Genomic DNA, 72,089 nt, shown 5'->3' with positions numbered 1-72,089 from the left:
TTGGGCCCAAAAATCTCCAAAGTTTTAGGTACCCTCTGTAACAGAGAAAACCCTCGAACTTTGAACCCTTGCAAAATGGACTCTGTATATCAAATTTCAGTGAAACAAAAGGCGATCCTAACTTTGTCAAGACTTATGTAGCTAATGGTGAGCTCTAAATTAACCCAAGGTGAATAATTTGTTTTGTAAATGCAAATAATCTCCAAAAAAGCAAACAAGAATCTTCAGATCTAGAACTCTGATACCATGTTAGAATTCGTGAAATGCAAATCCCACAAGCCCAGTTATCTTCTGCAAGAATACATGTCACACAATAAGAAAAAAATGAACAACAAAGATAATTGAAGACAATTAACAATAATTGAATGTATTGCTTTGAAATTGCTTAATTACAATGAAGGATATGACATCCTTATAAAGAAATCTAACTCTAAAGATAGAAATCCTAAATGGTGGAGTCTACAAGATAGACTGAGAGTTAAAATAGATTACATGAATCAATCATGCATGCACAAAAAGAATAATAGACTAATTAATGCATGAAACTCTCGAAATTCTAAACATAGCTTGCTTTTCCTAGTTTGCATTATGCATGGAGATAAATATTAATTAATTATTCGTAGTTAATTAATTAACTAGATAATTTATTATTTAGCGAATTAATGCAATTAAGTGAATAATTAAAATATGAATTATTTATTCCAACAATATGATCATCCTAAAACCATGTTGTCTGATAAGGCTTAGGGTGCTTCAATCTCTCTAATTTCATCTTACTCACCATCTCCTCTAAAACAAGGTTATCTGAACTACCACTATCAATTATAACTTTAAAACACTTACACACTACTTTATGTCTTGTCTTGAACAAATTCCTCCTCTGTAAGGGCTCCTAATCATCTTTTATGTGGCACAATGCTCTCCTCATTAGCAGTAATTCTCCATCTTCTAGTTTATTAGCTAATCCGGTAGGTTCTTCCACCAATGTTTCTCTTCCATTGTTCTCTATCTTCTTGCATTCAAAGGCTTGTTGTCCTTCTCCTCCGTACTTAAAGAAAGTTCCTCTAAACACTCTCTTATCATATATTCTATCTTCCTTTCCATATCCCTCATTCCAGTACAACCATCAGGTTCTTTTCTCTAGTAAAAATTTCTCTCTTCCCTTGAGTATTAATTACCATCTCTTCTAGCTTCCTTGTCTTTGTTTTGATCCACACAAGATCCTCTTCCTCTGATATAGGTCCGTCATCCTTGAAATCTTCCTCCTCTACCTCTTTTCTTATGCTCATGTCTTTTGTTCAACTTCTCCTTTGCCTTCAGGGCATATTTATAACCTTCCTCAACACTCTACAACTTGATTAGACCGAGTTCATCCTGTATAGACATTCACAACTCATTCAAGTATCTAGCAAATTGGTCAATCTCATCATCGGTATGTCCAAATTTGATATTTAACTTGTAGAATGTTTCAGTATATTCCTTCACACTAGACTTCTTCTGCTTCAAGTTCTACAACTTTTGGAATAGATTCAGTTGATAATCGACAGGCGAGAATTTTGATTTCAACTTGTTAACCATCTACTTCCAAGATTTAATCTTCTCTTTACCTCTTATCTATCTATCTATCTCTAAATTTTCCCACCAAAGAGATGCATGTCCTTTCAACTTGGTACAAGCATATTTCATCTTCTTGTCTTTGGTGGTGTTCTTAAAATTAAAATACTTTTCCATCTCTATAATCCAATCGAGCAATTCATCTGTATCTAACTTGCCATCATAATCTAGTGAGTTAAAATGTGGTCTGGTATTCACTTTTGTCAAGGCTCTCATGAACCTCACTTCTTCTAGATCGTTCATCAGTGGATTTTCTCCTTCTTCTCCTACCACCTCTTCTTCTTCATCATTTCTCACATCTTCAACATGTTGACCTCTTCTTTGGTTCATTTCAACAACTTGAAATTGGGTTGCAATTCCTCTCAATATTTCCATCACAACAGGGTTTACATTTCCACGCACTCCACCACCTCTAGCATTTCTTTGGGCCATCTTTATGCAAGTCCTCTGTAGTTGCAAGATGCATCCACAATTCGCCACCCTACAACAAAATTCTTACAGGACTCCACAATCTCCAGAATGAAAAACTCGCTCTGATACCACTTGGTGTAGTGAAGGATAGGAGGGTCCTCAAAGAGAAAAGTCTAGATTGTGCAACAAATGAAACACAACATAAACAACTCAATGTGATGAAGGCAATGCAAAATCAGAATTTTATTATATCAAGGAATTCAATTACAAATTTACCAGTAGCATGTGGGCTTACAAGATTTGGCATGCAGGCATGATTAAAAACATGCTCAAATATAGTATCTGAGCTCAAGCGAGAATGTGAGCCAATTTGGACCTCCTCACCTTTAGATTGATCTTCTATGTCTATCTCTCTCCTCTCTAACTTATTGATTACATTAATTTATATGATATTCATAGCTCAAGGATGATCCATGTCAGCCCAAGATGAAAAAAATTGCCAATGAAGAAGATGTAACGTGTAAAAAAACAAGGTTGGCCTCTGCAAAAAGAATTCCTCCAAAAACAACATAGAATGGTGTTCTTGTTGGCATTACAATAAGTTGGGAGATTTTTGGCATTACAATAAGTTTGATGGTTGATGATATTGAGAAGGTTGTTGGAGATGAATGATATAATTGATAAAGGATGATTACTATCTTAATATTATTATTTTGTCATTGATGTCAAGCAATTGATTTTCTGATTCAGTATGATGTTGTCATATCTTAAAAAGTATGTTTTGATGAGTATAAAGATGTCAGTAAATGACACAAAAAGAATATGAAAATGAAGGGGAGTAATAAGTTATTCAATGGGCAACTATTACCGAGTTTGACAGTGATGAGATTATGATGTTTTGATTGTTTTGATATCCTATATATATGTATTCAAAGACTGAATGAGAAGGGGAAAAGATTTCATGTAATAGAATGAGTAAAGGTTTGATACTATTCTATTTTACCGAGAAAGGAGCATTGTCGGTAAACTCCAAGGTTACCGATGTCGGTTAATGAATGAAAAAGTCACCAAGAAGAGAATGATTACTGAGTAAAGTTTAGTATTAACCGAGTATCAACCAAGCAGTAACAGAATGCATTATATAAAGTGTATACATTATTTAATGAAGGATGCCAATGAGCTGGAAGTTTATTGAAGATAGGAATGTCATGCAAGAAGTTTGTTAAGGATCAACGGCAATTAACATTCAAGAGTAAGATCTACAGCACATATTGAACGGTCCTAACCGAGCACAAGTACCAAGAAAGGTATACAAGTTTCAAGGCAAGATAAAACATTTTTTAGATTGAAGGATACAATGAACCTAGTCAATTTTGAAGATCTGATGGCTAAGATTAATCATGGGTAATGTGATTAAGGAGATTAAGCAGTTGGGAATTGCTTATAAATAAAGAGTAGTTGAAGAACAATCAATGCGGGAAAACTGAAGCACAATGATGCTACAGAGGTGATTATCAAGTACATAAGATTGAAGATATGATTGAAGAACAGATTGAGAAGCCTAGCAAGGAGAAAGATAAGTCTTATGAAAAAATTATCTTGAGCATATTGAGCACATAGAATCTGCTTTAACATTTTAGATGTGAAGTTGTAGATATATTTTATTACTGTTATTTATGTTTGTAAGTGACATGAAATCTCTTAACTGAGTGGACTTAACAGTCTTATTTGTAAATCCTCTTGGAAGGTAACATTCAGAATGAGTGTTTGAAATCCTTTGACAAGGTCACTTCTAACAAAGTGAAGATTCTAACAAATCTGAGGGAAATTCCTTGACCGGGTCACATCTAGCAATGTGTATGTAATCTTTAAAAGGATTTTCTTTTAACCAAGCATACTCTAGAAGAGTATATTTTCTTGTGGATCCGAAATCCCACAGTGGTTTTTCCCTATTAGGGTTTCCACATTAAATATGGTGTCAAATGTGATTTAATTTTTCATGTTTATCTATTTATGAGTTTGAATGATTTACAGTCATAAGTTGCATATCAAGTAAAAGCTACCGAGGTTGAATCTAATTAGAGTAATGATTATTGAGGTTATCTGATTCATGCCCCCCTCTCATCTAACTAACAATTGGTATCAGAGCTTGGACTCTGGAAGAAAAAGTTTAAAGGTACTTGAGGCAAGATATGAAGTTGTATAAAAGGGATACACCAAAGTTGAAAAAGTCAAGTTTCACCACATGGCGGAAAAGGATGAAGCTGCACTTATCATGAATTGGAGAATATGCAACATATTATCTGGAGAATGATTACAGTGCAGCTAGAACCTACCCTATGACAATGGAAGAAATAAAGGCAAAGCAAGAACACATTCAAGCAATGATAGAGATAACATCAGCTTTGACCGACTCAGAGTTTAATGATCTAGAAGGTTGCAATGATGCCAAAGCAATGTGGAATAAGCTCACATATGTGTATGGTGGAGATGAACATGTTCAAAGAGAAAAAGCATATAGTCTAAGAGGACAAATTGAATCCATGAGAATGAATGAAGGTGAGAACATTATCCAATACAGTACAAGGTTAAAGGAAACTGTCAATCAAATCAAAGGATCAAGAGGAACTATTGAAGAAAAGGATGTAACAAGTAAGTTGCTGAGAACACTTCTACCTGCTTATGCCATTAGAGTCTCTGCAATAAATGAATTGAGGTCTATACCAAACATGCTAGTCTCCTTGGCTGCTACTATCGGTAAGCTACATGCTTTTGAGTTAAGTAATTTTGATAACAGTGGGTCTTCAGTAAACAAAGTTGAATCTGCATTCAATTCTTTTCATCTAAGCGAATTTGAAGACTACAATGATAGAATGTCTAAGTATGCTAAAGGAAATCATAGTGGAGCAAGTGAGAGATTTTGCAAAAATATGAAAGAAGTACACAAACTATATGAGGAAATCAGAAAGCAAGAAGAGTTTGAAGCATTATTGGCCAGAAGGTTACCGAGAGGCAAAGGTAAGTATAAAGGGAAGTTACCTTTAAAATGTTTTAACTGTGATAAAATTGGACATATGGCTTCTAACTGTCCTGACAAAGATGATGAAAAGAAAGATTACCGAGATGACAGACAGAAAGACAACCAATACAAAAGACATCGAGACTTCAGAAGGAGAGATAGAAAGACACGCCTAGTAGCTGATGAGGAATCCAATGATGATAAATCTGATGAGACTAAGACATAGGAAGTTGTATATGTGGCTATCAAAGATGGATCAGATGAAGAAAGGTATGAAGAAAAAGCCTTAATATCACACATAAATAAAAATGATTCTTGGATCATAGATAGTGGATGCTCACATCGCATGACAGGTGATAAACACAAGTTTGTTAAACTAGAAGATTATGATGGAGGTTATGTAAGATTTGGTAATGATACACCATGTCCTATGAAAGGTAAAGGTTCTATTACACTTCTTGACAATGCTAAATGTGATGATGTATATTGGGTTGAAGGTCTGAAGTACAATTTGTTGAGTGTAGCACAGCTAAATAATACAGGATACTGAATAGAATTTCAGAAAGGAATTGTCAAAGTTCATGACAAACATGGAAAGTTGGCTGCTACCGGGACTCAAACAAGAGGTAATACATTTCACCTTGACTCAACTAGGAACAATTGTCCATATGCAAAAATAGAAGATACCTGGTTATGGCATAAAAGGTTTTGTCATGTAAATTTTGATAATCTGATCAAGATAAGTAAGAAGCATCGTGTAAGAGGTCTACCGAGCTTGGAAAAACCTGAGAATGCAATATGTCAAGGATGCTAGATGGGTAAGATGACAAAATCAAGCTTTACAAGTAAGCCTTACACTTCTAAAGGAATTTTAGATCTTGTACACACTGATCTTTGTGGTCCTATGAAATTTCAAAGTTACTATGGTGATAAATACTTCATATTATTTGTGGATGATTACTCAAGGATGATGTCAGTTATGTTTCTAAAAGAGAAATCAGAAGCTTTTCAAATGTTCAAATGGTATAAGGCAAGAGTTGAAAAAGAAATAGGAAGACAGTTGAAATGTCTTAATCTGATAGAGGAGGAGAATTCATTTCTCATGAATTTAACTTATTTTGCAATGATCATGGTATAAAGAGACAAGTGTCAGCACCAAGGACACCACAACAAAATGGAATAGCTGAAAGAAGGAACAAATCAATTGTAGATTGTGCCAGAACTTTGATGATAGAAAAGAGAGTACCTCAAATATTTTGGAGAGAAGCAATAAGCACTGCAATTTACAACTTGAACTGAGTACAACTAATGAAAAGAACTATGAAGACACCTTATGAAATCTAGTATGACAATAAACCAAATGTAAGTTATTTTAAAATATTTGGAAGTAGATGTTATGTTCACAAAGATGATAGAAATGGAAAATTTGATTAGAAAAGTGAGGAAGGAACATTTCTTGGTTATACCTCTAGGAGTAAAGCATTTAAATGTCTGATCAAATCATCTAACAAAATTGTGGAAAGTACAAATGTGAAAATTGATGAATTTGCAGAAAGGAATGATGAAGGAAACTCCAAAGAACCAGAAGATTATGAAGAGTTTGTATATGTACAACTGACAAGTTTTACTGAGAAAACCAATGAAGAAAATACTCAGTTACCGAGTGATGAAGAAGATCATCTAGAGCCTACCGAGCCTATATTAGCAAAATATGTCAGAAGAAATCATGCATCAAGTCAGCTTATAGGAGATAAGGATGCTCCAATGATGACAAGGAACAAACTGAGGCACAACACATGTCTGATATCCAAAATTGAACCAAGGATAGTAAAATAAGCATTAAACAATGATGATTGGGTGAATGCTATGACAGAAGAGATTGATCAAATCAAGAAAAATGAAACATGGACACTGGTTCCAAGACCAAAAGAGAAAAATGTAATTGGTACAAAGTGGATTTTTAGGAATAAGCTAAATGAAAAAGGTGATGCCATTTGGAATAAAGCAAGGCTAGTTTGCAAAGGTTATGCTCAAGAAGAAGGAATAGACTATGGAGAGACTTTTTCACCTGTAGTAAGACTTGAAGGTGTAAGAACATTGTTTACAGCTCAAGGATAATAGGAGAAGAACAACAGTTTGAATCAATTGGAATAAATCAAGTTAGTATTACCATCAATGCCAAAGGGGGAGATTGTTGGCATTACAATAAGTTTGATGGTTGATGATATTGAGAAGGTTGTTGGAGATGAATGATATAATTGATAAAGGATGATTACTGTCTTAATATTATTATTTTTTCATTGATGTCAAGAAATTGATTTTCTGATTCAGTATGATGTTGTCATATCTTAAAAAGTATGTTTTGATGAGTATAAAGATGTCAGTAAGTGACACAGAAAGAATGTGAAAATGAAGGGGAGTAATAAGTTATTCAATGATGCAACTATTACCAAGTTTGACAGTGATGAGATTATGATGTTTTGATTGTTTTGATATCCTATATATATGTATTCAAAGACTAAACAAGAAGGGGAAAAGATTTCATGTAATAGAATGAGTAAAGGTTTGATACTATTCTATTTTACCGAGCAAGGAGACTAGTCAGTAAACTCCAAGGTTACTGATGTTAGTTAATTAATGAAAAAGTCATCAAGAAGAGAATGACTACCGAGTAAAGTTTAGTATTAATCGAGTATCAAACGAGCAGTAACAGAATGCATTAAATAAAGTGTATACATTATTTAATGAAGGATGCCAATGAGCTGGAGGTTTATTGAAGATAGGAATGTCATGCAAGAAGTTTGTTAAGGATCAACGGTAATTAAAATTCAAGAGTAAGATCTACAGCACAGATTGAATGGTCCTAACCAAGCACAAGTACCAAGAAAGGTATACAAGTTTCAAGGCAAGATAAAATGTTTTTCAAATCGAAGGATATAATGAACCTAGTAAAGTTTGAAGATCTGATGGCTAAGATTAATCATGGGAAATGTGATTAAGGAGATTAAGCAGTTGGGAATTGCTTATAAATAAAGAGTAGTTGAAGAAAAATCAATGTGGGCAAACTGAAGCACAGTGATGCTACAAAGGTAATTACCGAGTACAAAAGATTGAAGATTTGATTGAAGAATAGATTGAGAAGTCTAGCAGAGAGAAAGATAAGTCTTATGACAAGATTATCTTGAGCATATTAAGCACATAGAATCTACTTTAACATTTTATATGTGAAGTTGCAGATATATTTTGTTACTGTTATTTATGTTTGTAAGTGACAGGAAATCTCTTAACCGAGTGGACTTAACAGCCTTATTTGTAAATCCTCTTGGAAGGTAACATTCAGAATGAGTGTTTGAAATCCTTTGACAAGGTCACTTCTAACAAAGTGAAGATTCTAACAGATCTAACGAAAATCCCTTGACTGGGTCACATCTAGCAATGTGTATGTAATCTTTAACAGGATTTGATTTTAACCGAGCATACTCTAGAAGAGTATATTTTCTTGTGGGTCCGAAATCCCACAGTGGTTTTTCCCTATTAGGGTTTCCACATTAAATCTGTTGTCAAATGTGATTTAATGTTTCATGTATATCTGTTTATGAGTTTGAATTATTTACTGTCATAATTTGCATATCATGTAAAAGCTACCGAGGTTGAATCTGATTAGATTAATGATTATTGAGGTTATCTAATTCACCCCCCCTCTCATCTAACTAATAGTGCTGACCCAAAGGAAGGTTGACCACTAGCCAAGGAACATTGTAAGTAATGAAGTGAAGCTCCACAAGCTACAAAAATGATCTGCAAGATTCTTCATTAGCAAAATAGGTCCAAGCGGCTCCGGTGTTTCGGTCAAAAAACTATCTCAGATTCTGGAAGCGATAACTTGCCGAAAAAGATCCAAATGTCTTGCAGACTTAGGATAAGGTAGGTGAACATATCCATAAACAAAATCTAGCTCCACAAGATCTGGTGTGCAAATGTAGTAAAACGCAGAAAGAAATGTTGAAACGACAAAACAAAAAGAAAATGTTTTTGGTTGATGCAAGATTGCCAAGAACCAAGGATGCTCCTGCATCATTCTTTTATGCATTTGGGGGTTTGTGCTACCATTGGAGGATGTGATGAGTTATATTTGGGTCCGACTAAGCCTTGTGATGATCTACAATGATTAAATTTATTTGGAAAATGTGTTTTGGGCCGACTAGTTAAGTACTTCTCATTTCATCTACACATCACCCTATTGCTAACTTGGGACGATGTGTACCATCATTTTTTATGTTTGGGGCTGCATTGAAAGATATAATAAGATGTTATAGGTCATATTTATCTCCTAGATAGGACTTCTTTCACTAGAAAGATGTTTTATGGCCAAGTTAGTGGGTTCATTCCTTGTCCCCTATTTTGGCCAACCTAATTAAAGTTTTGAGATGTTTTGGATGGTATAGATAGAATATAAAATTAGTTTAATTATGGTAGACTAAAGTGGATTGTAAAATATGTGAGTTCAAGGAAGTAGAAGTGTATGGTGGAAGCTTTCAAGCTAAATTTTTTAATGGTTGCATGGTGCAACATACCAGAAGCACCAACATTCTAAGGAAAATAATGGAAGTTGTGATGCTCACTTAAAGATTGTAATTAATGTTTTCATTGGGATTTGCACCCAACACAAATGTGAAATTTTGCAATCCCATGCAACATGAGACTACTCTCAGACTATGGGTATCCTGTTGTGAGAGTAGACCTCTGGATTATAGGTCGACTTCCTTTTTGATGATCCTAAACGTAACACTTGGTAGAGAAAAGGGTAAGAGAGATTCTTTATAACTGAAACTAATAGCTAATAGGTGATGCACCAATGGATAAAATAGACTTGAATTTCTGACAAACTCACAAAAAATAGCAAATTAAAGAAGCCACAATATTTCACAACTCAACTGCAAATGCTTGCATATATGATTCTTATGAAAGATTTTAACACTCTGATATTCATAAAAAGGAAAACAAATATGTTTTCACAATTTTAGTACAACAAAATAACAAAATACATTCACAGACCTACACCTTAACATGTTGTTTCTAAATCAAGCATTGAAGGAATGGAATAAAATAAAGGATCTCAAGATGAAATCATAATATTATTAACAAATTACTCACATACAATGATAAAATAGAAAATAATTTGAGAAGGAAACTAACTAATTTTATTGAGAATTAGGAGCTATATGCATTCCAATTCTGAAAAATACTCATAAGTAAATGAGTTACAAAGAATGAACAATCTGCTGCCACTGCAGGTATATTCTTAGAACTAGAGAAAAATGAATGAAGAAGAGTGGCTTATACAAAATACCTCCAAAATTCAAATTTTGAATTTTGGCTTTCAAAAAAGATGTGTTGTCACCTCTCCTATAAATCAGGCATGTGATTGAAGAAAGCTCCTCAAAACTCAAAGCTTCAAGAGTTGTCAATTTGAAAACAAACTCTTGGGGTCGAATGCAACTAAAAATCCCTCCAAAATAGGGATGTAACTAGCTGAAATAAGTAGTTAAGTGCCTCAAATCGCTCCTTGACTGAAAGTCCACCCACTTGGACCCTCTAACTGAAGTCAAACTCATAATTAGGTGGTTAAATCACCTAATTTTACTCCCATTCTTACAAAGAACTCAAAGATAACTAAACCTTCTCCTTTATTACTTGTCCTCAAATTTTTGCATTTTAAAAGATCATTTACTTAAAGTGATTTATGATTATCACTTTAAAGTAAATATTTACAATTACTTGCAAAAAATAAAATAATTTTGATCTAAACCTAGAAGGCCTAGTTGATTATTTCAATATAAGTGTTTAACAAATACTTAAAAGAAATACAGGAATAAAAAAGAACTATGGCTTTTATATGAACAAGGCTTTTTGAAAAACTGAAAGCAAAATGATTTTCTCTTATCGGGTTTCATTAGGGTTATAAACCCTAACATAAAAAGGCAAAAAGATGAAAAAAATTTATCTTTTCATTTGCATCTTTTCTTTTCAACTTGGAGGAAACCGCCAAAGAAACCCTAGGCCACCTTGGACACAATTTGCTCTGTCTCTTTGGAGATCTGCTGAAGAAGAATCATAAGGAATGTTGAAGATTTTACAAAGAAGAGTTAGGTAAGTTACCCCTGTGATTTAGCAAATGAAAGAAATTCTCAAAGGGTTTCATTTTTATCTCTACAAGGGTTTAATCACTTTTGTCTTTTGAAGATGACCAACAGAATGTGTTGTTTGAGCTTTCTTGTTTTTCACTTGTTGGATATGTTGTCACAAAACATTGTGTCTTTAGACTTGTTGTGGATGTCGATGCATCTCTGCTCTAAAGTCGTATATGTGCATGGTTGTGTTTTTGATAGTGTTGTAGGTTGCTTGTTACTATGGATTTTGAAACTTCATAATAGTGACTAGTACGTGAAAACCCATCTTCTTCTCTATTCTGGAGCAAACGTCTTTTCTATGCAATGACTATATATGCTTCTAAAACTAGGGTTTCAAATTGACCATTTTGATGGTTTCCTCACTGATTTAGTTGTGGCTCTAAAGGCTTGCTCATAAAAACCCTTATGGTGAGTCTTTTTCTTTTCTTGAAACCCCCATTAATATCTTCTCAATAGTCCTAATGACTATGATTTGATCCTTGGCATTGCTAGGGTTGTGAAATGTTAGATTCTTCAATAGGGAAAAGATAAATACAGTGATTCTTTCATACTTTGAAAACCTATTTGTCTAGCATGGAGACCACTGTATATATGTCTTATGGAGCCTTGACTATATTGTCCTTTAATCATGATAGGGGTATGGAATTCTTGCTTAAATGACCTAGATGAAATAGTGCTACATCTTGGAACCTTTAGACCTGTATGTGCTATGTGTTCTTTTGACAAAGGCTTTGAGTGATACCTTTACTTGAGCTAGATGTGACTATATCTGACCTGAATGTTATCATAACTGTGATTCATTATTCTATTCTAAAGCTACATAATGGCTCTTTGGAGTAAGGTACTGGTATTCTCATGCTAGGATTGGGACAAAATTCCTCTTTCTTTCATTTTTGAATCTATGCTTTGATTACCATTATAAATTACTCCTTGATGGTTGCACTTACACTTACAGGTCTGAAGCTATCCTTCTAGAAGGTCTGCTCCTTTGCATTCATTGTAGACTCTAATGGCATTGCAGTTTCATGATGATCATCCTCAGGCTGCACTTTGGGCACACAAGGGCTTCACTAAATAGGCAATATCATATCACATGTGTTCATATTGGGGGGTTTGATATCCCAAAAATGAGGGTGCCATATATTTCCCATCAGTGAAAATAGGGGGCTTTTTAATTTGGGTTATGAAAAAATGCAATATTCTGGGCAAATAGGGGGAATTTTGATTTAGGTTGTGTATTGGGAGGGGGTGGGAAAAAATGAGTTTAAGGCAATATTTTTTTGAGAATAGTGGAATTATTTAGTATGCCATGAACATGGGTGATATAGCCCATGTTCACTAAGTGAAGCCCCCATGTTTGGGTGATGACTTTCATGCTTTCCTTTTGCCATCATTGTCATGCTGGCCTGCTATCTCTATATTGACAGTCTTAGACTCTTGAATTTGCCCTAATATCCTCTTGTGACTATATATTCTGAGTTTTGATAGGGGATATCACTATCTTCCACAATCATTGATTGTCTTTATCATGTTGGTCTGATATGAATGGACTAGTATAATTCTTATTGCTGACAACACTTTCTCAATCCACATTTCCTTCCCATTGGTGATAAATATCCTCATTCTTTTTAATACTCAGCCAATGTTGCTTTTAATATTATCTTTTCTGATGTGACTATCAATATCTTTTCTCAAATGACTATGATAGTCTTGTTTGTGATTGTGACTGATAAAATATCATGTGGTTGTCTGAAATGACTTTGTGACTATCTATTATTACACTGATTTGACCTGGGAGTGTTCTATGAATTGGGATATTAACAAACCTTTCCCTGCACTCACTATCCTTTTGTATTTGACTTTTGGACAAAGAACTTTGTCTTCATGAATCTTTGATCACTGTCTCTCACTGTTTTGAGCATGACTTGCACTCTTTTGGCATTAATTTGCTCACTTTGCTTCTTGCCACAATGATCTGAATGGGAGTCCCTTTAAAGCCTAACTCACTATCTTTTAAGTCTGATCTATCTATTATTGCACACTAATCTTTAAATCATTGCATTGCTTAAAAATGATTGCAATAACATCAGGGGATCCATCTTTGGCACTCATATTGTTGTGTATTATTAGCCTTACTAGCATTACCTTGTATCATTGTTTATAATCTTTGACTGCTATTGTGATTTTAAAATGTATTGAGGCTACTTTACTTTCAATGTTACAATGACTGCATTTTCTGAAAGCCGTCTGTAACAACCTTTCTTTTCTCTGATGACTGCTAGATTGGATTATCCTCAAAACTTCTCATTGCCTTGTGCTTTTGTTGTATATTGATCATGAATGTTGTGAAGTCATTGTTTGTTTCTATCATAGTCTTGTTATGAATTATGTAGAGAGTTGCACCCTAGCTTTTCCATTGTTCCACACACAATAGATTGCTCTTAATAAGATATATACAACTAATTTGGGTATGCTTCTTCATGATATTCTTTGTGTCCTTATTCTTTGAGCTTATTGATGTTGCTCACTGATTGTCTTTTCATATGTCAGCATGTTGTTCTCAACCCTTGTGGGAGCCACATTTTACCCCACATGTTGTAATTTGATGAAACAAAATAGTAACCAAAATTTGATCTATACTACACAGTAAACAAACATGTTAGATAAAACAATGCATTTGATGATTTTCTTTCATAATATCCTATTTTTTGGGCACTATGGTACCCAAAATGAATATCTATTTTAATGCACATGGGGAATGGATTATATGCTTGAAGTTGCATGTTCATATAATGAATGATGACCTTCATTGCTTTAACACATTGTTTCTCTCGTAAGTAGGTACTCAGGGGCAACAGGGAAGCAACAACTGAATGCAAGTTGGGCTCAAGACTAAGGATGACACAAGGCCACTTAGACTGGACTTTTCATTCAGGCAATGACGAGTCACCCTTATGTGCATAATTTTTATTTTGCGTCTACAAATATATATATATATATATATATATATATATATATATATATATATATATATATATATATATATATATATATATATATATATATATATATATATATATATATATATATATATATATATATATATATATATATATATATATATATATATATATATATATATATATATTTTCTTCATCTACACCATAAGAGTTAGTCTCACAACTTGTGTGAGACATTGTACATCATATTAATAAAGATTACTTTTTTAGAAATTGTGTATTCTTTCCTATATCATTTGCATCTACATAATGAGATATGATAGTAATCTTCTATTCTTTTTTTTTGCACATGAATGTGACATAGTAGAAATAAAATGTACCTTTCTACTCATTAAAACATAAAAGCTCAACCTAATTGATCTTATAGAAAAATTAGGTAACAATTAAATGTTGGAAACCAATAACACGTAGAGTGGGGGGGGGGGGGGGGTGAATCAATGTTATACCCGAATATAAGATTTTAGCCTTACAAAACATTCATATACCAACCGATATACCGGTATAAACAAAATTAAAAGAAGTAATGCAACAAATAAGCCAAACACATAAATGAAAACCATAACACACAGATATATACGTGGAAAACCTCAATGAGGAAAAACCACGGTGGGATTCGTGACCCACAATATCAATTCACTAGCCATATGAAGAGATATTACAATATATGATGGGCCTGCACTTGCACTGGCAAGAAGGCTTATAGCCTAAAGCACACTACTCATCACAATAGGAGCCTCACTGACTACATAACAATCTAGATAATAATCTAGAGAAGTGTGAACTGCTTAGTATATCATCTCCAATGCCAGAATATAGTTTTGGTTTAAGCTCTATTTGTTCCAATCAAAACCCTAAACCTCAGCACCGAAATAACCCTTACAATGAATTCTTCACATACATAGTCTCTTTGATATATTTCGCATTACATTACATCCATATATCCATTCCACATGTCTATCCCTATTCTCTTATTCTACCAAAATGATCTAATCAATCTCCTTTATATACCCTATACAAATTTATGCCTTATGTCAGCTTACAAGGATATATACAATATCATATTACATGTCGGTCATATAACATAAATTAATAAGCATTAAAACAAGTTGCCGATGTTGGATCCAAGATGTGTCAGCCTCCAATACCATTGACCTTTCCTATACAATGTCGGCCTATATTGCCGGTGACCAAATAAATCTTCTATCCTACCGATGCCGGTGTAGAGTCTGTGAAGTGCCTTTTGGTACACCATATGAAGTCAGAACCCAAAATCATGTTGTCATCAATGACAACATAATGAAACCAACCAATAGAGTGTCAATTTCCAAAAATCTCCCCCTTTGGCATTGATGGCAACACTCATGTGAAAAATGGTCATGGTTTCAACTGTCGGTTTAATCCTGCCTTGCTCCCTCTGAGGTGAATATGCAAAATGCTCCGATACTCAAAAATTCCAAAAAATTTGTAACTCCCCCTAATGTATGCAACCCTTCATTCTTTTTCACTTGTATACTAATCCCCCTTTGACATTAATGCCCAAATATTGTAAAAAGAATGTCAAAGAATAATAACTATACACTTAATATCTCCAAAAATGTCTTACCAGAGCTTGACCAATTACAAGATTTATGGGTAAGCTTTCTCTAATAGCTCCACATAAGTATCCCAACCAGTTTTGAATGTTTCAAAGATATATACAAGTCCACTGAATAAATATGCAAGTGATTCTTTCTCATTAACTTCTGCCGGTGTGGGCTTACCAAGCATATACATGCATTCCCTCTTATGTACACCAAGTGAATCCAATCTTGGACTCACGAAACCTCTAAGACTTCTGGCTCTCCAAATGATCTTATCTCTTTCCTTTTTAAGAGAAGAAATTTGGTTCTCCCAAGTCATCATTTGTCCATCAATAGATGTGGTCAGTGAAGTTAGTCCATCAAAAGAGTTAGCAATACTAGCAATTTTGTCATGTACCTCTTTTATCTTTTCATCTACTTTTGTTGTAAGAATCTCTATATTGCAACATACTTTGTATATATTAGTACCTTGTTTCAAATAATTTCATATTAAAATTAACTTATCCCTCAATCTTTTTCATCTCTCTATCAATGATCTGATCAAAAGCAGCTCTCTTAGCCAAAGTGAATTTTTCAAGTGCTAGTCAGTTAGAGATCTGCTATAATGATTGAAAATCTTTAGAGATATTCTCTATTATTATCTTAAGCTTGTCGGAAGGGCTTTCTTCATTCTTAATCTTACATTCTGGGACCAATATGTGCAAAATAGCTATGGATTGATCTATAATCCCTTTCACTGTGGTTCCCTCCTTCATTAGTTTCTGAGCAACCATCATCATCAGCTCTGTGGGACTCATCTCTGTGATGTTTTCATTTTCCACAAGCATAGAATTTTACATTCATTCTGCAATCTTCTGTCTTATGACCAATTTTATTGCATTTAGAACATTTATTGGGAGCAGAATTAGGGTTCTGATTTGCTCTGTTTCTACATTGCCTAGCCACGTGACTAAATATATTGCAAACAAAACATCTACCATTTTTATTTATAAGCATTGAATTGCCTTACCGGTTCCTTATGGTATTGATCTTCATTAGTAGTACCAGAACTCTATCCTTGCTCAAATCCAAGTCCTCTGGAATCTCCAATTTGCCTCTATCTCTTTAGTAACTCATCAAGTTGTGCTGAGTTGATCTTGAATTTTTCTTTGTACTCACTTGCAATAGTTAAATCATCTCTTAGTACTGTTATTTGTCTCTCAAGCTCTTTCTCATTACTTTGGGATTGTACCAAATTTGACCTTAATATCTCATTTTCATGAGTCAACCTACCACATTCTTCAAATTTCTTCTTCAGGGATACAACAAGATTTTATTCCTTTTTCTTTCTGTCCTCAATATCCTTGGACAACCTCATAGTCATAGTTTGCATTTCATTCTTCATAACCATGTTCTCCTAACTCAATTTCTAACATTGTTCCTTAAGTGCATCTTCATCATCCCAATTTTGCAAAAGTTCCTTCCTCCTAGATTGAAAAGATGAAAGTATCTTTTGTAGGACAAGAATAAATTCTTTAGCAGAATTCAACTCATCTTGTAGCTTTAAGCTCTTCAATATTTCAACATCATAATCTTCAAGTGCCATCTCAAGTTGCTTCTCCAAAGCCATATTCAATGATTCTGGTTTAAGGATCTTCCTCAAGCTGTTAAACTTCCTCTGAGGCACAAGGCTCTGATACCAATTGTTGGAAACCAATAACACTAAGAGGGGGGGTGAATCGGTGTTATACCGGAATAGAAGATTTTATCCTTAATAAAACATTCATATACCAACCAGTATATCGATATAAACAAAATTGAAAGAAGAAATGCAACCAATAAGACAAACAAATAAATGAGAACCATAACACACAAATTGATACGTAGAAAACCTCAATGAGGAAAAACCACAGTGGGATTTGTGACCCACAATATCAAGTCACTATCCATATGAAGAGATATTACAATATATGATGGGCTTGCACTTGTAGGAAGGCTTATAGCCTAGAGCACACTTCTCATCACAATAGGAGCCTCATTGACTACATAACAATCCAAACAACAATCCAAAGAAGTGTGAACTGCTTAGTATAGCATCTCCAATGCCAGAATACAGTTCCAGTTTAAGCTTTGTATGTTCCGGTCAAAACCCTAAACCTCAGTACTGGAATAACCCTTACAATGAATTCCCCACATACATAGTCTCTCTAATATATTTTTCATTACATTACATCCATATATCCATTCCACATGTCTATCCCTATTCTCTTATTCTATCAAAATTATCTAATCAATCTCCCCTATATACCTTATACAAATTTATGCCTTATGTTGACTTACAAGGATATATACAATATCATATTATGTGTCAGCCATATATCATAAATGAATAAGTATTGAAACAAGTTTCCAATGCCAAATCCAAGATGTGTCAGCCTCCAATACCAATGACCTTTACTATACCATGTCAGCTTGCATTGTCGGTGACCAAAGAAATATTCTATCATGTTGGTGCCGGTGTAGAGTCTGTGAAGTTCCTGTTGGTACACCATAAGAAGTTGGAACCCAAAATCATGTTGCCATCAATGACAACATAATGAAACCAACCAATAGAATGTCAATTGCCAACATTAAAAAATTCATGTATCTTTCTCTAAGATAGTGAATCTCTTTAGCAAGTCCTTTATATCTTTCTCGAAGGTAGTGAATGTTTTTAGAAAGTCTTATCTAGGAGAAGTGTGTTTCCTCAGGCAATGAGCCTTGAAACAAATTTATAATTTTGTTCATATATTGCAAGATATGTCTCACTATGGTTTTTACCTTCTTGGATTTTCCACATAAATTTGTGTTCTATTGTGCATTGGTGTTCACTATTATATCTTTCATTATTGCTATTTAGATTAAGGTTTTTGAGTTTGAATTGTTCTAAAAATTTAAATTTCATTCAAGACTGTTTCAACCCCCTCTCGATCTTGGTGTGTGTTTAGTAATTGGTATCAGATGCAAGCTCCTTTGAAGTCAACTTAACCACTTGGGGAAGGTGGAACAAGATGGATTATACAAGGTACCTAAGTTTGATGGAACAATCTACATATTTTGGAAAGTAAGAATGGAAAACCATCTATCCTCTTTAGGGTTGGAGTTTAGAACTTAGATAGATATGGTTGTACTCCTCTTGCTACTCCTTAAAAAGATCTGACAACAATTAAGTTTTATAAAAAAATGTCAAATCAAGGAATGCAATCTTGAGTGAGTTGACACATTCATAACCTATGAAGGTGATGCACTATACACTGCTAAGGAACTTTGAGAAAATATTAGTAGCATCTATGAGGGAGATGATAAGGTAAAGTTGATCAAGATGCAAAAATTCAATTGAAAATTTGATAATGTTAGGAGATTAAGACATTGATAGCTATATCCTTTAGGTAACTAACGTAGTAAATGGGATCATAGGTGTTGGTGGAGGATTGAAAGAAGATTAGGTTGTTAAAAAGGTACTTAGATCTCTCCCTAAATCTTATAGCCATAAAGTAATTTCTATAAAAGATAGTAAAGAATTGAATAAATATTCAATTAATGAATTATATGGTGCTCTCACTTCATTTGAGATGGGAGAGTTTGACAAAGATTCTCCTAAAATATAAATTTTATTTAAAGTTAGTAAGAAGACAAAAGAAGAAGTTGATAGTTAGTTTGATGATGAAGTTGACACAAAATTTGTAAGAAAATTATAGAAAGGTATCGACAAATAAAAAGGTAAGTTACCTTTCAAATGATTTAATTTGTGGGAGTATTTGACATATTACATCTAAATCTACTTTTAAAGAAGATAATAATAAAAGTGGAGAATATAGAAATAAAAGAGAGAAGTCCAAAAGAAGTCTTTATTTTGAGAACAACTATTCCTCAAAAGATGAGGACCTCGATCATAGTAATTCAATTGATGAAACAATCTTCATGGCCTTGAAAGTAGGTGACAAAAAGGATGATATTTAAAAATGTAAAAAGTCCATTACCTTGTGGGATAACAAAGATAGTGAAAAAAAAATGGTTGTGTGGATTTTCTTCCATGGAAAAGGGGAAGGAAATTCTTAGGTGATTGGTAGTGGTTGTTCCAATCATATGACTGGTGATAGGAGAAATTTCATCGATCTTAACAAGTGGATTGGAGGATCCATAAATTTTGGAGATGAAGAGTCAACCCAAATTTATGGAAAAGGTGAAATAATGATTCATATAAAACATAGGATAGAGGATGTTCTTTATGTTGAAGGATTGAAATATATAATCTTCTCAGTGTTAGTCAAATGTGTAGCAAAGGATATCCTCTTAGATTTCATGACAACAATTTCCAAATTAGAAAAGAGGTCTCTACAAGATTGGTAGTAGAAAGATCTAGGAATAGAAGTAATTTTTTCACCTAAAAGAGGAAAATCCCTTCATATCAATTAATGTAATAGCTGAGAAAGATCCTGCACTTGAACACATGAGAACTAAGGTAGTTGTTAATGATATAACTTATCTTGAATCAGATCTAGAGGCAATAGAATCAAAAGGTTGGGACATCAATCTAGATCATTATGAAGTAGATCTTGAAGGAGAACTCTATTTTGCCATTGAAGGCATGAATATATCTACAGAATAGTGCAAAGAATACAAGATCAAATTAAATAACATAGAGAAAACAATTGTCAAGCTGAAAGCTCAAACTAAAGGAAGTAAAGAATATGTAGTCAAACTCAAAAAGGTAGAAGATAAAAATGTCCACCTAAAAGTTCAAGTTAAAGAAGGAATGAAGATTGTTGATTGTTTGGATTCCAAGATTCATGACAAATTAGCTAAATATTCAAAACTTGAGGAAGACATTGTTTCTCTGAGAAAGGAAATGGAAAATGCAAAAGAGAAGTTAGACAAAAGTTTAAAACTCAAAGGTGGCAGTGGCATCCTTGATGAGATACTTAGTTGTCAAAAACCACAAAGGCATAAGGGTAGTCTTGGTTTTGAAAAAGGGTAAGTCTCTAAAAAAAATATGGATGAAGATAAGGTAGAGAAGAAGCAAGAAAAGGCACATGATGAATCTAAGAAGACAAAAGGAAAGAAGAATGACTTTAGACAGGTCTAGAACCAAAAGAAGAAAGTTAGAAGGTCCTATTGTTCTCAAATTCTGATTCCCCTCTTATCCCTTATAAGAAATATAATAACTTTGTTTGCAAATAAAGAGATCAAAGAAAAAGAACTTCAGAGCAACATATGACAAGGTTTCAAGAACCTTCTACACTTTGAACTTATCCAAAGTTCAGGTGGGTATACCTTTTGTGAATAATTTCACACTTTTAAAATAGATCCACAGTAAACTAGTCCAAAACTAGTGAATCTTATCGCCTCAAACACAAACTGAAATAATAAAAGAAATCTTATGCTCATGTTTAGTATTGATCTTCAAGAAATGTAGAAAGAGAGCTACAACTGATACCAGTGCCTTATCCAAGCTACAAAGTCATCTAAGTTAAACAGATATTTCACAATCAAATATCTCCATACATATCATCACTTCGGCTTCTATCAACCCCATATATGCCTGACATATATAAGAGTTTTTCCTTATTAGACTAGACAATGTTCATCAGATTCAAAGTCTCCAACAAAATAACATATTGATAGAGATATTTCTTGCATATTTAATTCCCCTCCTAAAGAAGAAAGCTAAGAAACATATCTATAAAGACTGCATTACAATCCATGTTCAATTTAATAACCCTAGATTACCCAAATGAAACCAGTAAATTATTGAAAGAACACCAGAAGACAACACAAATTCTAGGATTGAAAGTTTATGGTCTTTATATTGATATTCATTTTTGAAAAAATCTTACAAAACTTAGAATATTCTCTGTAAACTTAGAAAAAACCCAGATAAAATTTTTGTAGAGTTTCTTTACAAATTCTTGTGATCCCCTTTTTACTAGTCTTGGTATCCATTTATAATATTATGGATGCATACAAGCTTTGGACCTTCTCAAAAAGTTTGTTACAACAATCTTCTTGTTTCAACAAGAAGTTACAAATCTTTTCCATATTCTAACGACCCCTTTCCTGCAGTTGTCATTCTGCAGCTTCTTCTTGAACCTCTGCATCTAACACAACATACTTTCTTGTCCACTCCTGGTACATGTCATTAGCAAGCCATGAGAAGTTAAAAACTTTCCCTTTTGTCTTGGCTAATCTCTTCTAAGAGTTCCTCATTTTATTGACCTCTGAATTTAGGAAACCATAGTGTGATTTAATTTTCTCTATCTCCTCAACCGTTCTTGACAAATAGGGAAGTATCATCTGTATTAATGATTCCCTTTATCCTTAACGATAGCTTGGCTCCTAATTCATTAAGCCATATTTGTTTGTCTTTTAATTGAGTTGGACTAGCAAAACCCCTTAGGAATAATTCAAATACTTGCTCAGTGTACTCTTTCTTATACAAGTTGATCTTCCTCTCTGCATTATCTACTCCTTCTGCTAACTTTGTCAGATCCTTTGTCATGTCACAAGTGGATTTGATAATGGGGTCAGCCCCTGCCTCATCATAAGACACACATATAAGTTCTAGGTCCTCCTCCCTAGGCTTCCACTTGTCCAAAATAGGCATTAGAACAACCTTGTCTCCATTGAGCTCATTCCACATATCCAAAACTTTACTCATATTGTTATACACCAATGATGATCCTACAGTGTCAGCAAAACTCAAAATTGTGGCCCTCACTCTCTCTTCATATTTATTTGCAAATAGGGTTTGAGCCTTTTTTAGCTTCTCCAACTCCTGAGGAGTGATCTCAACTGATTGGGAACTACAAGAGAAGGTGGGAATTCAATGATAGGGCTGGTAGATGGAGGCTGTGCAGGAGAAGAAGCAATCATCAATGTTGAGGACTCACCTCGATGGTATTGACCCACCAATTGGCTTTTCAAATTAGCAATAATAGTGTCTCGGCTCATTACCTCTCCTTTCACATCATTGTAAGATTTCAAAACTATCTCCAACTTAGCTTGGAGATCTGCCCTTTGCTTTGCTTCCTTTTCTGCCATTGCAACACTGAACTTTGCAGTTTCCAAGATTGTGCTAGCAGCCTCCACCACTCCAGTATTTTGCACTCTCTTCACCATCATACCTCCAAGGTAGCTTGACTCTGGGGTATCCTTTTTCTTTTTATTTTCATCTCTTTTCAGAGACCACATGACCAAAGAAACATTATCCTTGCTGAAGGTTACTCCTTCAATAGGCTTGGTCTCTTTCCTGACTACCTCTAGAACCAAGGCATCTGCTATATCCCATTTAGGGAGGATGAGTACACCAGCCTTTGTTACCATCTCCCTTCATTGCTTAGGAGTGATGGTCTTAAATTCAGTGACCATTTCTTGCTTTATTTCTTCCTCCACCACAACTGCATCCTTGTGGGGCTGCTCACTCTTCCTCTTATCACATATGTCATTAAACTTATCAATATTCTGCTTCCACACAAATTGCATGAAAGCTCCTAAGATAACAATTTTGCTATCAACTAAGAATTCCTCACTGGCCTGTTTAATGGCAGGATCCAGTTCCTAGCCTTTGAACTCATTGGTGGTTATGTTCATCTCAGCATCTTTTAGCTCTTGAGGCATTCCATCTTCTATTTCATCATAGGTATAGGCTATCTCCCCAAGACTCCCTAACTACAACAATTGCTCAGCTGCTGCCTGCTCATTTCCTATATGAATAGGGGATTGAGATGGGGAATATAAGGGCTCATTAGATTGCACTTCCTTTCCCACCCTTTGCTTCTTTGGGGATTCTTGAATGTCAATAAAATCTTGTATTTTCCTCTTCCCTTTTTAAGTAGAAGGTTCCCTTATTGTTGGCACCAACACACTGTACGAGGATTTTCTATGTAGCACATAGTCACCATGAGGGATTGCTTTATTAGATGTAGACCTAGCTAGAACTAGTCTTGCCTTCTCAGGGTTTTTTTTAATCATTTCTTCCCTCTTCTCCTTCAATGTTTGCATTACATCTTCAAAGAAAAGAATTAGGAATTTTTCTTTTTCCTCAAAGGGGTGAAAATTGGACAAAGGGTCATAGCTGGTGTCAAATTGGTGCATAAAATCTAGAGCCTTCTTGTAGGCCACCCATTTTTCTTTCCTTAGCTCCTGCTCATCCAAATCAAACTCATTTATGATGAGGTCTTCAGGGAATTGGAATTGGTGAGGTATGCCTTTGCATACTTTCCTCTTCTTAAACATACTATTAAAGAAGTCTTCAGGGTCATAAAACCTTGACACTGCAGTGGATAGCCAGTATGGTTGAAAGAACTCCTCAAAACACTTCCACCCACCTTTAGTAATCGCAAGCTAATGTGCTATTGTTACTATAGGAAAAATGGTCCCTTTTCCTTTATTAGATAGCTCTACCTCTTGCACACTCCCAATCTGCCTAAGGACTTCTACAATTCCTACTTTCAGTGGGACCTGATATGGCAACAAAAATGGAGTGCCTCTAAAACCATAGACTTTGAAGACTGTGGAAACAGGGTACAAGTACATGTCACCCTAATTATGGACAATTTTGATTCCTTCAACAAACTCATTTGGCCTAAGAAACTCTAAAAGAGCTTTAGGGACCCTTGGATTCTCTGAGCATAAAATAATTCTGATCTTGGATGCAAAGCACTTATCAAACTTTAGGTAGCTAGCATCTTCCCTATCCCATGACAACACTGTGCTCCATAATTGAACTGGCATTTTCTCCCCATCCGTTTCTTTCACCAGATCCATTTCATTGGCAAAGTAGTCACCACCCCTAAATATAAACACATGCATGAGAAGGGAGTACCATCCAAAAGGCCTATCCACCTTGCCATTATTTATCCCTATCAAGACTTCATGGATTGCATCAGTAATATAGGGGGCATAATCAAATGTGACTGCTAGAGAAGGATTTAAAATTTGAGCTATCATTAACATGTAATGAGTTGGCATGTTCACTTCAGCATCCTCTCCAAAAATCTGGCAGAGTGATCAGTATGTTGGTATTTTGGTATGGTTTTGTCATTGATGTCAACACCTACTGAAAACTAGCACTTTGAGATCCAGCAACATTCACTAGCAAGCAAGTAACTATTGCACAGTTATTGGTATATGGTTCACCGGCAGGATATAATGTTCACCAGTATTTGGAATAATATGTAAGACACTTGGTAATGTCGAAGACATCATGTGGACACTTTGTTTTGAAGAATTAATCATTGGTATATTCATATTTGCATATTTGCTTTTACCAAAAAATAGGTCCAGGTTATCTAGGGTTACACCGATAGGTTTATCTTTTCTAGATCAGCATGGCACACTATGGAGATGATTTATTATTGATGTAAATGCCTTAAGCCGACATGTTTAATTGGTTATTGCATCAGATATTATATTGTATGTAAAATGTTTATTGTAATATCTTGTAGAGCCGACCTACTTAAATTGGTCTTAGGGTATGGTATAAATGTAATATCTCATTTACAAGATCAAGTGTGGAATGCGAAAAATAATTGAGTGAAGGTATATGCGAGATCAAGAAGAGGTATACACGAAGACATCATTTGAAGGTGAAGCAAGGTTTTTGTATAAGCATATCAACATTACACTGGTACTGAATCTAGCATATGAAGATGCTATTTTGTGTAGTACATTCTTTTTCGATTCATCCAACTGTAGTCAGTGTGACTCCCATTTTGTGTTTGAGCAGTGAGCTCTAGGCTGTTGGCCTTTCTGCATGTGCAGACCCCATTTATGTACACTTACTATCTACAGTAGTATCATCTGATTGTGGGTAAGGTTTCCCACCGTGGTTTTTCCCCTTATAGGGTTTCCACATACAAATATTGGTGTTATGTGTTGTGGATGACTTTATGTTTGTGTTTCATGCATTAATCTTTACCGGTATAGCAATTTACTGTTAACACTATCTATCGGCATACTTAACTGGTTTACCGGTATTAAGCATTAAGTTGGTTAATTGGTTTTTGGTTTGAATTTATTAGACAACTGATTCACCCCCCACCCCACCCCCTCTCAGTTGTCTCCGAGACCTAACACAGTATAATCCTTTGGCTCTAAGACTGAACAAATTTAAGGAGAAAGGCATCATGGTATTAGGTCCTACAACAATCAATCCACCTATTTTAACAAAGAATTCTTTAAGATGCCCATTTCTAAGATGATTCCTCTGTGCATTGTAGACCTAAGCCAATGATTTAAAATCAATGGGCTCCAAATAATTAGACACCTCACTGAGCCCAAATACATTTATGAACTCATCATCATTTATTTCAATGAGGCTTTTTCCATTTATATCCCTAACACTTTTGGTAATAGGGTCATAGTTGTGTGCAATCTGAGTTAGGAGATCCACATCCATGAACACTCCAGGGACCGCCAATTTACCTACATCCAACTCCCAAAAACTGTTCATTGGGGCTAGGGAGTCTCTCATACCAAATCCAACCTTGAATAAACCCAAACCAGACAACCCTATCTGTGGGTCTCTCAGCTAATTACCCTTGTCATACAATCTTTCTCCTATTCTCAAGCGAGGAGACTTGGGCACTAATTCTTTAACCTTAGCTGCTACATTTGTGGACATAGACAACTATTCCAGGAAATCATCATAAATTTCTCTCTCCTGGTAATTAACTTTCCTTGTGAAGTCCCTTCTGGGTGCCATCTCAATGATATGTAAGTAATTCAATTACTAATCACAACAATTCTTTAACAGAACAAAACCACAATTCAATCAAACTTTCAAGTAATTGGTAAGCACGATACAAGAAAACCTATTCTCGGCCTGAAGAACTCTGCTCTACACTAGCTTTTCCACAACAACTCTTTCAAAATGATGCCTACATTCAATTGATGTGAGCATATATACAGCAATCAAGTTCTTAACTACAACATTAACACCACATGCTTCGGCCATCACCTCGGAATTGAATTCACGAATGAATTCAAAAATTTCACTCCAACAGATCACAAAATATCTGTGTTTCTATCACTTTCTTGTTTTGCCATTTTGTGAAGCCTAAAATCCATGCTTCTTCATCAAGCAAAATTACACCAACTGTTAGATCCAGCAAAACTTGCACGACTTTTACTTTATTGACTATTCTTCATCCGGCGATAGGCTTAGATCTCTTTTGCCATTTCACGAAAGCTAAACATCGTGCATATTCACCCAGCAAAACCGCGCGGGTCATCCGATCAAAAAGAACATGATCGGTCTTTATCTCATCCTGTGACTGGCGGCTAACCCCACTAACCGTGCACCAAGCGTTTAAGGCTAGCAATTTTCACTGTTTTGCAAATGGTAATTACCTTGCATCTTCGGGCTGCAAAATAACGCCCACCGTAGGATCCTTCTTGAGATACCTGCCCTTTAACAAACTTAACCGGTAGATGTGGGCCTTTTGACTCAGCACCATCTGACCTGGCAACCTACTAGCAAAGGAAACCAACATGTCAATCTTTTATTCATCGAACAACTCCATGGGATCCACTTCAAGTCCACCACATGTATCTGACAACTTGTCTTCTCGTCAGCGGTCTAATCCATTCATTTTGCCATGACATCAACCAAGTGGTTGCTATGTCACTTCGCTACTTCACGAAGGTTAAATCTCAGGCACCTTAGGGCTATGAAATAGCACTGACCGTCCGATCAAAAGGAACTTTATTGGTATTTACCTTCAGTTTTAACTACGTCACAGATCCATTTTCCTTTATGCCACTTCGCGAAGCCTAAAACCCGCGCACCTTCACCCAGCGAAACCGTGTGAGCCATCTGATCAAAAGGAACTTGATCGGTCTTTACCTTAGTCTTTTCCTGGATGCCGGAACCAATTTCCTTTTTTCCATACGAAGGTTAGATCTCAATCACCTTTATTTTGCAAAAACGCGCGGGCCGTCCGATCAAATAGAAATTGATCGGTCTTTATCTTTAGTGAAAACTTGGATGTCGGACCCACTTTCACCTTTTGCCACTTCACGAACGGTAACTCACGGGCATCTTAGGGCTGTGAAATCACGTGTGCCTTTAGATTTAAAAGGAACCTGCTCACTGGTTAGAAAACTCGATTAAAAATTAAGAACTTTGGGAAAAGCTTAGAAAAATAATGCGCGGCTAGACTCACCTAGGAAGAAATAAGAAGGGGGGGGACACTTCTCACGACAAACAGACCCTTCTTTAAGTGAATAAAGTAACATAGAATTAGAAAGAGAGGGTTTTTCTCAAACATTGGAGCGATTAAGACTTAAACCCTAAACCCTCTTTGGACCTAAAGCAATTAGAGGTAACAAGGCCATACCAGACTCAAAATTTTCATAGACTTAGCCAATTATGGGACAAGAATACCCATTTTTTAAATAGTGATAACAGGCCCACTCCTAAGCAAACTGCTCGATCTAGGTATTTCATTGGTAATTGTTATTCTTGCAATAATTTTGGACATAAGGAAATTGAATGTAGAAGCAAGATGAATTAAAATTTATTTATTACTCCAAGGTATAATGCTATTAAATCTCAACCATCCCATGGCCAATTCTATGCTTGCGATAAATTTGGTCATAGGGTTAATGATGACAAAAATAAAATGATGAATAGTTACAATGCTATGACCCCTGAATCCTACTATGGTTACACCTACACACGCAACAAGCTTTGTCATAAGGTTGTTGATTGTAGATCCAATATGAGGAGAAGTGGTTATGCTCCACAATATGGCACCACTTTCTATAATTGCAATAAATTAAGACACATTGCAAGGTTATACAAGGAGAATAATGTGAGACCTTTTTCTCCAAAAGGAAGAGAATTAGGTGAAGGATGGTTTTGTATCTCTTCTTGGTGTAGAGGAATCCTCCAGAAATTAAAAGAAAGTATGAATTCAAGGGGAGTTATTCACTGCATATGTTTCATCCCCCAAAGTTTTGAGGCTTGTATTTGAAGCTAACAAATCAGGTTGTTTTTAAGAGATGTAGATATAGATTGAGGTGATTATGAAAATAAGTTTATGTTGATCTCAATATGTTTATTTGAGATACTCTACTTTTGATTTCTTATGTATGATGTAGAGATGGGTACATATGTTTGACTATGTCATCAACTTGTGCTCTGTAGTATATCATCGATATTGTTAATTGCATTTAGTGGCATGTTATAAAATTTGTCTAAGGCATAAATACATTATATTCTAAGATAGATGAAAGTTATGTTTTGGTCCACACTCATGAACACAACAAGATATTATCTTGATGATTAGAATTCAAGGTTGTTTTCGATGACTCCTTCCATAGAAAAAGTTAAAGGTGAATGTGTACCTAATTGGGTTAAGGTTGTGTGAACTACTCATAGGGTAGGATGAAACAAAAAGAGAAAATGATTAAGACAATGATGTATATATTAGAATGTGTAATAAATTATGTATATGCTACAAATGAAGTAGACATTGAAGGATATCAAACTAGTATATGATGAACCTATTCCTATCATGTGTGATAATACAAGTGCAAACATTTTCCTACAAAAGATTAGATTGCAAAAATTTTGACAAAGGCTCTTTTGAAGGATACATTTGGGTATCTTAGGGAGAAGTTAGAGTTTATTGCCTCTCTTTTCAACTAGATGCATAAGATGGTGCATCTATCTAGGGGGGGGGAATTAAAAGTATACCATTCACTTCTAGATTGATGTGGGATACCTCTCAGGGGGAGAAGTTAGTTAGTTGGTTGCTGCTAAAAAGGGGAGCAAGTATGATAGTTTTAAAAAAGTGTTCTGATAGACAATGAATAACTCTTCACCTTATTCTTGACGTAAAATGGGGAGAGAGTATAGATTAATGCAAGGAATAAGGGGGAGATCAAATTGTGCTTGATTGTTATATTGGAAAGTGTTACCATCAATGACAAAGGGAGAGATTGTTGGAAACTATAGTTGTTTTTATTGATGTCAACTCTTAGTATTGTGGGGATTGATGAAGGTTGTTTTCATTGACATCACTCATGTATTTATGGTGTTCTCCATTGATGTCAACATTTAGTGGTGTGTAGTCATTGGATTGGAGTATAGATGAGGGCTAAGAAGTGAATGCAGATGGTAGATTCTATCATATCAATGATGATCAATCTCATATTGGGTATCATACCTTGTTTTTTGTCATCAATGATGATATTGTATTAAGATGAGGATTAGAAGCATTAATTTAAGGATTAAAAGTATAAATATGAGGATTAGGAGCATGGTGATGAAGTCGATATGATGTTGATGACTTGTGTATGCCACAAGTTGTTGCTTTATCTATACTATTTCTCCTAGGTGAGTAGATGATGCTACAAAGGTGATTTTGTCTCCAGAGTTTGATGAAGTTTGAAAATGTAAGAAGGTGGTTCAAGACCGTCTGGGAGAATATTTCACAATCATCCATGTTTGATTGTATAGTTTCATAATTCTAGAGCTAGCATAAATTTGTTGTGGACATTTCACTCTAACCCTTTTAGCTCCCTAGCATTGATGTAGATGATTTTTTGTGAGTGTAGTATGTTGGCATTTTGGTTGGTTGTCAAGACTCGTAAAAAAAAATGCTCTACATTTCTTTGCATTTATTTTTATGCTCTTCAGCCTGGTGGACATGTTTATATTGTTTGTACAATTTCTCAATTCAAATTTCAAGCAATGATTTGTACCACAACTATAATTATTGATATTTTGTTTCATGTATGTGTTGCCCAACCATCCAAGTATGAAGAAATATGTATATGTTTGATTGAACCATATTTTTTTTGCATGACAATGTGAAAGAAATATTTAATTTTGTTGGATATTTGATGAGGATGCAATAGCCCGGGAGGAGGGTAACCTTGAACCAGCCAATCTCTAAGGCATACAAACTCAACTGGTAATCCCTAATTCTAAAGATCCTTACACCACACCAAGTAAAGAAATGGTTCAATGACACCAAAAAACAACCTGGAAAACCCCAAGGCTCCACTATGTCCACTTATAGACAACTAACAATTCTCAAGTTCTTGTGTGACTACCCACACCCTTGCATACATGAGTGGGCTACTACTAGGCTTTAGGGTTTGAATGGCCCACTTGACCAATTCAACACAACGATCCTTGGAGGGGTGTTCTCACAACACCCTAACCCAAATGAAATAGTATTTCATGGTTTAGGTCCACCGAAACATTAATTTTGACTCACTCGCCCACAAATTGAACCGGTTGCTATCAGGCCTCCATTTGAGGGAATCGGGTGATAACTTTTGACACCCTGAGGATCTAAGGAAAAAAATTATATTTTCAAATACTCTTTTTGGATTTCTCAACAATATCTCAATTTCTGGTACTAGATCAACTTACAAATATCCCAATCGGTACTACACTAACAAACCTAATAGGACTATCAGACCTATTTGACTGAACACCTTTCACAAACTGGTTAGGTTCTCCCAATGGGTGACCATCACTGACCATGAAATGTTATGTAAAACTCCAAATTACTTTTATACCACATTCAAACCCTTTTCTAGTGCTCTACCACTCAATTCTCATGCACTGCACTCATCAAACCCAGTCTATCACATAGAGATGCCAGACCTAGGGTTAGTTCTCCATCCTTTTCACCCTATTGTATCCTCTTAATGGATTTTGGTACTGACATATGATATAATGGCCTATCATATCCTGTAACGATAGAGTGTTCAGTTAAGGATTCATATGCTAAAACCCATTATTGCAGTCAAACCCTAGGGGTTTAAGGGTTTTAGGCTACCCCATAGCGATCACTACCTAATTATAGGATCTATGCCATGAGCATTCTTGCCAATCCACCTTCAGTATGCAATCAACATAAATTAGACGGTTTTCTGAGTTTCTAATAGTTCTTGATGCTTCAATTTCTTTCCAAATCAACCAACATACATCCTTCGGTGTTTGAGGCCTTTAAAGATATCTCCCAAATGACCACAATCTCCTCCAACTATTTTTCAAACTGACTGACCATTGGAGAATCAATACTTACAAAAAGTGCAAAATTCTCATGACAACAAATTGACAATATGAAACTTTTGCTTAATTCAACCAACTTAGACTCTAGACAATCATATTCCCCCAAAATGATTACATTTTATTCTCAAACATAAAAAAATGACTCAAATAGACTTGTGGTCACTTGATCCCTCAATTTAGACCATTGTGACCCATATTGACTCAATTTGCTCTACCAAACCCTAGATGACAATTTGACCCAAACATGGACAAACTTGTCACACTCCTAGGACATTGAATTACAAAAAGGACCCATAGGGTCTTATTACATTCCTTTTAGGATAATAGAAAATCATCTTATTCTTGGTTCATGTCTTCATAGGTAGCTACTCCTACACCAATATTCATGGAATGTCTACATGATAATAATTGATGTTCTTGGTGTCACATATTTTTTGGAGTTGGTTTTTACGGTCATTTGTGGTCTTTTGGCCCACTGGGCCTACTCTCTTTCTTGTGCTATTAATTTTGGGGTCCACTATAGCATAGGAGGATGTGATGAGTTGTATTTGTGTCCTACTATTCCTTGTGGTGATCCACATTGAGTAAATTCATTTAAAAGATGTGTTTTAGGCTAATTGGTTGGGTGACACACATTTCATCTACATCTTACCCTATTGCTAACTTGGGTGGATGTGTTCTAGTGTGTTTGATGTTTGGGGATCCATTTATTTATGTAAAAAGATGTTTTATGTCCTCTCTATCTCTTGGATATGATCACTTTAATAAAAAAATATGTTTTATGGCTGACTTAACGATATTACTCATTATCCCATGTTCTAGATGACCTAATCAAAGTTTTGAGATGTTGTGAGTGGTATATGTAGAAGATCAAATTATTTGAATGGTGGCAAATTGATGTGGATTATGAAAGATGTGAATTTAAGGCTATATAAGTGTGTGGTCTAAGTTTTGGAGCTGAATTATTTAATGGTTGCTTGAGGTAGCATTTTAAAAGCACTTGCATTCTAAGGAGACTATTGGAAGTTGTGATGCTAAAGGAATATACATTGTAATTCAAAAACTCATGTGTCCTTGTCTAATTTATAGTGAATCTCTTTAGTAGGTCTTTTTTATCTTTCTTGGACTTAGTGAACTTCTTCATCAAGTCCTATCCAGGAGCAGTGCGCTTTCTTAGGTAGTGATCCTTAAAACAAATTTGTAGTTTTGTTCATATAATGTGAGATATCTCTCACCATGGTTTTTCCCTTCTTAGGTTTTCCACTTAAATCTAGTGTTCTCTTGCGCATTGATGTTCATTATTTTATCTTTCATTACTTCTATTGAGAATAATGTTTTTGACTTTGAATTGTACTAAAAAGTTAAAGTTTTGTTCAAGATTGATTCACCCCCTCTCAATCTTGGGGTGTGTTGAACATTATTTATGATTTTGAGGCCAAATTTGACTGTTTATTTATGTGCAACTTATCTAAATTAAAGGTGAAATTCATGGAGTGAATTTGAATTTGTACCCAACTTCCTAAATTATTTTGCCATTTTATATATTTTTAATCCATCAAATTCTATTTTCGAAGAATTTTACACCTTTTTAACTAGTATATTAAGAATTTTTAAATATTCTTAAGGTGTGTGTGAAGACTCCAACATTCTATTGAGTACTTAAAATTTTTAGTAATTGTAAGGTGGTGAAATTAGAACTTCACCAATTAGGATAATAAAGATACTAATTTCATGGGACCACCAAACATTAAATGAGGATATCAAATTTGATTGATTCAATCCTAAAAGCATTGAATATAGATCAAATTAATTCCTCCTTTATTTGAGTTGAAATTGTATTTGAATTAGTTTTGGATTGAAATGCTAGATTGAGGACAAATAGTGAGATTTTGAGATTAAATAATAGTAATATTGTGTTTCAAATATCATGTAAAGTTGTAAACTTGGATCTACGAATGGAAAATAGTTCAAGAAAAAATGTAAGGACCAGAAGGTGTGGACTGACTTAGTCCTATGAATATTGGGGGCAAACAAAATGAATATTTTTTGGATTAGGAGGATGCAAAAAGTCTAATGCCATAAGATCATCTGAAATTCCTAAGAATAGGTGGTGCCAACTGTCTTGGTTCTCCACTTTTCATGCCTTCAAAAGATGAGTTTTATTGTCATCATCTTCTTTATCAAATTCTTTGATTGTAGCTCTTGTATCAATTTATTACACCTAGAAAGAAGGAAATAGGGTTTCTTGATGGGGGTTTACCTTAGGTACAACCCCGATTTAACTTTGAATTGAATTGAATTATGAAATAAAAATTGTGAAGTAAATGTTGGCTAGTATACCTCAGATATGGAATGAAATGGTGCCTTGAGTGCTTGAGAATGATTTATTCTTGATGTGAGAAGATAATGAACACCTATAATATGAATGGATGGATTTCATAGATCAAAATGAATTGATAAGATTCTCTTATATAGGGTTCCCTAGATAATTTCACAAGGGAGTCACTTAGTGAACCTGGGTTATATCACCTGTGTTCATGGCATACTAAAGAATCCCCCTATTTTCAAAAAGTATTGCCATAAACTCTTTTTTTTCCACCCCCTCCCAATACACAACTAGAATTAAAAGCCCCCCTAATTGCACAAAATATTTTAATTTTCCATAGCCCGAATTTAAAATCCCCTTATTTTCATTGATGGGCAATATATTCCACCCTCATTTTTGGGATATTAAATCCCACAATATGAATGCATGTGATATGATATTGCCTATTTAGTGAATCCCCCATGAATAATTTACCAATTAGGCTAATCTCCAATGGTCAAATTGAGGAATGAGGACCAAAGCTCTTTGGGGAGGGAAAGTGCATTGTCCTATTTAAATTAGGGTGTATTTAAGGGGGACCATGGCACCCAGGATGCCCTAGTCTAGACAGGGATGCCCCAAGTGACCTTTTCCTCCCCAAAAAGGCCAAACAAGAAAGCAAACATGAAGGCATAGTCTCAAGATGGGGTCTCCTCAGCCATGCAACTAGGTGACAACAAATTTAGAGTTAAAAGGCCCAAAATAGACCCAGGGGAAAAATAAGATGGGGCACGCTAAAGTAGGGGGACAAAAATAAGGTGTGAACTATACAAAGTTATAATTTAAAATGCTACATTTGGCCCCACTTTAGCAAGAGAATGAGCCTATGAAAATACTCATGGTAAAATAGAAAGATGAGGAAGAGAGAGATATGAGCAACTAAAAATGAGATCACAAAGATATAAGACATCACTAATTTTGAGGAATAAAGCCCCCAATATTAGGATCTTAACTCATACAATCACATGCAAGGGTACACAAAATAAGGAAACTTAGATAAAAAAGAAAACAAAGACAATCAAAGTCAAAAGACACACAACAAAGGGGTCAACTAGTTGAAGAGACCTTGATAATCAAAATTTCTTAGCAACTAATCTCACTCTCAAAACGTCATTACAAATTAATACACAACATTATTTAGAGGAGGTGAATCAACCTATATCTCTAACATAACTTTATTTCTGATCTATAAAAACTTAAAACCACATTTAACATATTACTTAAATGAAATTATGAAAGCACAAAACACAACCAACTCATGAACACCAGATTAATGTGGAAAACCCAAGAAGGGAAAAACCATAGTGAGAATCACACTCACAATATATATATATGAATGATTATAATAAATAGGCCACAAGACAAGGAGCTCAGTGATCCATACTTTCTAACTAAGGAACACAACCTTATGACAAGATACAAAGAGTTGCCAAGAGAGACACACTGTCTTCCAATAAGAATAGATGAAATGGAGAGGAATAGGATATCCTAATCATAGAAAAGACTTTGAACCTCTGTGTCAATTGTCCAATATAATGGAAAATATATCTTACCTTAATCTTTGTTACCAAACATTGTCAAGCCTCTTCTCAATAGAATGTTGCACATCATTTCAATCAAATTTATCTGCATATTATTACACAACTTCTTTGCATAAAAAAAAGCTCCCATAGTTTTGTACGTTCAACACACACCTTTTTTCATCTTTATATACAAATATATTCATTAAATCCCTCAATTATATCGGCCCAAAGTAGTGTTTATAAAATTACATAACCTAGACCATCCAAACCAATAATATCTAATGCGGTCCACTCCAAGAGAAAGAGTGGACCCAAAAATAGCACCATACATCCTTCTAAATTGACTCCAATGTGCCACATAACCTAACACATCTTCTAAAGATAATTCCAAATGAAATGTTTGGTTAAACAATAAAACTCAACAATTTGTTTGCCTAAAAACATCTTCTAATGCAAATTACCTAATGTAGATCATCACACATCTTGGTGAGACCCAAAAAATTATTTTGGCTTAACTTCTAATGCATTTCTAGACCAAAAAGAATGATTCAGACAAGATACATCATTTGGGCATATTGAGACCCAACATAGCTAGCCAAACTAAGTATAGACTAAAAAAACTCATTTATAGAACAAAAGCAACACCAAAGATTAGAACCAGAATACTACACAGACTAAATAAGAATGTCCTTGAAATTGTAATACTTGAATTTGCATATCCAGAAACCACAAAGGATATTTTGGACTAGTTTGACAGACACACTCACTGTTAGAGAATAATAACAACTAGTCTCATCATCTAATCAACCAAAGGACCGGAAAAATTGATCGTATACCATTCACATAATATCAACATTATATCAAATTTTGCGCACCATATTCTTCACAATCCAAATCAAAACATTCTTTCATTGAGGCATTAATACTCTTTCTTGCATATTTCTGCTACTCTAACCTTCCAAAAAAATTCACCACTAACAAAACATCTGTTATCAATAGTATCATAACACAATTCTATGTCCGAATTAGGAAACATTTGGACCAACAATATTGACATCAATGACAACATAACTCATAGTTGTAACAATTATAAGAGCAAAAGTGGTCACATGGAAAAAGAAACAACATGCATCAAGTGATGAACCATGATCCAATAGCTATCAAATTTATTATCTCATGGGGAGAGGAAAGGAGAGAACATAGGCTCTATGGGCTAGCAAGCTATGTTATGCTAGGTGATCCATGTGAGAGAGAAAGAGGGAATGTGGATTCCATGGACTAGCAAGCTGTGTTATGCTAGGTGATCCATGAAAACATGAATTCCCATAGGACAATAAGTTGTGTTATGGTGTGTGATCCATGGAGTGGAAGAGTTGGAATAGTCTAGCAAGATATGTTATACTAGTTCCACTCATCTTGAAAAAAAAACACAAGGAGGGTTGAAAGGTCTAGAAAGATATGTTATTCTAGTCTACCTACATTAAAAAAGTTGAAAAGGAAGAGTCAAAAGGTCTAGCAGGTTTTGTTATGCTAGTCAACTCATCCTACTATATATGTCATTGTTGGCATATGAACACTCCAATGAGACATTGTGTGTGATTGAAGGTTTTGTCATTGATGGCAACCTTGCAATCCTATGGTACCGGCAAGACATTATACCGGCAAAGCATTACACAGGCAACCTTGCCATCCTACGGCACCGGCAAGACATTCTACCGACAAAACATTATTCAAGCAAGATAGTGCACCGACATCAGCAAGATCACTCTACACTGGCACCAGCACCGACACAGAAGAAAAGATGTACACCGGCACAGAAGAAAAGATGTATACCGGCACAGAGGCTGACAAGATTTTTGATATGTAATATTTTGTTTATTATTGTAAGACGACTTGGGAAATTGTAAAATGACTCTTGTATATAAAAGAGATCATTGTAGACATTTGTAAGATATGGATAGGAAGAATAAAGAAAATTATTAGGCAGACCTAATGTGCGAATTATAGGTCAAGGGTATATGTAAAGAACATAGCAAGATCCGGTACTGAATCTGGCATTGAAGATGCTATTGTAAAGCAGTACAAAATATTGGATTTGTATAATCCTCATTGTAAGTCAGTGTGACTTCTTATTGAGCAATGTGCTCTAGGCAGTTGGCCTTCCTGCATGTGCAGGCCCCTATTGTAAGTAATATTCTCTTATTGGCCAGTAAGTGAATATTGTGGGTCACAAATCCCACTGAGGTTTTTCCCACACCTAGTTTCCTCATTAAACATTTTGTGTTATGGTGTTCTTTTCATGTGGATGCTTTTGATTCTGTTAATTACATTAATTCTTGCATACCGGTATATTGTTACTTTATGTTCTGTCTTAAGAAAATTTCATTACCGGTTAGATACTGATTCACCCCCCCCTCTCCGTATCTGTGGGACCCCTAACAATTGGTATCAAAGCCTAGTCCTCTATTTTCAGAAGCCTAATAGCTTGAGGAAGATCTTGACACCGGTAAAGATGGAAAATCTGATGAAGCAACTTGAAGGAGCTCTTACTAACTATGATGCAGAGAAGTTGAAAAATATCAAATTAGAAGACGATTTAAAAGAAACTCATGCAAACAGACTTAACTCAGTTTCCAGTTTATGCATTAAGAGTGCTCATGATATGGTAAAAGAAAATGTGAAAATTGATGTATGTGAATGGTTAAAAGATGAGTTGATTGATAACTTAGGCAAAATCAAGAAGGATAAGAAAGGAACCTTCAGATTTGGAAATCTGTTAGTGTGTCTAATGCTTCATATAACAAAACAAGTTCCCAGTATAGGATATAAAGATTTTGGATTTGACATATAGGTAGGAAAACAATTATCAGACTTATTCAACAACATGGGTGAAAACAAGGAAAAGAATATCAATGAGTATTTTCAAGCACTAAAGGTCAGAATGAACAAAAGAATCAGACTATCATAGGAAATTGTCAACAAATACAAGGATGATATATGTTTTGTAATAAAAAAGGATGAGATCTGGATGTAAGCAATCATCCCAAGAACAATTTGGGTAACAGAGATGGGTTATGAGATCGATGATCATATCATTGAAACTTATGCTAAAGCACTTCTGGAAGCACCAAGGGAACCAAAGGAAGAAGTATTTGGTAGTGTTGAGACCATAGAAAGTCAAATTCAATCTAAGAAGAGAGTGAAAAAGGTTGAGGCATTTGTGAGAAAAGGATCTAGACAAGCAAAAGCCATAAAGGAAGATATATTAAAGAAAACCGGTATAACTGAAGATGAGTTGGCAAACCCACAACTTGAAGCTCATCTATCACTGGTAGGTACTTCCTCAAAAGGAGATATACCAGCAACTTTTAAAAGAGTTGTTAGGAAAAGAGATCCCTCACCGGCAACCACTCCTTCACCTAGAAGGACAAGGCAGAAGCAACAAGCTGTGAGATCTCTGGTCAGAAAGGTCACACCTAAAAGGAAGCTTACCCCTAAGAAAAAGAAAAAGACCACAACTAACTTGGCACCTCTAGAAATTTTGTTAAATGAGATCACAGAGGAAGGAAAACTAAAGAACATAGGGAAAATTTATGACACCCTATTGGATGATGAGAAAGGGCAAGTTGAGGAGAGTGTAATATTACACATGGACATGTTTAAAAAGTTTTTGTTGCAACTCTTAAATGAAATTCATGATGACTTATACAAAAGACTTGAGGCCAGAAGGCAAGGAGTAATTGAACTGGACAAGAAAATAAAAATAGAAAAACTACTTGCAGTATATTTGGTAAACTCCCCAAAAGAAATTGATGATCTGATAGCTCAGGCTAACCGGACAGTTTTTTCCACTACACACTAGCAAATTTCACTTATGGTAGGTAGAGTTACAGAGGTTTAAGAGGAAACAGAAAATGGTTGGGACATATTTTTGGTTGAAAAATAAAAACAAGAAGAGTTTAGGAACCCCAAACCTATTAAGGTTTATCAGAGAGATAGAGACAAGGGGAAAGGTAAAGTTGGTGGACCACCAAGTATCAAGGTTAGAGACAACTTACCCCCACCTCCTTTAAATACTCCACCGGTAAAATCAACAACTACTGAAGATCAACCGGCAACTGATAGCATGGATACAGTGGATGGTAATACTAATCCTGAAGTCCTATATACTGTGAATGTTGATACTCAGAAGATCAACATAGTGGTAGATAAAGATACAACAGATAAATTAGATATAGCCAAAGAGTCTCTGGTAATAGGAAATACAGAGCAACCGGCAGCAGATACAGGGAAAAAGATGGAATTTGAAACACAAACAGAGAAACCGACAGAGCTAAAGGCTCCAGAACAGATGCCACTGATAAGAAATGAAGCAGGAAAACCAGTGCTTAAAGAAATGTAGACACAAACAGACCTACCAGAGGTCAATACAAGCATGGTCACTTCCACCGGTACTCAGTTTGTTGGGCCACCATCAAATGTGACTGAGGTATTACTTGAATCCATCAAGAAAATAACTGATTATAGCTCACAAGCTTACAAAGCAATAGATGATTCAATCCCATTTTTGAAATCAATAGCTCCTAATTGTAATATAGACAATAAAGATTCTTTAGGATAGTTGGATACACTATGTAAATATATTTTTGGAAATTTTGAGCAAATAAAGGTAGAATCTGTAAAGGAAATTGTAGAAAAGGAGAAACAGAAATTCTTTGAGGAAGGAATAAAGAAGTGTAACAAAGATTTTGACACACTTCTACCGGAACTATGTAGTTTGTTAAAAGAGTACAAAAACCTGTACAAAGACACATGCAAAACAAACTTCCTGACTATAGATGTAGACAAGAAGATAAGCAAGACACAGGAAGAGTTAAACAAGCTTGCAGACAATTTTGTCAACTCACCGAATTCATTATCTATTTTTGAAGATAAGTTAGCAAATTTTGAGACAGAATTACTTAAACAGGAGAAAGAGAAAGAGACAATAATAAACAAGGCAAAACATTTGAGATCTAAACTAAGTCCAAGATTGGACTATTTAGCATCTTTGCGGAAGGAAATTTTAGAGGCATTAACACAGGGAAGCAAAACACTAGCAGAGCATTTGCAGTATCTCACCGGTACAGTAAAAAGATCTGAGACAACAATAAAAGATAGTAAGAAGTTTATGGATGGTATAAACTTAATTTTGGGAGATCTTCTTCAGATAATAACTACCCAACTACAAGGTTGAGGTTATGGACTGGTATAACTACAAACTCTACTCCTCCTTTGTCATTGATGCCAAAGGAGGAGTAGTAGGATGAGAAAATTCAAAAACACAGGGATCATATGCTTAGGGGGAGTCACTCACTTTTTTTTTGGTAAAGTTTTTGGTCTACACATTTTTGGATATCTTTTTGAAATTTCTCATGAGTGTTGCCATCAATGCCAAAGGGGGAGATTGTTGGCATATGAACACTCCAATGAGACATTGTGTGTGATTGAAGGTTTTGTCATTGATGGCAACCTTGCAATCCTATGGCACCGACAAGACATTATAACGGCAAAGAATTACATAGGCAACCTTGCAATCCTACGGCACCGGCAAGACATTCTACCGGCAAAGCATTATTCAAGCAAGATAGTGCACTGGCATCAACAAGATCACTCTACACTGGCACCAACATAGAAGAAAAGATGTACACCGGCACAAAAGAAAAGATGTACACCGGCATAGAAGAAAAGATGTATACCGGCATAGAGGCCGACAGGATTTTTGATATGTAATTGTAGACACCTAAAAATGGTCAATGCTTGTGGAGTCATACTTTAACATTGGCGCATTGCCTTATTTTAGGTTTTTGCATCGCATTAACATTTCTTCTATGTTGTGTACTTGGTCTTTATCATTTGTGAGCATCAAGTCCTTCTTCTGCATTCCTCATTTTTTTATCGCTTTTGAATTAGGGTTTTGTCCTCTTATCAATCTTATCATTTTGAGATCGATTTGTCATCGATCCTTGTCCTTGTCAATCTCATCGTTTTATGATCGATTCATCATCGATCCTTGTCCTCTTCAATCATGTCAATTGGCGCATATCAATTTGGTCTCTTTATCAATATTGGTCAATTTGTCAATCAATCTCAATTGTTTATCAATCAAATCATTCAGAATCATGATCAAATCGAATCTACATCAATTATCTTTTGTCAAGACCTAATTGTCGTCCTTGCATTTCTAATTCATCTTCTAAGGTTTTATGATTTATTCATTTAATCTTGTTTGTCATTTTCCCTCTAGATTAAATTATTTATTTATTTATCCTAAGTCTTCTTGTCATAATTAAATATTTATTTAATTGGCTAATTAATTCCCTCTCTTTTTGTGAATTAATTAATGAATGAAAAATTGTTAATTAATTCACCTAATTTTCTAATTTCATCAATTTCTAATTTTCTAATTTCATCATTTCTAATTTTTCCTAATTTTCCTAATTTCATCAATTTCTAATTTTCTAATTTCGTCATTTCTAATTTTTCCTAATTTTCCTAATTTCATCAATTCCAAATTTCCACCTATTTTCTAATTTGTCAAATTTAATTCCCACCTAATTAATTTTCTCTAGTTCTCCCTATTTTTGTGGTTTGGTGGAAGCATGAATTTCTCATGCGTCATACTATTGGCATAGCAAGATGTCATAAGGCTTTTAGTCTTCTAACCTTTGCATTGGCAATATGTCATAATTCATGACATAGAAGGTGTCATAACCTTCTTTCTTCAACTCAATTGTGCCATTTTTTGAAATCAATTTCCTCTAATGTCAATTTAATGCTAATCTAATCTTTTCTCAAATTTGTCTATAAATTGGATGAATTTCTTCAATCAAGGTCCCTGATCCCTGGTCGAATCAATCACGCTTCTAGTATTCTTGTGCTACTATCTTGTCTACTTGCTTTCACATCATGCTTATTCACTAGTAGGTGAGATCCACAAATAAAGCTATTTGAAGGAGAAAGAAGGACAATGGAGCCACATGAAGGAGACATTCAAGTTTGCAATGGTTTGAGTTTGAATTGATGTCTTGTTTTCATGTTTTCATTGAGTGTAATTAGGATTGTTATCATTGCATTTGAGCTTTTGTGATTGAGCTAGCTTATTAATTTGATATTTGCTTTGATGATTTCCGATTTCCTATGCTACAGTAATATTTTGTTTATTATTGTAAGCCGACTTGGAAAATTGTAAAATGACTCTTGTATATGAAAGAGATCATTGTAGACAATTGTAAGATATGGATAGGAAGCATAAAGAAAATTATTAGGCAGATCTAATGTGTGAATTATAGGTCAAGGGTATATGTAAAGAATAGAGCAAGAACCGGTACTGAATCTGGCATTGAAGATGCTATTGTAAAGCAGTACAGAATATTGGATTTGTATAATCCTCATTGTAAGTCAGTGTGACTTCTTATTGAGCAGTGTGCTCTAGGTAGTTAGCCTTCCTGCATGTGCAGGCCCCTATTGTAAGTAATATTCTCTTATTGGCCAGTAAGTGAATATTGTGGGTCACAAATCCCATCAAGGTTTTTCCCACACCGGGTTTCCTCGTTAAAAATCTTGTGTTATGGTGTTCTTTTCATGTGGATGCTTCTGATTCTGTTAATTACATTAATTCCTGCATACCGGTATACTGTTACTTTATGTTCTGCATGTTTTGTCTTAAGAAAATTTCATTACCGGTCAGATACTGATTCACCCCCCCCTCTTAGTATCTGTGGGAACCCTAACAGTCATTAGCTAGTTTCAAGAGTTAAGCATCTTGTCTAAGACTTTGGTCTAGTTTTAAGTATGCAACAACCTGTATAAGACTATAATGGGAGGAAAATAGGGTTCACTAGAAAACTAGGAAACTTAGGCATATTTTTTCTTTGATTGCATTAAGAGCAAGAATCATTCACTTGGCCTAAGATGTTCTTAAAGAACAAGGTTAATTCAATAGTCCCTCATGGGAGGGTACTTGAAAGTGACTCTACAAATTAAGGAGAAGAAGACAAGATCAAATGAGGAGGTAAACTTTGTTTGTGTAAAAAGGTTGTAACAGGCTGAGAATGCGATTTCAGAAGAGACTATTACAAAGCAAACCAAAACCAGACCATAGTCAAAATTTGAGGCAAAATTATGGGGACTAGGTTGCCCAAATTAGCTTGATCATAGGACTAGGTCATTGTGCTTGACCAACTCCTAGTAGTTTCTACTCTGATGAATTGTAGACTATAGATCTCTACCTAATTAACCTATACCTATTTTCTTAGGTGAGCCACTTATTCTTGCACAATAAAAAAGAGGAAAATGTTGGGTAGAAATGGGTTTACCTAAGTCAAACCCTGGTTTTGGAATCAACCTTGAAATTGAATTGAATTGAATTGAACTTGAAAGGAAAGTGCATTTTAATATATAATAGAGGCTAGATATGAGAATAGAAGTGTCTTGTACCTTGATGCCACAAATTATTCTTTAAATGATCACAAATATTGATGTAATAGCATGAATCAACACAAAGGACCTAAAAGGAAATCATAAAAGACATGCTTGCATGAAGGTTGTTGAGGATTGCCACAATGAGGGATATGGTAGGGTGAAATACCTTGAATGCTAGAATGATGAATTATTGTTCTCCTTATTCATTGATGTAGACTTGAGTTCTCCTAATTGCCTCCCTAGAATGAGTAGGATATTTTGCTTCTATACTTATCCTATGCATTTTGAGGTCCAAAACTTGGAGCAGACCAACACAGGAAAATATTTCCCTCTCAACCTAGCCAAACATTTATGATTTGAATTTGGGGTCAAACATGAAGGAGTGGGTTGCCTTGGATAAACCGCTTTGCCCAATTTGGCCTCAAATTGGGACTTGAGGTCCACAATGGGAACAAGAAGTTGGAATGATATGTGGAATTGAGCTATGATGAATGGGACTAGAGGTGGGAGGTCATACATGCCAAAATAGGGCCTAGATAACCAAGAAATTGCTTAGGGATATAATTTATAATGCTACATTTAGCCCCAACTTTAGTAGGGGTATGTGGCCTACACACATACTCATGGTAAATTATGAGAGAGAGAGAGAGAGAGAGAGAGATTTGGAAATCATACAAAGAGATAAGACACACATGCAATGACACACACACAAAAATAAGACAAGAAAAAAACATAAGACACACAAAAGGGGTTAATACTAAAAATAAAGGTTCCAAGTAATCTAGTCAAAGAGACCCCGATAAAAAAATTGTCTCAACTACTAGTATCACCATCCGAATGCTATGGAAAGAGTACAAGTAATCACCTAGAAAGAGAAAATGCACACATCAAAGACAAGACAAAAATCTATGGTCCAATAAACTAGAAAAGGTATGTTATGAGATCATAGAGGAGAAAGAGAAAGAGAACATGGGTTCCACAAACTTTCAAATTGTGTTATGCTAGGTGATCCATGAAAGATAAGGGATATTTGAAAATAGTCTAGCAAGTTGTATTATGCTAGTTCCACTCATCCCAAGAGAGCTCAATGAAAAGAGAGAGTTGAATAGTCTTGCAAGTTGTGTTATGATAGTCAACCCATCTCAAAAATATATTAGTGCAAAGGAAAGGTCAAATAGTTTAGCAAGTTGTTTAATGCTAGTCAACTTATCCCAAGGATAACCAAGGAAAGAATTGTATTCAAGAAAATATGCAATAAAATAGTGCAAAAAGATGACCAAGGAAATAATTTTCTTGAAAGAAATCCACCACTAGAATTGAAAAAATGATAAAAAATCAAGGCATTATGCAAGGAAATCCACAATAAACAATGCAAAAGGATAACCAAGGAAAGCATTGTCTCAAGGGAAATATGCAATACAATACACAAGGAGGTTGTATATATGCCCCATCCTTAAGATGTAAATATGGTGCTATGGTGACATCTTAAGGAAAAGAAGAACAAGGATACATTCCTTCAATCACCAATGAGAAATCCTTAAAAAAAATGTACATGCCACCCTAGCCAAAGATGCATAACTCCTATGAGTCAAGGAGATAATTGTGAGATGTCTTGCAATAGGTGTAAAGGGGATCCTTTGGAGGAGAAGGAGGAAGAAATATTTTCTCAAAGAAATATACCTCTAAGAAGAGATCTTTAATTAAAAAAAAATCATTGAGAAAGAAAGGAAGGAGAACAAGAATTCACACCTTCCCCCTCTTGCTAGGTAAAGGGATTCTTGATTAAGGATAACACAATTTTGACCCCAAGTGAGAGATTTGTTTATAATAAACATATATCATCAAGTGAAGAAGAGGTTGTACCCAAGGATACACACCTCTTGCATAAGAGAGAATCCTTCACAAACAAATAATTACACACAAAAATGATATCGTATCATAAGAAAATACTACTTAACCAAAGGAAAAGTGGATCCTTAGAAAGGATAAGACATAAATGCAACAAAGAATTAATGTAAACATATGCGGAGTATAAAACCAAATGGATTTAGTGAATTCCATTATTAACAATCCAAGACACCTAAATAAAATTTGAAAAATAAAATTAGAATTAATGTAATGTAAGAAGTGTCAGGCTCACCAAAATGTAATGGGAGGTAAATAGGGCTCAATATAAAAAGGAAAATTAGGCCTATTTCCACTTTGATTACATTAAGAGGGAGAATGATCCACTTGTCCTAAGACATTCTAAGGCATAAGGTGAATTAAATATTCCTTCGTGGGGAGTACTTGAAAGTGACTTTGCAAATTAAGGAGAAGAAGGAACAATCGGATGAGGAGGTGACCTTTTTTTGTGTGTGTATAGGGTTGTAACACACTCAGAACTTGATTCCAAAAGAGAATACAACAAAGTAGACTAGAACTAGACCATAGTCCAAATTTCAGGTGTAAGTGCAAGGATTGGGTCGCTCAAATCGACCTGCTCCTAGGACTAGGTTGTTGTGCTTGTCCCATTCCTAGAATTTTATGCTTCAATGAATTGCAAGCTGTATATATCCACCTGATTATCTTGTACCAATTTCTGTAGGAACACCACTTGTTCTTTCACAATAGAAAAGAGGAAAATGTTGGGTAGAAAGGGGTTTACCTAAGTCAAACCTCAGTTTTGGAATCAACCTTAAAATTGAATTGAATTGAACTTGAAAGGAAAGTGTGTTGATATATAGTAGAGGCTAAATCTGAGAATAGAAGTGTCTTGTACCTTGATGACACAAATGCTTCTTTAAATATGATCACAAATGTTGATACAATAGCATGAATCCACACAAAATACGTAAAAGGAAATCATAAAAGACATGTTGGCATTATTGGCATTAAGTTGTCATTGATGTCAACTAATTTGGCATGGTCACTGATGAGTAAGAAGTGGTGATCGGTATAAGAAAAGTAAGACATGATGATGTCAATCCATATGTGAGTAAGAAGATAGAAGGAAGTTTATCAGTACACATGAATTGTGTCATATGCCGATACAACAGGCTCACCGATAAGGCAAGCAAGCAAGCAAAAGAAGAACTGAAGGATGTAAAGCGGTATACTCAAAGAAGATTAATGCTGCTAGTAAATGGACTGAGTAGTAGGACCAACATGTTTGATGAAAGGCTAAGATGATCCACTGATAGAGAAGAGGTATGCAGGAATGAAAGCCCTCCGGTGGAGTTAGGTCATATCAGTAAGGTGAGTTGAACCGGTAGTCAATCTTGGTCAATGAAGAATGTCAAAATGACATGGAAAACAAAGCAAATGTGGATGTCGACAAAGATGATAACTGGAAGCTAGGTGATGATCATGCACAAGTAGGTGAAGTGTGCATCGACATAACAGTCAACAAGCAGGTCAAATTTTATGAAGAACCCGCAAGTCATGGGAGGATGGAAGAAGATTGCGGCTCAAGGAAGATATGTTGGGAAGTGGTTGAACTTGTCCTGCAAGAATATCTAATCTTCGTACTCGTTTGTTGAAGGAAACAACCAAGCCATTAGTGGTGTGTGACAAAAAAATACAGAAAAGCATGGTGCAAACCTCCAGATATAGAAAGCGTACATTAAAATGTGAAAAATTGGTGGTGCTAATCAATGACATGCAAACCATCTCGCTGGAAAAGAAGATCAAATCAAGTCCAATACGAATCAAGTTAGTGAAGGCAAAACCTAACACAAAATTGTTTGAATGCGATTTTTGGAAAGAACCCTAGATGATAAATATTTTGAGATCAAGACAAAAATTAGTTGATGCTTGATGCAGAGAGTGGGAGAGAAGAGAGCTTGAGAAAGGAGAAAGATCATCTTTCCTTAGAGTTTATTCTAAGAAAGTTGTAGAGTGAGTTAGCAGATGAATGGGTGAGAGGGTCTAACCAGTAGAGACAAAGTAACCGATAAACTGTTGCAGGTCCAACAGTTAAGCTTATTGATGAGGTGTGATTGGTCAAGAAGGCATCCGAGAGTGGCATAGTGTGGTGTGAGGCTGAGGGAGAAAAAAGAGAGGCTAGGAGTAACCGATGAGTGATTAGAAAGAGAGCAATCTGATAACTGGCAATGTGGGAACCAGTGAAGAAGAGGAGGTTGTTAACCGACAAAAATCCATTATTCAGGTGTTATAGAACTCGTTTGCAACAAGGTGCTATAATTGTATCTAAATTGTATTTCATCATACAACACTGATTTGGAGCTTGGTGCAAGGGTTCATGCCCTAAATCATTGTAATCCATTGTTTTACTTGTGAGTCTGGATTGGAGTAGTAGACTCCAACAACATTTCTCATCGAGGTTTTTCCCATATTGGGTTTTCCTCGTACATTTGGTGTTGTGGTTTGTATTTGTGTGTTTGCCTATTTTGATATCTACATTTGTCTTACCAGTTTGATTGTTTAGTGCTTAGGGTAATATTTGGTATTCCAAGGCTGTTTAAAAAGTAAGGAATCTAGGAACAACTAATTCACCTCCCTCTTAGTGGTACATTGTGTTCAAAAATTGGTATCCGAGCCTAGGTTCCCGATTGATTAAAGCTTAAGTAGATTTTGGTCTTGGAACAAAATGGAAAGTAATGAGTCTTCCTCCTCAAAAGCCCTCATGTTTGATGGATCTAACTAAGCCTTCTCGAGAAGGATAATGGAGACCTATATTTTCTCCCTTGGTTCTGATGTGTGGATGTCTGTCAAGAATGGGTATATTGTCCCTAGTGCTCCTCCCACTAATTCGGATGCCAAGATGGAGTATGAGATTAATGCAAAGGCTAAACATGCTATCTTAAGTGGGTTGTCTGATAATGAGTTTGTAAAGGTCATGCACTATGCATCCGCCAAGGAGACTTGAGATAAAATGCAGAGGTTGTTTGAAGGAGATGTAAAAGTCAAAGAGGCCAAGTTGCAAGCACTAAGGGGTCAACTTGAAGGCATAAAGATGAAGGATGAAGGAAATATTGTAAACTACCTTCACAGAATAGATGAAACTATGAACACTATCAGAGGACTTGGAGAAGAAATTGAAGATGAGATTATTGTAAAGAAGGTACTTAGATCTCTCAAACCTAAGTATGATACTAAGGTTTCTGTCATAGAGGAATCCAAGGATCTGAAGAACTTCACAATGGATGAGCTATTTTGCTCACTAATAGCCTATAAAATGAGAACAACCAGTGAAGAATCCTTAAGGAAAGAGGCAACATTCAAATCCACCAAAAAGGGAAAGGAAGAGGTTCCTCATAAAGGATCTAGTGAAGACTCAGATGTAAAGGTAGAAAAATTTGTCAGAAATCTCATTAGAGGATTCATAAAGTATAAAACAAAGTTACCACTCAAATGTTTCAACTATGGTAAAGTTGGACACTTTGCTGCAAAATGTCCTTATAATGAAACCAATGGAGATGAGCAAAGAAGTTTTAGCAGATCTACTGGTAAACACAAAGAAAGAAATGTTTACCGGAAAGGATGAAGAGGCTACTTTAAGTAGACTAACCTATATACTATTGAGGATGATGCCGCAGACAAAGAAAGTGCATCCGAAGATGACTACCATGAGAATGAAAGAGAAGTTAATATATTTATGGCACTTGATGAAGCGGTTGGTTAAGATGCAAAAGAAGAAGACATTGAGGCCAAAGTGGATCTAGAAGGTGAGCTCATAAGTGCTCTTGAGGAGTTGAGTAAAAAAAGAAGAGAACTCAAGAAGTTCAAGATTGTTGCAGTAGAAGAACAAGGTCTCTTGAAGCAATCCCTGGATGAGTCCAATCAAGTTATATCTGAATTGAAACTCTAGTTGGAAGAAGCCAAGAGGATATATTAAGTTACATCCTCTGATCTGATGAAGAAGGAAAAGGAGCATCAAGATCTAGAAGTAGAAATAGTGAAGCTCTGAAAGGAGCTTGAAAAAAGTAAGGAAGAAATGAAAGTGAGAAGAAAATATGAAGGCAACACCGAAGCCTTGGACAAGATGTTGAGAAAATAGAAGCCATCTAAAGATACTAGTGGCTTAAGATTTGAAGAAGGACAAAGTTCAAATAGCAAGAGCACATCAGGTAAGGAGATACAATTCACTTCTTCAAGTGAAGGTGAAGAGAAGAATACATTCATTGTAAGAAAGGATATTGGTAAGAAGACTTATGCAGATGATGTTAGAAACCGCCACACAAATCGGTATACACAATCAATGAACCAGAGGCCACACTCAATGTACCGGCATGTATATCCAAGGAGAAATGAAAAAGTTGATCATGAAGGATTCACAAGAGTCAAAAACATGAAAGGAAGACCCCCGGTGAGGTAGACATTTGCAAGACCAAGGAAACCTAATCGGTATGTTCCAAACTTTCATTGTTATTGTTACTGGCATAACAAATTTGGACATAGGTTAGCTGACTGTAGATTAACCAATAAGCCCACTATAAGTTGTGAAAGTAGAAATCCATTTAATACACTCTGGGATATGAATGTTGTCTGTTATCAGTGCAATGGATTTGGTCATAGGATTTTTGAATGTAGGAAGAGTAAACCGGTGTCCTACAATAGTTTCAAAGATTCATCCTCAAATGAAAATGTGAAATGCTATAACTATCAAGAGTCTGGACATATAGAAAAGTTTTGTAAAAACAAGAAAATCAAGTAGAAGAGGACAAACCCTAATCAAGAACTGGTAGTTAAATAGGAGTGCAAAATTGCAGCTAAGAAGAAGAAGGAAACCAAACTGGTATGGGTTGAGAAAGAAAAGGAAAAGGCAGAATCAAGTCTGATAGTGTAGACTGCCTTACATGCTGAAAGGAAAAATATATGGGTTGTAGACAATGGTTATTCCAACCACATGACCGGTGATAAAAAGAAATTTATCAAGCTTGAAGATTAGAATGGTGGTTCAGTAAGATTAAAAGACAACTCATCCATCAAAATAAAGGGAAAAGGTACTCTAAATATTGATGGAAAACTGAAGGCATATGATATGTATTATGTGGAAGGCCTAAAGCACAACCTACTGAGTGTGAGTCAGATGTGTGACAAAGGTTATAAATTCACCTTTGATTCTATTGGTTGCTAGATAAAGAAAGAGAGTATTGATCAGACTGTAGCCAAAGGAAAGAGGACAGCTAGTAATGTATACAATCTGAAAGAATGCTTTGAATCCCAATGTGTGTTGGGACAAGTGGATGAAATATGGTTGTGGAACATAAGATTAGGCCACATAAATTTTGATAACTTAGTTGCAGTAAGCAAAAAGGGGTGTGTAAGAAATATTCCACCCATCATCAAACCGGTAAGAACATTTTTGTGATGAATGTGTGAAAGGGAAGCAAACCATGGTGAGCTTCAGAACAAAAGAACACAACACCACAAGACCACTTGAAATTATACATACAGATTTGTGTGGTCCAACTAGGACAAGAGCTCTTGCTGGTGAAAGATATTTGCTCTTCATTGATGACTATTCAAGAATGATATGGTTCACTTTCCTACAAGATAAATCAAAAGCATTTGATATATTCAAAAATTTAAGGAAGATGATGGAGAAGGATAGTGGGTGCAAGCTGAAATCTCTAAGATCAGACTAGGGTGGAGAGTTCACATCAAATGAGTTTGAAGATTACTATGAAAGACATGGAATTAGAAGGTAATACTCAACCCTTAGGACACCACAACAAAATGGTGTGGTAGAAAGGAAGAACAGGGTAGTCAAGGAGATGGCTAGAACCAGGTTAAATGAGGCAAGTTTGCCAGACATATATTGGAAGGAAGTAGTTCATACTACTGCATATACCTTGAACTGGGTTTAACTAAGAACAAAAAGAAGAATGAAACCTTATGAGTTGTGGTATGACCAAAAACCATCAATCAAGCACTTTAAGGTATTTGGAATCAAGTGTTTTATCAAGAGAGATATAGATGGTTTAGGTAGTTTTGATTCTAGGAGTAATGAAGGAATCTTCCTTGGTTACTCATTTAACAACAAGCCTATAAAATGCTACAACAAAAGACTAAGAAGAGTCATTGAGAGTATGCATGTAATATTTGTTGAGGATATACACAAAGAAAGACAATCATAGGTAAACCGATATGATGTTTCCAATGATGAAGGTGAGGAAGTCCAGTCAGACAATGAACCAGAAGAAGCATCCAAAAAGGATCTTAACCGGTATGTGCACACAAACCACCCACAAGATCAAATTCTAGGCAATAAGAGTGATGGTGTGCAGACTAGCAGAAGACTTGTCAGGAATGATGAACAAGTCAACTTCTGCCTCATGACTGAAGTAGAACCTAAAACCTTCAATGAGGCAAACAAAAGTCAGAAATGGATGGAAGCCATGGAAGAAGAGTTGTAGCAGATTGAGAATAACAAGACTTGGGAATTAGTCCCTAGACTAGAAGACAAGAAAATCATTAGCACCAAATGGGTCTATCAGAATAAGATGAATAAAGAAGGTAAAATTGTTAGGCATAAAGCGAGACTTGTGTGCAAGGGTTACTCTCAAGTAGAGGGCATTGATTTTGAAGAAACTTTTGCACCGGTTGCTAGATTAGAAGCAATTAGAATGTTTCTAGCCTATTCTACCTACAAGGGTTATAAGGTATATCAAATGGATGTAAAATATGCCTTCCTCAATGGAAATTTGGAAGAAGTGTACATGGAGCAATCAAAAGGGTTTCTGCTACATGATTATGAAACTTTTGTGTGTCGGTTGAAGAAAGCCCTATATGGTTTAAAGAAAGCTCCAAGAGCATTGTATTCAAGGCTAGATTATTACCTAAAGGAGAAAGGATTCAAAAAGGGGAGTGCTGATAGTAATTTATACATCAAGAAAGATGGAAACCACATGATAATTGTGGTTGTGTATGTATATAACATTATTTTTGGAGGCAACAAGGACACCCTTTGCATTGAATTTTCTAATCAAGTACAGTCATAATTTGAGATGTCAATGCTTGGAGAATTGACATACTTGGTTTGCAGATATCACAACAAGATAAGGGAATATTTATCTCACAAACCAAGTATGCAAAGGATATGTTGAAGAAATTTCAAATGGAGAATTGCAAACCGGTAAGTACTCCCATGGTGACCAGAAGAAAATTAAGAAAGAATGATGAATCACTGATGATGGCTCAAACATTGTATAGATCCATGATAGGTAGTCTATTGTATTTTACTACTTCTAGACCGGATGTAGTGCAGACAGTGTGCATGGTGGCTAGATTTCAAGCTGAACCTAAGCAATCACATATGAATGTCGTAAGTAGAATATTTAGGTACTTGAAAGGAACACTCAGTTATGGATTGTGGTACCCTAAACAAGGGGAATTCCTCTTGCAAGCATATATTGATGCTAATTGAGCTAGTTTCATTGATGAACGAAAGAGCACAAGTGGTGGTGCATTCTTCCTAGGTGGTTGGTTGGTCTCATGGAAAAGCAAGAAGCATGATTCAATATCCCTATCAACTGCTGAAGCATAATACATTATTGCTTCTACACATTTATTTTAGGTGCTTTGGATGAAGAAAACCCTCAAGGATCTATAGGTGGACATATGTAATCCTATTCACATTCAGTGTGATAATTCTAGTGCCATCAACATATCAAAAAATTTGATGATGTATTCCAGGAAAAAGCATATAGCCATAAAGTATCATTTTCTCAGAGAGAAGGTTGAAGGACAATAAGGAAAGATGGATTATGTCCCTACAGGAGAACAAGTGGCATACATTTTCACCAAACCATTTCTGGTAAGAACTTTTGAGTACTTTAGACATAAGTTGGGAGTCATGTCACCTGTCTTATGTAATTAAGTTAGTATGGAGTTATTTGGTTTAGGGGGATTTCATAGCAGTATCTATAGCTCTTGAAACACATGTTGATCAAAGGGAAATTTCAAGGTTGTATGTCTTAGTACTGTCTGTAATCCCTAAGAGAAAATTTGACTAAGGGGGAGAAGGGTATGATTCAAAGAGGGAGTATAAAGTACTCTGACCCTTTGTCATTGTGTCAAAGAGGGAGAAATCTATTGGTATGAAGTCTTGCAGTAAGTTGACATCAATGCCAAAGAGGGAGATTGTTGGCATTATTGGCATTAAGTTGTCAATGATGTCAACTGGTTTGGCATGGTAACCAATGAGTAAAAAGGTGGTGATCGGTATAAGAAATGTAAGACATGATGTCAATCCATATGTGAATAAGAAGACAAAAGGAAAGTTACCGGTACACATGAATTGTGTCATCTGTTGGTACAATAGGCTCACCAGTAAGGCAAGCAAGCAAGCAAAAGAACAACTGAATGATGTAAACCAGTATACTCAGAGAAGATTAATGCTACCGGTAAATGGACTGAGTAGTAAGACCAACATGTTTGATGAAAGGCTAAGTTGATCCACCGACAGAGAAGAGGTATGTAGGAATGAAGGCCCACTGGTGGAGTTAGGTCATACCGGTAAGGTGAGTTGAGCCAGTAGTCAATCTTGGTCAATGAAGAATGTCAAATCGACATGGCAAACAATGCAGAGGTGGATGTTGACAAAGATGGCAGCTAGAAGCTAGGTGGTGATCATGCACAGGTTGGTGAAGTGTGCATCGATGTAAGAGTTAGAAAGCATGTTGACTTTTATGAAGAACTCGCAAGTCATGGGAGGATGGCAGGAGATTATGGCTCGAGGAAGACAAGCTGGTGTAGACACTTAAAAATAATTATTTTAATTATTTTTAATTTCTCACATAATTAATTAATTAATTATGTTAATTCAAATTCCCCTTAATATTAATTAATTATAATTAATATTGTCACAATAGTATGTAATTGATTTATTTAATAAATCAATCCCTCTCTTTATTCTTCTAAAAATTAAATCCTCACAAATCTTCCTCTTAGCTAATTAATTTCAATTAATTAGTTAACCTATATGATTCCTACAAATCATCCTCCCAATTCATCATTAACCTAATAAAGTCTTCTAGAAATTCCCTAAACTCACTTAACCTTATTCTTCTAATTTATAATTCCCTCCACTCATTTTCTCTCCTAATCAAATCCTCCTACAAATATTATCCCACCTAATCTTTTCTCTAATCTCCCTCCTAATGAGTTGCTAGTGGCTAATCATCATGATTAGCCACAAAGTCAACTCCTTGTCCCTTCCATCCAACCACTAGCTTTAAATGCTATTTTCCTAGGTGAATGTGAGATTTTGGAAATCTCACATTCCTTTAGGCATCTCCTCTCCCAAGGAATTTTTAATTCTTTCTTATTCCTCCAATCCCCATGATCATCCTTTTTTGGAGAATTTTAAATTCCTCCTCCCCATTCTTCAAGGAGTGTCACATCCCTTGCTCTTCTCAAGGCACATTGTGAAGTCTTCCAAATGCACCTTGAGGAGTGTGGAGACAAGAAATGCCTTTAAGGCATATCTCTTGGTCTCCACACCCTCTCTTGGGCCTTCTGTGAGCTCGCAAGAAATCCTAGTCCTTCATCTTGAATCCATCCTAGCCATCCATTCTTCCTCCCCTCTTCCTATAAATTGAGGACTCCATCCCTTCATCCTTCATCTCCAAGTTTAAAAATCTTATGCTGCTACTTTGTGCCTAGAAAAGTTATCTTAGCATCATTACCATGCCAAAATCATCTCCCATCAATACTTGATAATCTCATCCTTATCATCCCTCAAGATCCATCTCATTTATGCACAACATTGGAAAGCTATCCACATCAAGCAAGAAAAAGAAGCACATCAAGTGGAGCATCATCAAGGGGCGCCTTCACTTCATCAAGCTCAATCCGAAGGAGAAGTTATAAGGTTTGTGAGGTATATGCATCTCATTCTTGTTTTTGTGTGATTCAAACTATGTCTTTTAATTTCATATGTTTCTATGATTAATTTGCATGATTTGCTAACTATTCTACCTAATCAATATTTTCCCCTCTTCATTTTGGCATGCCTGGTGGGACCCACATCCCTAAGAACTAATATTTTTTGTGAGTTTTTGTGAGTTGTGAGACGTAGGTTCCGGAACAATGTGAGAGACTGCAAATCGGCGTGAGCGACTTGGGTTTAGCGCGATGGAAAACCTACTTCGGCGCGAGCACAGGCGCATCAGCGTGAATGCCCTACACATTTGAATTTTCTTCTCGCTCTCTATCAAAATTTTAAAAAAATCACTCTCTATCTATCTATTTGCTGCGTGCGTAGGCATTTCAGCGTGGCTAATTTAAATCAGCGCGACTGCTTTTATAACATTCTCACCCAATTATTTGAATTTAAATTTTGAAAATTTTACTCGCTAATCCCCCAGGTTTCTATTTTCAGGGTTCAGCGTGAGTGCAGGCATTTCAATGCGAGCATTTCTGATTGGCACAATAGACAGTTATAAAACCATTCTATGTCCTATGTTGGCTATCATTTTTATTTACTGGTTGTATTTAGTTCAGTGCATACAAAGGCATTTTGGTGCCTGCGCAGGCACTTTAGCGCGGATGACTGCACTTCAGCGTGTCCGATGTATGTGTAGTACAGTAGGTACTAATCTTTCTTTTTAGTTTTGCAGTTTAAATCGATTGTCCAAGACCTAAAAAGTTAGAAAAACTACTAAATCTAGTTTTTTGCAAGTTGCCTATCAAACTCAACCAGACATTGTGCATTTTTGTAGTTAGGCACCTAGATGTTAATGAAAAGGGAATGCACCACTGTTTTATGTGTTTTAAGAAAAACATAAAGGTAGGAGAGTATGCTCTCATCTAGCTAGACGATCAAAAATCCAGACCCTCGAACCTTTTCTTGTTTGATTGCATGTTTCCCATAGCGGGCTTGCCCTCCCAACTTGCTCTTTGAGAAGGTAAGAGGGGAACAACCCAAGTGAGTACACCTGGACCTAGGGTTCCCAACTCACTATAATAAATAGGTCGTTGACTACGAAAGGGTCAATGGTTGGGGCTATATGAGATTTCACTCTCACATTGGGTGCTTAGTAGGATCCTAGAGATCTCAATCATGCTTGCATGACTACTAAGTTCTTGGTTCTTCGTTGGGCTATAGGCCTCGATTGTCCTTGCGTAACTATGAAGGGTAGCTCCTAATGGGAAGACTTACTAAACGCCTTGTTCATAGTGGCCAAAAACCTTCTAGTCATTGGTGTAGGAGGTCGTACCTCTGAAGTTGCCCATATTTTTATGACCCGTAGTAGAGACACAAAGTTCACCATGAGGATTTTTCATGGGAATTGATGCTTGGCTACCCCAGAAAAGTGAGTGCCATGGAGGGAAGCCAGTGGGGTCAAGCATCCAAGTGTTTCTCTGGGTAAGTGTAGCTATGAAACCAATTGGGATCCAATGACTATTGTCCTTGCCATCCTTAAGAGTGTTATACATGAGCATGAGTGTCTTTGAAATAATATGCATTTGATCATTGTGTTTGTTTTGTTTGATACGTACTTTCCAAGAGTAGACTAAAAACACCTCACTATTCCCAAACACTTTGTAAAAACACTTGTCAAGACACAAACAATTATCCAAGTCCTTACCCACAAAGTTCAAAATTGCGTCAAAACTCCATCTGTCTCATGTCTCATAAACCCAAGTGAGAAACTAAGAGTCCATGCCCTCCATCAAGATTTAGATTCATCCTTTACAACACCAACTATCATCAAAATCAGGGTGGTCATGTCCCTTCATACAACTTGCCATCCGAACCAATCATCTATTGAGTCATGTTCATGCCAAGAATAACCTAGTCATCAAGCTTCTTCTAGTCATCACTATCATACCTCTTCAATCAATCATCCTCAAAATCCTAAGGACTTAGCACATCAAATCAATCTCCCTCCACTATCAAATCAATTATCAAAATCCTTTAATCCAATTTAACCTCACATTAAGGCTGCATACCTTGTGAAGTTCCATTTAAACCTCATCTTTAATCAATTGGCTTTTGTGCTTGAAGAAGAATCCTCTCCAAGTATCTTTTGCCTTATCCTTTTCAGTCGATCAAGACTCTTAACTTGCACCTTTACTTTTCTTAGGGTCATTAGTCAACCCTTGGTGGAAAAGAGGCTTTTTAATCATCATTCCAAGGTCTAAATTCTACCCAACTTGGTCATTACCTTGATTGTGGTCTCATCCACTACCTAAAATCCTCATCCAAGGACTAAGGTGTCAATCCTAATCAAATCCAGACTCTAATCCAAGAACCCCACCAACCAGCAAAATCCCTTGTCATCAAAGACAAAATCCAAAATTCCACAAACATCTTTCTAAGTCCTTTCATCAAAGATTGCTTCCTCCAAGCTTTTCTAAGGTTATTTGTGTACGGTCACAACTCTATCCCAAAAGAAAAAGATGGTTGAACAACAATATGGTATGCCAGACATTAGTGTCCTATATGAAGATCCCACGCAAGATCCTACACAAAGTGGGTAACCTAGCAATCAAGATCAAAGCCAAAATCCTAATATGGTTAGCCAAGATGAACTCTCTCCAAAAGTGCAAACTTTCTTAGTAGACTCTTACAACCAAGAGATGATTGAAAAATTCATCCAACACAATCCTACCGCACTTCTAAAAACTCTCCTTGAAAATGGAGCTCAACTTCTGCCTGAATTTGATAAATCCACTCTCGGCCAACAACCACAAGGAGACCTTGCTCCCACACAAAATGTTGCACCTATTATTCAAACTCAATCAAGTGCAGCCCCTCCAATCATCCAAGCTCAATCAATGCCATCCATGACACCTCCCACCGTGATCTTCACCCCACCTTCTTCCTCTTTGCCATCTATCCTACTATCAAATCTGATCTCATCTATTCTCCAACACGCTTCTATACCACCTCCTTCCATTCAACCACATATTTCTATTCCACAAAATTCCCTTCCTATCAACAATGTCACAAATTTTATCCAAGCCGTACTCAATCCCATCACAATAGTTTGCGGACCGTAACCAACTATCACCCAAATCCCTATGACATCGGTCATCACATCTCACATTCCCACCTCCACATCATATCAATACATTGGTGGTGGTGCACCTTCCTTGACTCATCAAATTCTTGGGGTAAATGCAATTCATCATTATCAAAATCCACAACAAGACCTCATCAAGGAAATTCAAGACATGAAAAATATCATCAAGGACATGAAATAAGGGACTAACAAGAGGAAACCTTACTCATTTGAGGAATTTTGTCCTTGTCCATACGACCCATCTATATCAGTTGCACCTTACCCTCCAGGATTTGAGATTCCTAAATTCACCAAGTATGAAGGCAAAGGAGACCCCCGTGACCATGTTCAGGAATTTCACATCCTATGTCAAGAAGTCTCTTATAGTGACCTATATCTTTGCTGACTCTTTCCCAAGAGTCTCACAGGAGATGCCCTCGCATGGTTCCCATCTCTACCATGAGGCTCCATTGTCTCATTTCTAGACTTGGCAGAGAAATTTGTAGCTCACTATGCCTACAACATGGCTAATCACGTTTCCATGATAGACCTATGTAACACAAAACAAAGGCCCGGAGAGACTTTCGCTAACTTCTTACAAAGGTGGTGACATCTTATCAAGAAATTTCAGTGGGACATGCCAGAACAACATCAAATTGAATTATTTCAAAAGAACTTGGTACCCAAAATTTCAAGACATTTAACGTCTCAATGTATCAAATCTTTCAAAAAATTGATCGATAAGGGCCTCACCCTCGAACGTGTCTTGTTGGAGGAAGGAACCTTGAAACATTACTAGAAATTGACACAAAGTTCTTCCTCTTATCATAACGATAAGCCAAAATTCTAGTCTAAAAACAAAAATGTGGTCAATGATGGTGTAACTGATGCAAAGCGGGTCCAAACCCTGGCTGCTCCCCCCAAATCCATGACCAATAATCATCAATTCAACAATAAAAACAATCAAAATCAATCCCAAAAACCTCACAACAATGTCTCAGTCTAGGGATGACCACCCCGATCAAATAACAGGACTCCAAGAGATTTCACTCCTCTTGCTAAGCCTATTGAAATGGTGTTTCAAAAACTTGCCCAAGCAGGCACAGTGGTTTTTCCGATGACTCACCCGTTTGACCCCAATCAACCCAAATCTAGATGGTATAATGAGGATGATTATTGTGATATCACCGTATCAAGGGACATGACACATGAAAATGCATGAAGCTCAAAATCTACATACAAGATCTCATTGATAGAGGTGAGATTGAAGTAGAAAATGCAAAACCTGGTAATAACAATGACAAACTTAAAATGTACTAGGAACCCTTCCTGAAGCATGATAAAGGGAAAGGCTCATCATCTAACATAGTGGGTTATGACTACACCAATCACATAACCAGCTTTGACTCTTTAGTAGGTCACATCGAGCCTACAGACAACGATGTTAATGTCATAACTATCCAAAGAGCTAACCCTCCCCCTCCCCAAAGCAGACCAAATCTAGCTAGGATAGTCATTCAAGGTGCCATGCCTTCCACCTCCCACCCCCAAAATTACTATAATGTAACCACATGTCAAGATAAAGTCACTGTCCAAGGAGTTCCTCCCCCACCAAATCCCCCCCATGTCTTCCACCGGCCGATATGACCTCCTGGACCAACTTGGAAAGACCCCGCGTAGATTTCCATTCTAGAACTTCTCAAGACTTCCCCTGTACATAAGGAAATTTTGGAACAAGCCCTCCTTGAATCCCACATTCCTGGTAACATCACTGCTACTCAATTCCAAGCTCTCATTGGAAACCTTTCTGCCCAACAACACCTTGTATTCACCTCCAATGATGCACCTGCAGATGGAGACCACAATAAGCCTTTTCACATTGAAGCCCTTATCCAAAGACACAAGTTCAAACATATTTTGATAGACGGTGGATCCAGACTTAATCTATGTACATACAAGGTAATAAAACAATTGGGACTTTCTGAGCACTTGGTAGACACATCAGAAAAGATCACCATAAAAGCATATGATGATGCAGAGAAAGTTTCGAAGGGCATGATCACCTTACCTCTTCAAGTGGGCCTTATTACAATTGAAACCCCTTGCCAAGTACTAGATCTTGATCTCCCCTAGAACATTCTCCTCGGATGACCATGGATTCACTCCTTGTAGGCCGTGCCCTCCACCTATCACCAATGCATCAAATTCTCCTTTAATGGAAGAGAGATCACTATCAAAGGTGATCGCCAACCTTTTCAATATTGAACTCTTAGAGGGGAAGCATCCATATCATTTCCCACTAAACAAACCCTTGCCAATGCCTCCATCTGACACATCAAATGTTTCCTCCACTTCATCCCAATCAGACACTCAAATCAAGATCTTGGACAATGGTTGTGGGAAGTACAAATTGGAGGATGTCTTATTAATAGGCAACCTCCTCCTCTCTCCTAAATCATTTGGTACACCAAAAGAGCTCAAAAAAAACCCGAAACTACTTATGCATTGCCAAAACACTACCTTCTAGCAATGGGGCCCACTTGATGAGGAGAGCCTCAAAGAAGATGTCTCTTCATGGTTGTACCAGGAAGAAGATGAAGATCCAACAAAAATATCCAAAAAGATGTACCCAAAAGCATCAACCATAGTTGGAAAAATGGGTTACAAAGGACATGGCCTGGGACCAGAGGAGAAAGGAAGAAAAGCACCCATAAATCCTATCTCCTACAAATACAACAGAGGCTTGGGGTACACCCTGGTGCCTAAGATTACTATCACTGGTGCCCCTTCTAGTCCTTCTTTGGATATTGAAAGTGCTGACGAAGAAGAGTTCCATGAAATGCCTTATGAATACGAAAATGATATCTTCTTTGACACTCATGTCAATACCATTACACCCATAACCCCTTCCACTTCACATGAGCTACATCTTGTCCATCCTGAACTCATAGACTAGGACCAACGAGACAAACCCACGTTAGACATCTGCGCTGATGATAATGCTCTCATTACTCTCTTGATGGTGCGAAATCTGGAAGATTGTAATAGAGTAGAGGGTATTCAACTTCATGAAAATGGATACTTTAGTAGTCAGGTCAATGCCCTTAGCCGCAAAAGAGATAATCAAAACAAAAAACATGATTCCTTAGGTGAAAACCTCTCCGAGGCACCTTTGGATGAGCAAAAAATAAAAAACAAAGGGCGTATCCGAAAGTGAAAACCTGGAAAAGGCACTTGACTATGAGGGACTTGACCTCCCTACCATTGGTTACCTTCCACAGGATACATCAAACTTGCTGATAGAAGAAATAGATAGCATCAATATGGGCACAGAAGCCATCCCACAAAATGTGCTCATTGCCAAGTCCCTCACAGAAAAAGAGAAACAAGATTTCATCAACTTCCTTATAGAGGTAAAAATTAATTTTACATGGTCTTATGCCGATATGCTAGGGTTGGATCCTACCTTGGTGGTTCACAATCTCACTGTTTGCCCAGATGCAAAACCTGTAAAACTAAAATTGCACAAAATGCACCCGCATATTGCACTCCTGGTCAAGACAGAACTCCAAAAGATGTTAGATGCATAATTCATCAAACTCATAAACTACGCTGAATGGGTCTCCAACATTGTACCTATTGGCAAACTCATCAGGGGCATTCACATCTGCACAGATTTCTAAGATCTAAATAAAGCTTGTCCTAAAGATGATTTCCCACTGCACAATATAGATATGATTGTGGACCTTACAGCAGGACTTGAGATGCTATCGCTTATGGATGGATTTTTCGGATACAACCAAATCAGGATTGCAGATGAGGATCAGCATAAAACCACATTCACAACACCATGGGATACCTTTTGTTATCGAGTCATGCCTTTTGGCCTTAAAAATGCGGGAGCTACATATCAATGTGCCATGACAACAATTTTTCATGACTTCTTACACAAAATTATGGAGAACTATGTGGATGATCTGCTAGGCAAATCTAAAACAAGGCAAGAACACATCCCCATCCTAAAGAAGATCTTTGAAAGATTAGAAAAATATAAACTATGCTTGAATCCCAAAAAGTATGTGTTTGGAGTCACATCAGGAAAACTATTAGGATTCATTGTTTCCCATAGAGGCATCGAGGTAGATCTTGCAAAAGTAAAAGCTATCATGGAAATGCCTCCACCAGAAACTCTCAGACAACTATGCAATCTCCAAGGGAAACTCCAATCTGTTAGATGCTTTATTTCACAACTAGCAGATAAGTGCCATCCATTTGCACACCTCTTGCACAAGAACACAAAATTCAAATGGGACTACTTATGCCAAAAGGCCTTTGAGAAACTAAAAGAATATCTATGCTATTGCAGTGGCATTGGGGGCATTATTGGCATAGACATATGATCAAGGGAAGGAACATGCCATTTACTACATCAGTTGGACACTAGTAGGGTATGAACTCAATTATACCCCCATTGAAAGAGCATGCTTGGCATTGGTGTTTAGCACATAGAAGCTCTGACACTATATGCTAAACAACAAAATAAAACTAATTGCTAGTATTGATCCACTTAAATATCTCCTATCAAAAGTTGCTCTCACTGGCAGAACCACTAAATGGGTCATGCTCTTAAGCAAGTTTGACATTGAATATGTGGACAAAAAGGCAATCAAGGGACGGGTCATTGTAGATCAGTTGGTTGAAGCTCCACTTCTAGGTGACCACCCTCTTCTCACAAAATTACCAGATGAGTTCATTATGACTGTTACCACATCCCCCACATGGCAATTATACTTTGATGGCTCTTGCACCCAAAATGGATCAAGGGCAGGAATATTATTGATTACACCTCAAGAAGATGGCATCCTAAAATCATACAAGATAGCCTTTGCATGTACCAATAACATAGCAGAATACAAGGCACTCATCATAGGTTTTGCTTGGCTATCCACTAGAAAATAAAGGAATTACATGTCTATGGCGATTCCCAGCTCGTCATAAAACAAGTCAATGATGAGTACCAGACAAAAGATGATAAACTCCTTCCCTACCATACCATGGTTGAAGATCTTAAGCAACATTTCACGACAATCAAATTTGATCAAATCCCATGAACAAACAACAGGGTTGTAGATGCAATGGCCACCATTGGCTCCCTCCTTCAAATGCCAGCACACAATCAGAAGTGCAAGTTCTTGGTTGAGAAATTGTTTATACCAGCATATGACCTACCAGAGTCTGAAATGGTGTGTGTTCTTGTTGGTCCCAAGTCCCCTTGGTACCAAGAAACCTTCACTTTCCTCAAAGACAACACCATTCCCCTACATCTCACCAAAACCCAACAACAAACATTCATTTGCCGATGTGCTCGTTACACCATCCTTGGAGACACCCTATTGAAAAGGCATTTTGATGGTTCCCTCCTAAGGTGTTTAGATAAACAAGAAGCAGAATGGGCATTACATGAAGTACGCGAGGGCATCTTTGGGGCACACTCAAGTGGGTTCACATTGGCTAAAAAACTTTTGAGAACAAGATACTATTGGCCTAAAATGGAAGTAGATGCATATAACTATGTGAAGAAATGCATCCCTTGCCAACAACATGGCAACAAGATTCATGCACCATCACAAGAATTGCAGCCATTCATTACACCATGGCCCTTCTCACAGTGGGGGCTCGATCTCATTGGGAAAATTCACCCTCCATCTTCCAACAAACATAAATTCATTATCACCACCACCGAGTATTTCACCAAGTGGGTAGAGGCTATCCCTCTTACTTTTACCACTGGCAAGCAAATATCCAAATTCATCCTGAACTACCTAATCTGCTGATATGGCATCCCAAAAGTTATCATTATAGATAATGGCAGATAATTTAAAAACTAGTATGTCAAAGAACTCTGCCAAAAATTCAACATCCAACATTGCTTTTCCACTCCATATTACCCCCAGGCAATGGCCAAGCTAAGGCTTCTAATAAAACCCTAATAAAAATCCTCAAAAAGACAGTCAATGAAGCTGGTTGTGAGTGGCACCTCCAACTTCATCCCAATCTATGGGCCTACTGCACCTCCATTCACACCCCCATAGGTGCCACCCCTTATTCCTTGGTTTTTGGCTTTGAAGCCATCCTTTCCCTTGAGATCGAGATCCCCTCTCTAAGGGTATCGCTATAAAATATTTTACCAAATGAAGAGTACATAATTTCCCGCGTACAAGAGCTAGAATTGTTAGATGAAAGGCACCTCAAGGCCTTCAAACATCTCCAAGTATATCAAAACTATCTATGCATGAGTTATCACAAAAAGTCAGAACCCAAGAATTTCAAATTGATGATCTTGTCCTCATGGAAAATCAGAAAAAATCTACAAGAAAGAGAAAGAAAGGTAAGTTCAAGCCTAATTGGCTTGGACCATATATAATCATAGCAAAATATGGATCAAGAGCTTATCAGTTGGTTACTCCTGAAGGCGATCCTTTGGATGATCCAATGAATATCATGCACCTCAAAAGATTTTACTCCTAGTCCTCAGAAAGTCTTAAATTGTCAAAAAATCAAAAAATCAAAAAAATCAAGAAAAATAAAATAAAATAAAATAAAGAAATAAAAAAACAAATTCGTCCATTAGTGAAAACCAATTTATGGCGTTGTGGACAAGTACCTTGGTGAAAACCTCCATGCAAGCACCAAGGTAAATAACTGGATCTATTGTTTATCAGGTTGACACTGCAAATTACCCACCATCTAGTCCTCCCATTCGCAACATTCCTTCCCTTCTGCCTCCCAATAAAACATGTGTATGATGATGAGTCTTCTCCTGAGTCATGAACAAGGAATGTCCCATTAAACTAAGCTTCTGTGCCTTTGTGTGAGATTCAAGAAGTCTTGAGGAAAAATCCCAAGTCCGTAAGTCACTCTTCAAAAACCATAAAATCACTTGCCTAAATCCACAAGTCCACTTTGCCCCAGGGATGATTCCTTCCCTTGCCTAGCAACCTAATCCTCCATCCTAGTCCTACTCTTGGCAAGAGGTATCATTTGGTCACAAAGAAGTGACTTGTTAGATTTTGTTGGATCTTTTCATTTAGACTTGCATCTTTTGTCCTACGACTGCAACTATCTATGACTGTTTGGATTTGCCATATCCAGGTATGTTACAATAGGCACATACTGGGGCATATTTTTCATAGCATGGCATGTTTTGGATCTCTCTTATATAAACTAACAACCTGGTATTAGTGTTTTTCAACACTTACCTTCTTGTGTACAAGAGTTATCGGTGTGTTTGAGGCTCTCCTTGCACGTACCCACAACTTCGTATTAGTGTTTCTTAACACTTGCATAGCTGTGTGTAAGGACTTCCTATTTATCTGAGTGTCAGCCCACGCCTTGGGTTTCTCATGGCATCCTGATTTCTATAATCAAGGGTGCAAGTCACCTAGAGCAATATCAAACTAGGTTGGCTCTCCACATTTGTTGTGCACAAAATCTCACCATCATTCCACAAAATCCTAAACTCAATAATCCCATGGATTTCTCAATTTCCCCCATTTCCCATTTATCCCATATTCATCTATCTAAGATCATTGTGTTATTATTGGCATATTCCCTCTTTGTATTATTCATTCACATCATATAGATTGCATTTAGATAGTCATTTAGATTGCATCATTTTCACATCTAAGAATCCATCACACATTTGCATATCTACATAAAGCATAAAAATCACTCATCCTGCATCCAAAAACATGTCAGCAACACATCATAAACATACATGTATAAGAATCCACTCTACATCACAAATAAGTCAGCATAACACATCCACAATTGCATCCATATATGACATCATAAGAAAACAAATAAAAAATAAAATAAAATCCATCACAATAAATGTTACACGTCATCTATCACTAATCAAATCATGTATATATATATAAAGAGGAAAATGTGTCTGTCATGATACAATGTGTAGACATATAAAAATGACCATATTCCTAAATGAATATTTTATGTTCATTTTCCTATTTAATTAAATCCAATTTAATTAAATTATCCACATTCTTCTATTTAATTAAGTAAATCACTTGATTAAATTCACTATACCATTTAATGAATAAATCATTTTATTCAATTAAATCCCCCTCGCCACTTTTAATTAAATTCAAATTTAATTAAATAGTTATCCTAAATTGAATAAATCAAATTTATTTAATTCCAACCAAATTGAATGAAAATCAAATAAATTCAATTAAATCCTATTATCCTCCCCATCCACTTGCAAAATCCCAAACCCCTACCTAACCCCTTCTAGAATATTCTAACCAATTCTAATTAACCTAAACACCCTCTAAACTTTGTCACATCCCTAAGCAAAGGGAGGTCACTTCTCAAATGGCCCAAAGTCTTGGATAACCATTGAAGGTTTTCAACCTTCAACCACCAAAAACCCTAAAGTCTTTAAAAACCATTGAAGGCTTCCAACCTTCAACCACTTAATCCCCAAAGTCTCTAATAACCATTAATGGTTATTTCAAACCCTCCCACATGGTTAAAACATTTGTTTTGACTCAACCTCTACCCAACCCAAGGGTCTCATCAGGTCATTAATGCTTTGACCATGATTATCTCTTAATCATTTGCACAAAGGTTTATCTTTGGATTAGATCCTAATTCAGTGGGTAAACCTAATTTAGACTTGACCCTTAGCATTTAGATAACCATGAGGTCTCCTCGGGCCTTTAATGCCTCCAACCTCTTCTTTCAACCCAATCCTGTGTGGACATTTGTCACCATTTCATTGGTGCCAATTGTGCACATGGATTCCCAACTTTCAAACTTGGCCCTTGATTAAACCATTCAATCTTGACCATCCATTGCCCTGTTTGTGCTATAAATAGAGCTCTCATTCCTCCATTCTTAACAATCATCTTTCAAATTTGAAGCATCACACTTATGCTCAAATTCTTTCAAGCTTTTTCATTTTATATAAGCTCTTCATTTAGCCTCTTTTAGATCAAAATTAATCGTGAATATGCATGCTTAGGTTACTTTATTTACCATTTTAGTTCAATCGTAGATTAAATATAGTATGTTAGGATAATCTCCATACTAACCTCGTCATCTTATCATTTAGTTTATTGCATTTCTAGCATCTCATCTAGCTTATAACACATCTCATACTAAGATCAGTTAAAATCTCTCTCGTTCTCATATTTGCCATCCCTAAGCCATTTTGCTCAGTAATCTGAGAGCAAAACATTGGTTTGAGGGACATTGTGAGATAGAGAACCATGGGACCCTCCTTGGGAAGCTGAGTAACGCATCGTTACTCCATAGCTTGCATCAAGAAGTCCTGTGTGTGTGTGTGTGGATTGGTACTTATCGTAATTTTTCACATATTTAGTTTTATTAATCCATTTTTCCCACATACATTTCTGGCGCCCACCGTGGGGCACGCACCCCAATAACTTATCGTTTTTTGAATTTGAAGACTTTTGCAGGTACGTGGGAAACTAGAATTGGCGCGTCTCAGGAACATTTTAGCGCATAAGCCAAACAGTTTAGCGCTTCTAGCCTACTGTTTAGCGCGTGGGCTCTCTGTTCCAGCGCATTCAAACTGTTCCTTAGCGCATTAAACTATTGACAAATTTTCCTGTAGGTATCGACGCCGGCGAACCACAGATTAGCGCGTCTGCCTGATAGAATAGCGCATGCACCCCAAGTTTTAGCGCTTCACCTACATCTTCCAGCGCGTATCAACAGACAGTTAGCGCATTCAAATTCATAATTTCCCGAGAAAAACCGAAACGCAGATCAGCGCGTCTACCTGACAGATTAGCGCATGGGCCAAAAATAATAGCGCTTAGAATCGATCTTCCAGTGCATTTGAATAGACAGTCAGCGCATTAAACTTCAAAAATTTCCCGAATAACAGACCGCGGGAAAACCAAACCATAAATTAGCGCGTCTGAGCGACAGAGTAGCGCTTCTGAGAAACAGAATAGCGCACGCAAGCGGGACAGTAGCGCATCAACCCAATATTGTAGCGCGTACAGTTTGTTCTGTAGCGCGTCAAAAAGAAAACCAACAAAAGATTGTGTAACCGAATAAATAATTTTAGACTTGTGGAAGTCCCCCGAAACAAACTAATCAATTTCTTTTTGCAGGATTTTTAACAAGTTTCTTGCAGGAAAAGCGAGGAGATTTGTTTTACAAACAAAACGTTTTTCCTTTTGTTGACCTCGAAAATCAAAATTTGCTTTGTTGACGATCTATTTTCCATAGATTAAATAATCATTGCTATACAGGGTTAAAAAGAACACCATGCTTGTTGGAGCAACATCTCCAAATAGAGGTTAGCAAACCATTGTCTTGAAGGCTAAAAAGAACAACTTATCTGCCGTGTATCGAAAGTGGAAGGTATATGCTCTCCCCTTAACTGGGTGACCAAAAAGCCAAACCACTCTTAAAGCTTTCTTTAATTCAAGCAATAAATCCTTTAGCAGGCCTGCCTTCCCGAGGAGTTGCACTCAACTCTTAAAGTCGTTTATGGCCGGTGTGAAGGGAACGACCTAAGTGGGGAACGGCTTTGACGCCAAGAATTCCAACCCACTATAATCAAATGTGGAAAGTGACGAAAGTCCTTTTCAACGGTTGCGCGCAGCGATTAGCCTTCCCCCAGTATCCTTGAGATACGTAAAGCCTTTGTTCTAAAGGTTGGGAAGCCTCCTGAGGGAGTTTATCACTGACGGCCGAACGGGAAGCCTGATTAAGAACCTTAGAATTAGAAACTTTGAACTGAGTCAGTATCCAAACATTTGTAACATCATAGTGCAAGGGTGGGGAAGAATCTGCCCACAAGATTACTCACCATATATCTCCCAAGATAACTACTCAACTGTGAAGCAACTCACTTTGGGTTAATTTCTGGCAAAAGGCAAAAAAACGGGTGCCCTCTAGGGGGTGACACGGCTGTTTGAGCTGACGGAGTATCGAGACTAGTGAGCTATGATGTTGCTTATGACCCTTGAATAAAGAGTCTTTCTGAAGTGTTTATTTTGTATCCAACCTGTTAAAACATTGGGGATTCGAAAACATCCTCGACAGAACATACCCTTTATGTTAGATTAAGTGAAATGATTGTACTTTGTGTGCCGTGTTTACATTTTGTATTTCAGAAAATCATCCATCCTACTTAAAAATTCTCTCAACAAAAGTCAAAAACATCACAAAGGCACCAAAAAGAAAAATCAAGGCAGTTTAGCGCGTGGGAACAACATATTAGCGCGTCAAACAGTTATTTTAGCACATCTGAAGAACAAAATAGCGCATACAACAAAAACAGTAGCGTTTCAACTGAAAGTAAAACAGAGACCAGATATTTTAGCGCGTGCAAAACATATCCTAGCACATGTTAGGAATCATTTAGCGCATGTAACAAACGTCTTCGCGCTTAGAATCTCTGTTTTAGCGCATTAACCAGACCAGTTAGCGCGTGAAAGAAGCAGTGTAGCGCGTAATTCTCCAGAAAAACTTCACTACAAATTTCAAAACAGTCTGTTTTAGCGCGTGTAACAAACATCTTAGCGCGTCGAAACTCTATTTTAGCGCGTTAACCAAACCAGTTAGCGCGTGAAAGAAGCAGTGTAGCGCGTAATTCTCCAGAAAAACTTCACTACAAATTTCAAAACAGTCTGTTTTAGCGCGTGTAACAAACATCTTAGCGCGTGGAATCTCTGTTTTAGCGCATTAACCAAACCAGTCAACGCGTAGAAAATACAGTCTAGCGCATACATATTTCACAGTCGACCAAACAAAATTTTCCAAAGTCAATATTTTAGTGCGTGACCAGGGGCACAGTAGCGCGTGGATAAATAGTTTTAGCGCATTAAAAAAATTTGCTAGCGCATTGAACAACTGTTTTAGCACGTGAGAAAAAGGAGAAAAACAGAGAGTTGAAAGACCAAATTTTTTTGAAAAATTCAAAATATTTTAAAACACAGTTTTTCATCAAAACACGTCTTTATCAAACCCGAGTGACAAAAACAAGCCATAAAACTATTTCTCAAGTCAAATTTGCGTCAAACAAGGTTGTCCAAATCTGAAAACGAATCGAGCATTAAAGGACGTCTTTTCTATCATAATCCGGAAACTTGTCATCATCAGTGTCAATTCAATCCTTTAAATATCTTACGGATCTCATCTCAAAAACACTTGTCTAGAAATTTTCCAAATTGTCAAATTCAGTTTCCAGATCGGGAAACTCTTATCCATATCATTTGACATGCTTTATCGTGAAGGAATAGCTAAACCTTCATTCTGATAAAGTAAAATTTGAAATTTTCAAAACAAGAATCAACTGAATCCAAATCAATCAAAGGAAATCATTGATCACTCATGCATGACTAATCCCCTCATTCTGAGAAAGAAGAACCTCTATCGCAACATCACGTTAAAGAAACAGCGACCGAGCTTTTCCAAATTCATCAAGAGAAATAAATTTTTATACATCAATCGTCAACTCTTCAAATCTCATCGGGTATTTCTTCATCACGTCAAACATTATATCCAAAACAAATCCAGCGAATTTGACAAAGAACCCCTAAAAACAAGAGCATACTGTCAAAAGTCTGCTTTTAATCAAAAGATAAACCGTGGAGGAAAAATCAATCCAGCATTCCTGCCCGACGAGTGCATCACATATAACACACCTAGACCAGAACCACCAACGCCAGAGCAAAACATCAACGAGGACTTTGTTCCTTTCATCACTGAAAGTTTCTATTGAAATGCCTGTCACTCGCTCTCAATGAAACAAACAAAGCGAGACACCCACGGAATCAAGTATGAATCGCAGATTATCAAATCCTTTTGAAGTTCC

The sequence above is a fragment of the Cryptomeria japonica genome, chromosome 8 (assembly GCF_030272615.1).
Source record: "Cryptomeria japonica chromosome 8, Sugi_1.0, whole genome shotgun sequence".
Lineage (NCBI taxonomy): Eukaryota > Viridiplantae > Streptophyta > Pinopsida > Cupressales > Cupressaceae > Cryptomeria > Cryptomeria japonica.
This window is presented reverse-complemented; position numbering follows the sequence as displayed.